Genomic DNA, 52,601 nt, shown 5'->3' with positions numbered 1-52,601 from the left:
AAGTAATGCTTCTACTATCAAGTTTGGTCCTCCTTGCTTCTGGAACATAGACGTGTGCTAAGCAACCAAAGACCCGAAAATGATTTACTGAGGGTTTCACACCACTCCAAGCCTCCTCTGGTGTAACATCTTTGACAGCCAATGTAGGACATCTGTTTAAGATGTAAATAGTCCAGTTCACCGCCTCTGGCCAAAAGGTCTTGGGAATGTTCTTGTCAGATAGCACTGAACGAACCATGTTCATCACGGTTCTATTCTTCCTTTTAGCAACTCTGTTTTGCTATGAAGTATAAGCGGTGGTCAACTGCCTCTTGATCCTATTTTATTTGCAAAATTTAAATTGAATTCTCCTCCTTTATCAGTGCGCAAACACTTAACAAACAGCCCTGTTTCTTTATCAACCATAGTCTTGAAGCATGTAAAAGAATTTAAGGCCTCTAACTTCTTTACCAATAAATACACCTATGCTTTTCTACTATAATCATCAATGAATAACAAAATGTATCTCTTGTTGCTATTAGATGTAAGAGTAATCGGGCCACAAATATCCGCATAAATGAGCTCTAACTTCTGAGTTGCTCTCCAAGTACTTCTTTTTGGGATGGGGTCACGGTGTTGTTTCCCGTTGATGCAATCAGCGCATGTCACACTTGAGGCAAAGAATTGAGGAAGTCCACGTACCATGCTCTTGTACATCAAGGTTCTCAAACCCTTGTAACTCAGATGTCCATACCTCCGATGCCAAAGATGAGACAAGCTTTCAACTCTTGCGTGAAAGCATTGATCAGATTGTGCTTGAGAAGGAGCTTGAGACTGAGTCAGCAAGATAAACATCCTATTGGCACTCATGTTGGTTTGAATGATCAAACCCTTCTCTGGATGAAATATCCTGCACATCCTTCCCTTGATCAAAATAACCAAGCCTTTGTCTTATAACTGCCCTATGCTCAAGAGATTATTTCTTAACTCCGAAATATAGTATACCTTTGTAACAACATGATTGACTCCATTTAGCAACAATTTTACACTTTCCTTTCCCATCACATTCATCTTGGTGTTGTTTCCTAATTTTACCAAATGCCGAAATTTTTTATCGAGTTCACTGAACAAAGTTCGATCACCGCACATGTGATTAGAACACCCTGAATCGAGGAACCATGCACCGTCTCTTCTGGCCTCATACAGCTCCATACAAGACATCAAAAGCATATCTTCTTCCTCATCAAGCTCTGCATAGTTTGCTTCTTTGTTCCCAGAAGGACATTCATATCGAAAATGTCCAAGTTTATGGCATCGGTAAAACTCCTCAGTTTCCTTGTTGAAGTCTGCTCGACCTCTCCCTCTTCATCTTCCTCTGTAGGCTCAACAACCATGACATCTTCCTCTTTCATATGTCACCTTTAATGCTTGCTCCTCATGACCTCTTCCTCATTCATAAGTCACCTTTAAGACCTGCTCCTCACTATTACGCCTCTGGAACTTCTGTTCATGCACTATTAATGAGCTTTGTAACTCATCAATAGTGAGAGCATCAATGTCTTTTGACTCCTCTATAGAACACACAACATAGTTGAACTTCTCAGTTAAAGAGCGTAGAATTTTCTCCACCACTTTAACATCCTGCATATCTTCTCCATAAATACGCATCTTGTTTGCCACTGTCATGACCTTAGAGAAGTACTTTGTCACTCCTTCACCAGACCTCATCTCAAGAGTTTCAAATTCTCTACGGAGAGCTTGGAGATGAGACCTTTTGAGCCTTGCATTTCCTTCGAACTTTTTCTTTATGGCGTCCCATATTTCTTTGGCAGTATCCTTCTTGAGAATGGTGTCGAGAACGGTGCGATCGATCGCCTGAAAGAGATAGTTCTTCACTTTCAGATCCTTCAGCTTCATCTCATCATTCTTCTTTCGTTGTGCATCCGTCTGCACTGATCCACTAGCTGACTCAACATATCCAAGCTCCACCAGCTCCCAAAATTCCTTAGATTGTAGGATATTTTCCACCAGCATGCTCTAGTGGTCATAGTGACCATCAAAGCGAGGAATGGCTGATTGTATAAAAATCCCTTCAGTAGTCATCTGCTGCGCTGCTGCAAGAACTTCAAAGACTGCTGCTTTAATTTATCAGGCCTAGCGGGTGGCTTTGATACCAGATTGTTGGAATCTTTGATCTTATATGAAGCTGAGAACAAGAACACAACAAGCTGAACTGGATAACATTATTTTATTAACAATAACTTTGGCTTAAATAGCCATTCAACACACGATCTTAACCGAAAACGAGAAAGCAGCCCACTTTAGCGAAAATAAAGGCAAGTGATAACAGAAATTTGGAATAATTCAAATACAAGTGAATGTCTCTAAAGACTAGGACTTTATTCTAACAGAAACTACAATAAAACTTCTTTCAGAATTATACATCCTAATTGAGTAAGTATAACGTTAATAAAAATTTAATATTAAGCTATATATAAGATTATATGGTGACATTAACGTATAACTGCAATACATCAATATGGTAATAAAATTTCATTGTGTCTATTCATCTTTATCCAAATTTCACGAGTCATAGTATTGCTTCTTTTGGTCACGACCAATGGTCCCATTATCTTGAAAAGAACATAACAAAATATATAAATGCTTAATTTGAAAAGAATATAATAATAATAATAATAATAATAATAATAATAATAATAATAATAATAATAATTATTATTATTATTATTATTATTATTATTATTATTATTATTATTAAAAGAAAAATATGTCCATTGTGTTCTAGAGATATGAGATATCAGATATTAACATCCTTCGGTCATGACTCAAAAGCTTAATTAAATAATTGTGGTAATTTGCTACTAATCAAACAGTAAACGGTTCAAAATATATATTATAATAAAAACCGTTGATAATATTCCGTTTTAGGTATGATTCTGCTGTTTCTCAATTCTTTACTTTAAAAAAAAAATAAAATAAAATAAAGAAGATAAAGTTGAAGGTGGTTAAACCCCTTTAAACTTTTTATATTAATTGAAAGTAATAATCCTAAAGTTTATGAAGAAAGTAAAACCAAATACTTATTTCATAAGCAAAAGGTTAAAATAAAATAATAATAATAATAATAATAATAATGCAATTTTAGTTCACAAAATCAACAAAGAGAGAAAGCGACTTCACATTTTATGAATTAGCATCCTGTCGGCAGACTTCTAAGTCTTCATGATCAATATATAAATTTTGGAATTCTTCAAATGCATGCTTACAATGTCAAATGCATAACATAAACATAAAATAAAATTAAAATGTTATTACATCAGTGTGATGTTACAGTCAATAACATAAATGATAGAGAGTAAAATGTTGTCAAATGTATGCATAATTATTTAGGTATTTTTTGTCATCAAAGTCGATATATATTTTCTTTGCTTTGAAGAAATTTCTGCAAGAATTAATCATCATGCATGAGAATTTATATATGATTACCAATAATTTTGATAATTTCAAAGATTAACATGATATATGTATTGGCATTTATATATGTGTGTGTTATTGTGAGTTTAACGTGTTAATTGTTGTTCAAAAGTCACAAAAACATCATTGTACGTGTTAAGTTAATTTTATTGTAAACAAGAAAATCTGGGGAAAAAATTATATGAGCTCATTGATTTACACCTGTTAGAATTATATTTGGTGGAAAAGAAAAATGGTGAGACATGGCCCCGTTGTCTTCTCCGTAACACACGAAACCAGAAAAAAGTCGATATCAAAACTTTGGTTCTAATAGAAACTGAAGAGATATAGATATGTTGATTAAGACTTTAATCACAATGTCAAACTAAGAAGGCTGCTTTTTGTTTGTGGGACGAATTTGAAAAGAAAGTTTAGGGTTTTATTTAAAAGGAAAGGAGGAAATTCAAGTTAGGGTTTTGACTTGTCGACTACGATGCGCACAAATATAAATATATAAATATCTTAACGATCGTGATAACTAATATCTCACTTAGTGTTTAATATCAATGTATCTCTATTTGAAATTAAACTTAATCGTAATGTGTTTTGACGACGTTGTAAATTAATCAAATTAATATGTGCATCACGACGTTTTAAATTAATCAAACTAATAGGTGCATCAGAAATTAGTTGGGACTTTCCTCAATATATTATGATTGAAGACGATGTCTAAAATCAACTCTCAATAAAAAGGAGAAACCCTACTGCCGCAAGATATGAAGAGATTCAAACCTCGATCTCAATAATGAGGTGAGAAAGTGTCTACCACTCAAGTAACGAGTGATTTATAATTTTAATTGATTTTTGAATCAAGATCCTCTCATTATTATTTGACTTTGCTTTTGCTTTGAATTATATCTTGATGACAATACACATCGTTTTTCATGCACGGTCAAGATTCTTTCGTGATCGGAAAAATATCTTATATTGTCTGAAAATGAATAGATTTCGAACTAAATATATAAGGTCTAGTTAACTTTCCATTGGTGAGTTATTTTTTAAGTACGAATTAGACCCTATGAGTTCTAATACCATATTTGGTTTTATCATTGTTGTACTTTCAATCGGTCATCAACTTTTATCCGTTCAAATAAAACTCAGTGTTTCTCCACAGGACGGTGCAGAGAAAAATCGAGATGACGAACAAATATTGAAAAATTCGTCAATTTTTCATGTCGACGGGGAACAGAAGCTAATAATCTGGAAAACATTAAATGAAAAAGTACAGGTAAGCAAGCAAGCTAGTTGGGTCAAAGATGAATTAATTGAACGTGGTTGGCGTTTGCATGCAGGCACATGGGCACGTTGTTTGGGCTCTTCGCCGATGCTTATAGAAAAAATAATTATTACAATGGACTCGAGATTTTGTTAATATAAAGAGAATACACGTGGGGACCTTTAATGCCCACAAAAAAAGGGTAGGCAGGCACCAAGCACTAATGCACGGATTTGTCGACCTAAATTCAGGCTTTTGTAACATGCATATGAACAAAAGGAAAAAAAAAAAAAGTTTTATCAAGTAATAAAAACTGGGAGAGCGTGAGTTTGAGTCCTAGATTTCTGAATTAATGATCGACAGTTTTTTTAATTGTGTTAAAAAAATAAATTATAATCATTAAAAATAAAAATTGTTATATGAGAAGGGGGTGGGGGGGGGGAGCGAGGGAGATTATTTATTTATTTATTTATTTATTTTTAATGGAGATTGATGGCATGGTTGTGAATAAAACACATTTTTTATGGTGTTATTTGTGTGGGCTTAAATATTGGAGTTTGTAAATGGGGCGGGTCAAGCCCACTTCACTACCAGAATCACTTTGGGTTTAGGGTTTTACGGAGATTATTGTTACTAATAATAATAATAATAATAAAATCATCATCATCGTCACTAATTAATAATAATATTATTTTTTAAAATTATTTTTTATTTCATTACAATTAATTAATTGTACAATTATCATTATAATAATAATAATGATGATAATTATAATTTAACAATAATAATAACAATAATGATTATTATTAGTTAAAATTATTGTTGTTGTTATTATTATTATCATCGTCAACATTAATTAATACCATATTATTATTATTAACAACAATTAAAAAATAAGAATCAGAAAAATAACAATAACAATAATATAATAATATTTTATTTGAGAATAAAAGTAAAATTATGAAATTTGAATGGGGTAAAATGAGAAATTCAAGGAAGAGAAACTTGATTCCCTACTCCCTCCATGTAAATCGAGTTTCCATTCCTTAACCACAGGCTCTACATATTTTATTTCTATTCTCACCTTTATTTTAATAAGGGAAATTATCATTGCACTACATTTATTTTGCCTTATGTTCATTCAACCACTACAAAATTTTAACATGTACTTTGCACCACTTTTTTTTTCTACATTTGTATCAACTAGCCACTTTTGCATGAATACTATTAAATAATTTTAATAAAATGATAATTTTACCCCCAAATAAATTAAAAGACCATTTTATTTTATAAAAACTTTAAAAATAAAAATATATAATGATAAAAATATCCCTAAATTTAATAAAAATAAATCTCAAAATTAGAATTTTTATTTTTAATAAAAATTATTTAATAAAAATTATAATTATAAAAATAATTGCAAAATTTTGGGATTTAATAAAAATCCCCTAAATTATTAAAATTTTAGGATTTATTCTTTTAAGAAATAAATTCAGTTATTTTAATAAAATTTTACAAAATTATAATTTTTTAATAAATAAATTCATTTATTTATATTAAAATTTTGTAAAATTATAATTTTTAATAAAAATAATTATTAAAATTTTATAAAATCTAAATTTAGTAAAAATCAGTTGAGCACCTCTATTTGAGATTTATTTTTTATTAAATTTAAGGATGTTTTTATGATTATAATTTTTAATTTTAAAAGTTTTATAAGATAAAATAGCATTTTAATTATTTTGGGGTAAAATTATCATTTTATTAAAATTATTTAATAGTGTTAATGCAAAAGTGGCTAGTTGATACAAATGTAAAAAAAAAAAAATGGTATAAAATACATATTAAAATTTTGTAATGGTTGGATGAGCATCAGACAAAATAAAAATGGTGCAATGATAATTTCTCTTTTAATAAATAAATACCATCAATTATCTCTCAGTCTGTCAAGTAAACGCACCATTAATTCTTTTCAACTTTGACATTTTGAGATAAAAATAGAAGTGGATGATGAATGGATAATTTAAATCTAAATATTCCAGTGGTGACTTGTCCCTTGCCTGTACTTTTCCAATTTTAATGTGTTCTTGTTTAGGGTTCAAAGAGTTTATCTACAATTCGCACCAAGTTGACGACGTCAAAACAATCGCTCTACTCACTCCAAAAGATCCATGATATTAGCCATTATGCCCTCAAACGCAGTGCAAGACCAAATGATAAAAGTGAAGTAAGAGAAAATTACAGGAGAATTGCTTCACATTATTAATCTGAAGAGCCACTAGACATTTATTAAATAAATAGCCTCGTAACTTAACTTCCAAGAAATAGCTGCAAGCTAAAAAGATATAATGCATCCTCTCCTCGCGACAAGGGCCAACCTAAGATTAAATAAACAGAACCACCAAATGAAATTTTCTTAGCTAGCTATCATACGGATATGGAAAGAGTGGAACACATAGATGTTAAAGTTAAACTAAAGCTGATGATTGATTACAAAAATAATAATGGTTCAGTCTATCAGAAACACCATTACCCAAAGAAGTGCGCGGGGATCAATCTGAGGGTTTTGCATTCATGGAATGCTTATTTTGCCACTCTACCAAAAGTGGTTTTCTTGTTGGGTTCGAAGACATTTTTTATCAGCGACTCCTTGATAGATAACAACTCAGGGAACTCCTTCTTCAACTTAGATGCATCGAGTTCATTGTTGCTTCGAGGGGCAACAATAACCTTAGCCTGTTCTTCGAGTGTGAAATTAGTCCACTTAAAACCAGGGTCTATGTAGGCCTTGTACATCTCTAGAATCTCATTGTGACTCACAACACCAGGGTTTGTGAAGTTCCATATACCACTCAAATTCCTTTTCGCCATCTCAACTGAAATTGGTAGAAGCTCATCCAAGATAGTCATGCTATTAGGAATGTTCACCACTTTGTTATACCGTGAAATCTTTGTGATAAAGTTACGGGGATTGTTGAGATCAGACGAAATAGGCATTCGGACTCTGAGGGTACAAACATTATCATATTCTTTCAAAAGCTCTTCAACCTAGCACAATAAATTTAACAAAAAATGAACAACACTCAGTCAGTTGTGAAATTAATTAAGAGAAATTATAAAGAGGAGTAGATGACGTTACCGTGGCTTTGGTTTTAGAATAGAAAGAGCCAGTGAAATTGGGTTTGTCTTCCTCCTTGAACCCAATTCCCGTACCCTCTGGATGCTTAGCATCATATTCGAAAATACAACCAGTAGCGTAATTCATCATAAGTAGGCCATTCTCTCTGCAGACATCTGCCAAGGTCAATGTGCCTACAACATTGGTGCGAATTGTCTCAGGCTTATGAGTTTCACACCAATCCACATTGGGTCTTCCAGTCACTCCAGCCGCATTGAAGACATGAGTTGGGTTCACATTTTGAATATCGGCCAAGAGTTGTGACCTGTTCTCTAAGCGTCCCTTTCCATACTCGAAGGGTATCCCTTGCTTTTCACAAATCTTCAAAAGAAGGCCCCCTATCCACCCCGTTCTCCCATAAATCAAGAACTTCAGGGATGGCTTCTGTCTAGAGGAATTGCTCTTGGAAGCTCTAACCACCATTCGGCTCTGGCTAGAATTATTTATCTTGAGCATGAAAGTAGTATCATGTCCATCAACTTTCCCTTCAATTGCAGGTGCCATCGACGTTCTTGGATGAGGGAGAAGAGCACCACTAACATCACCCCACCAATCAGGATTGCTGATGTACCATTTCATTGTCTTTTGCAGACCCTCTTCCCAAGTAACCCGCTCATACCAACCTAATTGTTTCAGCTTTTGAACATCCAAGAAATACCTCTGGTCATTAAATGGCCTATTCTCCACAAACTTAATCTGAATATCTGGGTTCAAAGAGAAAAGTTTGCAGATGTCTGTGGCCACATCAATCACTCTCCTTTCTTTCTTCGTCCCAATATTGTACACATGGCCTACTTCTCCTTTGTGGAGAATAGTATCAAATGCCTCAGCAACATCCTCACAGTAGAGATAACTCCTCACATTTGATCCATCCCCATGAATAGGAAGAGGCTTTCCTTTCATAGCCAAGAGGATGAATTTTGGAATCAGCTTTTCAGGAAATTGATTGGGCCCATACACATTGTTTCCTCTAGTAGTAATCACAGGCAAGCCATACGAACGCCCGTAGGCCATGACAAGCATCTCGGCCCCAGCTTTTGTGGCAGAATAAGGGTTTGTCGGCAAAAGCTGAGAAGCCTCATGGTTCCCCACCACGGCATCCTCGTCAGTTTCCCCATAAACCTCATCAGTGCTGACATGGATAAACCTCTTGATTTGCCCTGTGATCTTGCAGGCTTCGAGAAGAACATGTGTTCCATAAATGTTGTTCTTAGTGAACTCAAAGCTGTTGCCGAAGGAGTTGTCAACATGGGTCTGAGCAGCAAAGTGCATAATGGTATCAATCTTTTCGGTTAGGAGAATGAAGTGAACCAAGTCAGCACTAGCGACATCTCCCTTGATGAACTTAAAGTTCGGAGACAATCGCGAGGGGTTCAGGTTCTTGAGGTTTGAACAGTAATCAAGTTTGTCAAGAACAACAATCTTGTACTCCGGGTAGTTCCCAATGAGACGGTTGCATACATGGGATGCAATGAAGCCAGCAGCTCCAGTAATAAGAATGTTCTTCGGCGTGTAAACAGTAGCCATTCCAACAACAACTTCTACACATTCCAACATCAAGGAGATTTCACTTAAGAACAAGTATCATTAAATTATAGCTTTAAATCTCTCTGAGAATTACTTTTTCCCCCCTTTTTTTTTTTTTTTGATAAGACTTTTTCCCACTTAAAGTTTCATCTTTTATCATTTTAACACTAAACCACTAAAGTTAACAGAATTTTTAAAAAGTCTTCTTTAACCCTAAACTACATAAGTGTAATTTAGCCCTTCAAATTTAAAAAAAAAATTATAAAATTAATTATATAAAAATAATAATATTTTTATTAATTAATTATTTTATATATCTAAACTGATTAATCGATAAAATTATAAATATTATATCATGTAAAATTCTTAAAATATTGAATATATTAAAATTTCTAAAATAACCTTGTGACATTAGCAATTCATTAATGAAGTTAACTGTTTGGTAGTAAAATTATAAAAAAAATACGATCATAAACACCCGCGTCACTCTTACACCAGAAGCACAAACAAAAATTATACTCAATTAACAGTTTATAAACAAAAGCTTAAACTAAAATTTCCCCGTAACATTGTCCAGAGAAACGAACAGAACAGAACAGAACTAACCAGATCTGTTAAAAAAAAAAAGAAACTACACTACATGTCTACATCAAAGCGATTAAGAACACAATTATATAGCAAGATCACAATCATTTAAGTAACCCCTCTTGCACAGATAAGTTCCCCCACTCCATCATCACAAGATCTAGCAGAGTAATGCAAATGCAACAGCTAAAACATAATTAAAAAGCTTTACTTGAACTACCATTATGATTACGAACAACTCTTTAAAAAAAAAAATAGAGAGTGATTAAACTTACGTCTTTTTTTTTCTGTTTTTTTGGTGCTTCCTTCGAAATTTGTTTTGTTGGTAGGTAATGGGGTGAGCTGTGAAATCTCAGACAGAGCTGAGAAACAGAGAAAGAGTAGTAGAGACTTGAGCCTTGAGAGAGTACAGAGACGACTGACAAGGGGTGATCTGTCTGTGTGGAGGGAACGTTAAAGAGCATTTGGCCTATTTATAAATATGCCCTCCACTAAATTCCTTTTTTGTTTTTTTTTTATTTATTTATTTTATGAACCATGAACTAACCAAAATATACAAATGCACTGGTAGGGTGGTGGTTGGGAAATTAGGTTGCATGGAATGGACAAACCAGGTGCTGCCACGATGCTTTTGACAGTTGAGGGAGACCATTGAGTGACGGGTACACGACTGCACGTTTTCCGCATGTACTTGATTGAAAACGATTGGTTCAAATTATGTTTTGCAAAAAAAAATTAATTAACATTTCTATCAGTTTATTATAATCATTCCATAGGATAAAATTGATTACATCGTGTATTTAGGCTCCCCGTTTGGGGGCAGCCACAAGCACATTTCAAAGCTTAAAATGCTTCACAAATGTTTTGATGTTATTTTATTTTAATCATCGTCATTATCACGGATTTTGAGATGGGTGGATTTTGAAATGTATATAAAATAAAATAAAAAACGTATTGATTTTGTTTTAATTGTTGTATTATTTGAAATCCATCACCCGTGGCTTTCTCCTTGATTGAGAGCAATTACCATTCATAGTTTAAAATAAATAATCGCATTTTAATGGAAAAATGATCAAAATGTGTTCTTTATTTGATTCTATTCTACTCATAATATCGTTGGTAGTTAGGTGACAAATGTGCTTAATGATTCTACCATCTATCTCTTGTTAATGTTGAAATATGACTTTAATAATTTAAAGCTTAAATGAGAGTGTTTCTTTTTTGTTAATAATTTATTGATTCAGTTGATTGACACTTCTCTCCTAAGTAAGAAAATAAAGGATTCATCTCTTTATAGTTGTAGGAGTAAAATTCATGATAAATATATATTTATTTTCATTTTTTTATTAATCCAATAATTTAAGGGTTTGATTAATTTAGAGGATTCGTCTCTTTATAGTTGTGGGAGTGAAATTCATGATGTATATTTTTTTATTAATTCCATGACTTAAGGGTCTGATTAATTTAGATTGTATTAAGCTAATTTTATTTCCCAACTCAATCAATACGTAGGGATGGGAATGGATTTGGGTCGGCTTAAAATAGATTTAGATTGGATTTGGATATTGACGTGGGAATTTAAGATGAATTTGAAGTAGGTCCAGATCTATCTTAATAGCTAAATCTAAATTCATATCCACCTATCTTTTAATTTTATTTTTAAAAAAATATTAGCAATTGTGTAATTATAAATGATAACAAATTTCATTCATAGCATATTAGTAGTATTTACCATGTACTAAAAATCTTAAAGCTTAAATAATAGTTTTGTAAATTTAAATGATAATGGGACAAAAATAATTAAGGTTAGCCAGCCTTTAAGCATGCATATGCAATATCATTATCTAATGTTATACAAATTATGATGGGTGTGCCGTGGATATCAAGATGATGAAGATAGTAGAATATCATATTGATTTTATTCTTGCAGTTACTTTTGAAGGATATGTTATTATCTCTTTTATTTGCTTGTTTTGGTGTAAAAGCGTAAGCTACAATATTTATTAGATTCTTGAGACAAATTATATAATTTAATTGTTATCATACATTTTAGACTTTAATTTTCATTATAAAAGATTATTGCTCCTTTATTATTGAGAGAATTCATGACGGATTTATAGCAATTTTGGATTTTAATTGTTTTTTCTAGATTTAGAGTAGATATAAATATTTATTCCTTTTTCTAATATGTATATGAAGCAAAAAATATGGGTCCGTGATGGATCTAGAACATATAGAATCTTGATCTTTTTTATGAATGTAGATCTGAAGTAAAGTAAATCTAAGTCATATCTGCCCCATTGTCATCCCTAATCAATAGTGAATTGAATTGGTTTTCCACAAATATGATATAACCTAATCTATTCTCACCCATATCTTCTTATTTTTATCTTTTATTTTTTTAATATTGCTCGCACATTATTGATAACAAGGGAGAACTCAAGATTTTTTGGATTTCTAAATCACAATTTCTTGTTGAAATTAATGACAAGATATGTCATCACATATCAGGTATGTTTTAGGCTTTATGGCCTATTATATCTTGCCACATATCTTCACATGTGATTAAATAACTTATTTCAAGCTATCTATAAGGTTATTAATTTTTTTAGAAAAAAAAAACCTGAACTGGTTGTTTAGTCCATACATATCCCAAAATTCAAATTCAAATAGTTAATAAAAAAATTATTTAAAAATCATTCAAGTAAGTTACTAGGTGCTAGGGGTGTTAAAAAAATCCGCCCGGACCGGATCCGGCCCGGACCCGGCCAATCCGGTCCGGGCAAAACCCGGACCGCATATACTGAAAAAGCGGATCCAGGTTTCAGAATTTCAAACCCGGATATTTTCGGGCACAGTTTCGGGTTCAGCACCAAAAACCCAAAACCTGGACCTGGTTTTTTAATAAATATATATATATATAAAACCAAAAAATCAAAATCCGCAAAACGCAAATGCCCAAATCCGAAAATCCCTAATTCCCCAGTTACCCAAACCCAAAGGCATAAGCAGCAACACTGCCACAGGCTACCCATTGTCAGTCCATCACCGTCGCCCCTCGGCATCATCTCTTCTCGTTTGCTGACTCGGTTTTGCTCGGTTGCTCCATCTCCAATTCGGCTGTGACGTGAGTCCTTCATGGCTCGTGCAACCCCCTCCGGCACCGTCAGCGTTAGCGTCACCGTCTCCAACTCTCCATTGCCACTTTCTCATCCACCATTAGTCCATCACTCTGCCATCACAGCCACCACTACCAGCCCCAGGTATTGATTTATTTTCTTCAAAATTTTGTCTTCCCAGTTGCATTTTTGCCGATTCATAATCTTTACAGTTTACATCATTTTGCTTCTCTTTTGCTTAATTGCTTTACCTTTTGTATTCTGTATAATAATAATAATAATAACACACACACTCACAAAATCAATACTCTTTGTCTCTCTTTTCTGGGTCGTGCCCATAATTCCATTAATTTGACTCATTTAGATTTTAGACATGCCATATTGCCTATTTGCCATATTGCTGTGCCACTTTATTTTTTCAATTCTTCATTTTTATTTTGTTACAGACTTACAATCAGAACACAGTTACACAAAGACCTACTTGAAATTACTTAGGCTGTTGTGTTCAGATACTCTGTTATTGTTTAATGTTGTAATCTTATAATTATATTTTAGAATCAAGGAATGAAAGCTTCTACTTCACTTTTCCGTTTCCACACTAATCAAGGAATGCATGTTGTGTTATTGTTTGTTGATATTTAGGTGATAAAAATGAAAGAAAAAAATTGAAAGAAGTGTTTGCGAGCTTAGAAGCCCGGATTAGAAAACCCAAACCCGGGACATGTCGGGCTCAAGCCCGGACTGCACATGCAAAAATCGGGTTTTGTCCGGGTGTGAGCATCAATTTTTGTCATTCAGTCCTGTCCCGGGTTGCACCAAACCCAGACCGGACCCGAGATTTTACCAAGCCTACTAGGTGCCTAATCTCAAAACCAATGAGATCATTATTTGCCAATGGATGTCACATTTAGTCGACATACATGCCTTTCGTTTTCTTTCATTTATTGCTTATCAATGTAATATTGACTTCTCATATGTAGGGATGGCAAATATCCAATTATGGATGGATAATATCCATCCAAACATAAATCCATAATTATCCATAATGGATATATCCATATCTATATCCAGTATTTAATATTGAACATGGATATGGATTTTATCCATATAGCTATGGATATCCATGGATATTTTATTTTTATTATATAAAAATAATAATATAAAATAGTTAAAATTCTAATATCAAATTTGGCTATTAAACTATTTATATTAGTAATATATATATATATATATATATATTACTAATATATTAGTAATATATATAAAATAAAATGGCAGTCCGGTGGTCGGTGGCGGCGGTCCGGCAACTTTTCAACGAATTCCGGTGGAGGTCCGGTGGCCTTCCGGCAAGGCCGACGGTGGTCCGACGACCTTCCGGCGAGGTCCGGCAGTAATTCCGGCGACTTTCCGGCGATGTCCGGCGACTTTCCGGTGGAGGTCCATTTATAATATTAAATTAATAAAATAAAATAATAATTATTAATAGTATTAAATAAGTTAAAAAATTAAAGGGTAATTTTGAAAACTTTAGTTTTTAATATAAGAAAATTTTAAATTTTTCACTAGTTAATATAATATTTTTACAATTGTTTGTTTATTATATTTTTTTATTTTATAAAATTAAAATTTTTTAAACTTGTGTTGGGTTAAACGAATATCCATTGGGTAAAAATAATTATCCATATCTATCTGGATATCATTTTAAAATATCCATTTCAAGATCCAAAAATTTTTGGATGGATATTATCTGATCCAATTGGATGGATATTGTGAATATCCATTATGGAGCGATCCAGTTGCCATCCCTACTCATATGTGTTGGCTCCAACTAGAAATTCAATAAATTCTCCCAACAAACATAAATGGAGTTACTGAAAATTATTAACGGAATTCATAATAACTTTGCATTTTTTTTTTTTAGAATGAATTTGCAAGTATTCAACTACACGCGAAGATACTCTCCTTTTAATGATATTAGAAGTTGATTATTATAAAAAGCCCAAGACATTCATTTGATAACTACGTACATGTACATACATACTACAAGCTACTTCCTCTATACGTGAGGGCAAGTTTATAATTAACCATTTCAATTAACAGACTCATAATTTTTGAAATTTGAATAGAACCGATCATTTCAGATAAATGAAAATAGCATGGCTTGTTTCTAACTCATAGATCTTCACAGTAGTTCAGACACGCTAAGGTTACAAGGGCAGGATCAATGTGGCGAGGGCTAACTTTAGGGGATTAAAATATTTCGATTTTAGTTTTACAAGTCCACAAGGTAAAAAAATATATGCTTAGGAACCGAATTCTAAAAGAAGAGTGCCTTGGATTAACAAAATTATCAACTAATACCATACTTAATTGATACGAGATCGTAACACCATCAATCTTCTCTTCTCTTCATGTAAATAATCAAATGGTTTTTTTTTTTCTCCCCTTTTCTATAAGAGTTTTTTATCCCTACTTTATTAGAGTTTTTTTGTGGAAGTTTTATTTTCTTTTATAATAGGTTTCTCCTACTTTGTTTTAACTATTTGTAGGAGAGATTTTCTCTATTTTTTTAAGAGTTTCGTAGGTGGAGAAGTCTTGACTTTTGGAGACTTTATTTAGAAAAAGAAAAAAGAAAAAAAGAAGAAGAAAAGAACTAAACAAAAGCAAAAATTAAAATTAAAATTAAAAAGGCAGCAATCACTTGGAAGCTTTCGCATTGTTTCCTATATCTCTTGTCAGATCTCTAGACATATAATGCACACTTGTAAGCTTTTAGCTCACATGAAAACGTTGTCTAATTTTACTATTTGGCTCGTGACCATTAAAATGTTTTCCAAATTCGAAGAAAAAGTCACTTCGATTTCCAAATGGTGGCCATTTACTTATACATTTAATTTTTGATATTACAATCAAATAATTATTGATATTTACGATTAAATAATTCTTAACTATTCTACGTTAGTTTTATAAATTACAATTTAAATTTTTATTCTCACTAATATTTGAGAGATATTAATTATATTCTCATTTCATAAGAGATATGAACGCGTCGATTTGATTATTTTAATTGAGAGAGAAAATTTAAATCTCTATTTTCAAATGAAAACTCAAACTAATGTGAAAATAGCATACCACCATTAAGCCATTAAGCAAGGTGGAGTGGCCATTTTAATATTATACTTGAAGTATCGAATTTAATTTAATTTCTCAGAATATTTATTACTTTTCTTTCAATTTGTTACTTAAAAGTTTTTCCCAAAAAAAAAAAAATGATACTTAAAAAACATGCATTTTCATATATTTTGGAAAACGTGTACGCTTCTCTTTCTTGCAAACAGTCACTCGCTGCCTTTCCTTTTAATTTATGCTTTGTATGCCTCTTATTTTTGTGAATGATCAAAAAGAAATGAGCGGAAGAAAATACAACATTTTTGATGAAATTAATAAATTCGGGGCATTAGCATTATGTAATTATGATTTTTTTTCTATGAATTTTTTCAAAAAGATAAGACGAGTGGGCAAGTTCATATTAATTTTTATTGGTATAGTTCCACATTTTGAATTTGGGATGGGCAACTAACAAAAGATATTTGAAAACCACCCGCCAAGCTTTTAGAGAAAATATAAATATAAGAGTAGCTTAAATCTATTTTTCTGAGAGCCTATTCTGGATTGTTTTTGGAAGGAACAAAAGTGATTTTGAAAAATTAAAAATTAATTTTATTGTTTGGTAAATTTTTTTTAGAAATCACTTTTGGCGGCAAAATCACACATCCTACAACATATCTTGAAAAATAAGAAAGAAACAACTTTTTAAAATCTAATTTTGAGAATCACTTTTATACTTAATATAATTCCCTATATATATATATATATATATATATATATATATATATATATATATATATTATAAAATCCAAAATTATTCTTAATAACTTAAAAAACAAAGTTATTAACTTTAAATAAATTTTTATTCTTATCAATTATATTGAGATGAAATAAAAATAAAATTAATAATATAAAATATTTATTTAAATATCAATTATTATATGTATACAATAAAAAATATTTTATATACTTGTTTATAAATGTTTAAATAAAATTTATTCAACATTATCTAATTCATTTATTTACATTTTTACAGTAGTTAGGTAGTAAGATTTACCAAATAAATAGGAATGTTTTGAAAACTTATAACACTTTTAAAAATAAAATTTATTTTAAAAAATAAATTTTATGAAACGTTTAACTGATTCTTTTCATAACTGATTATTTCTATAATATAGCTAATAACAATTATTTTAAAAGATAAAATATTATCGAATTGACCAGAATATATTTTTTAATAGTAGAGAAATCATAAACATGTAAGACTAGCGTGTTACAATAATAATATCATAGGTTTCATGAAATAAATTCGATGCATAAATAATATTTTCAAGTGTCATAAATGTATGTTGTCATTTATGTGGGACCCACGCATACCCTTTTTTTTTTTTTTTGATGAGCACGCATGCCCTTTTAAACAATCAACATTACTACATTAGTCGTTTCAAAACCCGACCCAATTTTCAACAAGTTAAGCTAACGATTGAAAAACTACGGCCCAAAACCAAGGTCCAGTCGAGAAATTGCCGGTCCACCTGTTCCAAAGGGCTCGAATCGTCGACTCGACTCGGTTCGGTTCAGCAACTGAAACCCTAAGCGAAACAACCAAATGTGAATAACGAAAGTCTAGTGGAACCGCATCGAGGAATTTTACATTCTGCGCTTAAAACCGATCGTCCCAGGTAATTTTTCCATTTTTCAATTTTTATTTTTGCGGGTTATGAATAATTTGAATTGAATTAGATTTCATTTTTAGACCCCAAAATAGTGAAAGATGTGATTTTTCCCGCTGAATGCCAGAGTGTACAAACAAATCTTTATGCGTGTTAAGTAAATTATTTATTTATTTATTGAATTGGTGTTATACTGCTAATTACAGTCAAATATTTGTTTAGTAAAAGCATTTGCATTGGTGTTTATGAGGTGGAAAAGGCTATGAGGTTATATACTTTAAGTAGGATTTAGTATTTCAAGTTTGAGAGGGGAAAATTTTGCTACATTTATGTTTTGATGGTTGAGAAAAAACATGGATCAAAGTTTTCAGGCTAACTGAGTCGTGGATTTGCCATTTGGCATCCCTTTTGTGCATTTATTTGCATTGGAAACCTCTGCCTTTATGTTAAATTTTCCTAATGCAATGTGAGTGATTGAGTCACTGTCATTGTACTTATTTTGTGTAGCTATCTTGTTACAAGTTGAAAGAAAGAAATGGAAGAAATAAGAAAGTTTTGCCTTGACGGTGAAAACTAACTTCCTTCTGGGACATCAATGTCTCCAAAAATGATCTTCCTCATACGCTAAATTAAACCAAACTGTTGCAAACCACTGAAATGAGTGAAAACGAGAGTAATTCAGCCTGAACATTTCAAATTCAAGTGCTATCACAAGCTACCATTCTTGGTCATTTCTTTTAGCTACAGAGGTGAGACAACCTTTAGATTTGTTGAAAGGACCTGCCGCTCAAGTGTTTTCTCTTTTTTTCTTGTTGCATGTGAATAACTTTCTTTTCAAATTTTCGTGATATTTTTGAGGAAACGCCATCAGCTCATCATACAGATATTTTGGATATATGTTGGTGAAAAAACAGCATTAGCAATTGGCAAAGATAATCAACTTTCTATTGAACAGATAGAGTGAAAGTCAACATGTGTTTCTAATGACAAATTCCTAGTTGATTTGCTTATTTGGATATCTCTATTTAATCTATTTAATTAGGCAAACCATATTTTTAAAAATTAATTTTGTTTACTGTTATGTTTTGTAATCTTTTGTGGTATAGTTTTCTTTACTCAGTGTCATCCATGTCTTATTTCTCAGGAAAATGTCTCAAGTGAGAGTGTTGGTTATGTATGATGGCAAATGGTTTTGTTCTCCGAGTGGTTATTATCTTTACAGTGGTGGTCAAACGAAAGGTATCATAGTTTCAGATGATATTACTTACAAGGAGCTCGTGGATAGGTTGTATGGCATTGTCAAGGTAGATACAAATGAATATGTTATTACAATGAAGTCCTTATATAAAGCAAATATACCCACCATGCCTGTAGAGATAGTCGATGACGATGATGTGAGATTCTTTATACAAGAAAATGCTGCACATCCCACAGAGTTGAGAAGTCCAATATGCATCACTATTGAACAGAAGGGATCACGGTGTCAAGAAACAGAAGGATACCATGCGGCCTTAGATCATCAGACTCCAGCTGCCTCTCGAAGTGAAAGCAATCAAATATCTGTAGTTGTGCCAGGAATGCAAGCTACTGAAGTTGAGGAACAAAATCTAAATGCATTCAATGGTGATCCAGTTGCTGCCAATTTCGGAACTGAAGCACCTTTAGGCTGTGGTGATGGAATACTAGCTGCCAATATTGAGGTTAGTGAGCAACAAGATGATATTCAACGCCTTGACTTGTCCCAAGATGATTGTGGTGATAAGTTGCCAATCCGGCGCTCCAACACCAGATCTGCGGCCATCAATCCTTTCCATTCTTATGAAGATATTGTGTGTGGGAAAACATTCACGAGTAAAAAGGATTTGATAAAAAAGTTGAAGCTTGGAGCAGCGAAGAAGAATTTTGCTTTCAAAGTGTCAAAGTCAACTAAAGATCGATTTGAAGTTGTATGCGCGGATACAAACTGTAAATGGCGACTACGAGCAACAAAGACGGCAGAGGACGAGTATTTTGAGATAAGGAGATTTTCGAACATTCACATTTGTACACAGCCGCCGGCCAAAAATCGAAAGAAGCAAACTGCCTTGCAGCGGCCTGATGGAGAACGGGGCATTCGAAAGTGTGGGAGATGTAGTTTAATTGGTCATAACCGACAAACTTGCAAGAATTTTACACCATCCTAAATTGTAAACACATTAATGTCAAACGTATGACTATGTAATTTTGATTTGGGTAAATTTCTGATGATTATCTTAAAATCAGCTCCTTATTTTTAAAAATCTTGAATTACTCTCTAAGTCTCATTTTCATTCAAAAGGTAAGGTAAAAATTGAAGTGGGCTGATGAAATTTTTTTGAGGAGGGATGATTTGAAAATAGTTAATTTAGAAGGGTGGTAATGTAAAATTAATCTTTTTGATTTAGACATTTAATCAATTTAGCATTTAGCATTTATCAACCTCGCGGTGAAACTAAATTATCGGACCAGGATAATTTTTAGGAACCTCCTTTGAGATTTGATATATTAACACCTAAATATAAAATATGACTGTAATTATAAATATCTCCCCCGCCGTTTGTATTTCCATCTAATGACTATTAGTAAATCAATAAAATGACCAAAATACCCCTAAACCGGAAACACCCTCGTAGCAACCACTAGGGTGCTGTTTGTTAATAAAATAAACTATGTTTTGCTCTCAGTACATGGATAAAATAAAATAAAAAACCATAATAACCAAATACTTGACATTACATACTCATTAACTTTAAAAAAATATTGGTGAAGAATTTAATAATTTCTGGACTTCAATTAAGCAAATCATATTTGCTTCAAGTCGTTCAAATATAAAAACAATATTTCTATCACAAAACACTCCATTCTTTACATTTTTTTTTTCTTATAATTCCATTGAGATTTACAAAACAACAGAACATTAGAGAAGAAAAAAAAATTTAATGATTTATCGTTGAAGTTACAAACACAAAAATAACCAAGTGCAAAAAACAATATGATTTCAAAACCAATCGAAGAGCTTCTTTAGTTCTTAGGAGTGCTACCAGTTACACAATATTTCGTAGCCATTTCCTTTGCCTTGAGAAATTCTTGTCCATCTCTAACTTCAATCATTGCCCTTTTCTCTTGTACTTCTTTGTTCGGTAAAATCTATCTTATTTTTCATTTTTTAAGCATATTCTGACTTCTTATTCCTGCCAATTAGTCAATATGTTGAAGATGAATCTTATTATTTATAAATATGTGAGATTAACAGAAAGCACACTAAAATGCCAAACCCAACGGACTTATGGCCGTGGGGAATTTTTTTTAATCTTATATATATATATATAACACATTTAAATCGTATTTGCGAATAAACCCACTTAAACTTAACTTGTAATCACAAATACGATCCCAAAAATTAATTCCATTAAAAAAAATCTCAATTTTTTATTTCAATTTTATTATAAAAATTTATAATTATATTTGTGATTACAAAGCTAAAACTCACTTTTGTTTAACATAGAAACCACGTGAAAATAACTAATTTCTAATACACAATGGTTTGTTTAGCTTGTCACTAGTGCGAATCACACTAAAAACATGCAACAACTTCTTCAACAACTCAAACGCAACATTAAATCCATTTTTAAACACAACATCAAATCAACCAAAAGGCTGTAACTTTAACATGCATTGAGTTATTTAGAGTTTTCACCTTCTATGAGATTTAATAACTTATTCGTTCCTCGTTTGTCGCCAACAATGGTCACTCATGACAACATTTTCCCGCCGCCATCACTTCGTTGTTCATCGCTCTTCTTTCAAACTAGGGATTCTTCGAATTTGAGCTTTATTTGGCGAGGTTAGAAGCATAAAGAGAAGAATTTGGGTGTGTTTGAGACTTTATGGGATGAATGGATTGTTAATTAGCTTGGGTTTTGAAGATGAAAGAGAAGATTTGTCCAATGCATCCTTGGAACCGGTGTACAATGAAGTGCACAGCAGTCAATGAGGTTGCTTTTGATTCTTTCAACATTTTAGATAACTTTTTTACGAAATTACTCTTGTATATTGATAAGGTATCAAATAGAATACAAATGGTAGGGGAGGAATCTAATAATACGCTTATACTTTTTATCTAAATATTAATACGATAAACTTCAGGGAGATCCCTAAAAATTATGGACCATGATGAATGAAGTTAATTCGAATAGCTCGGTAAGCGATGGGGGGGGAAAACGACGTCGCTTGGTCCTGGTGCATCAGTTAGCTCTATTAAGTGCCCATTCGCGGGAAGGCGCGTTCAATCACACAAGCTCATTCTGCTTCTGCCACCGAAAAATGAAAACGAAGCTCGATAGGAGTATATAACTTAAACTGAACTGGATCGAGGATTTTCATGTTCCAAATTGGCGTTTTCTTAAAACCGATTGTTGGAGGTACGTTTTGCATTGATTTGCATTCTGCGGGTTTGTCGTTTTGTTTGGTTAGGGAGAAACGCATAGGAGAATTACACAGAAAAGAAATGGAACTGTGAAATGATTGGAATTTTTTATAGGTTGCAAAATTGTGAACACTAAGAATTTCGAAGATTCATAATTGAGTTACATTTTTTCACCTTTAAATTTTCAGCATGCAGTGTAATTTTTGTTGAAACTTTGGTTCATTTTGAATTTGAATTGATTCTTTGTTTACAGTAGTAATGATCAAGCGTGGAAGCAGGTCAAAGGCATGGCAGGGGCCACGGCTACCAGTTCTTATTGCCTGTTTGGGACTGATCCTTGTAGTATCGATATTATTAATGGGCGAAAACAGTGAAAAACCCAATTCATCGTATGGACTTGTGAAGCAAAAATGGAATAGCTTTGATTCCTCTGTTCAGTTAAACCCGACTGTAGAGTTGAGGAACGGGACAGATGTGATATGGCAGATACCCGATTCGCCAAAGGCAGTTCTCTTTCTTGCTCACGGATGCAATGGCAGAGCTGTTCACTTTTGGGATAGATCTCCTAACTGTCCTAACTGCATTGGTTTGCCTGAGGAAAGATTGCTCGTCCTTCACGCCCTTTCCCGAGGGTTTGCTATTATTACCATTTCTAGTGCAGGAAGGTGTTGGACTTTAGGGGAAGAAAGATTGGTTGTTAGAGAAATTATAAGGTGGTGGGTTGAGAGACACAAGCTTGAAAAGCTTCCGCTTGTGGCTTTGGGGGCCTCTTCCGGAGGGTATTTTGTTTCTGCTCTTGCTAAGGGTTTGAGGTTTAGTAGTATTGCTCTTATGATTGCTGAAGGGTTGTTTGATCAAATGGATATCCCAGAGGACTATCCGCCTACTCTTTTTGTGCATATGCCAAAAGATTCATATAGGCAGCGGAAAATAGGTGAATTTTTGGAAGTTCTCAGAAATAAAGGCATTGATGTTGCAGAGATCGAATGCATGGAGTTTCCATTGTCACGAAATTTCTTTACTGATAGGATTCCAGGTCTTGAACAGGCTAATTCTACTAAATTATTCGAGCTATTTCAAGAGAAGGGCTTTATTGATGAGAATGGATATATGAGGAGTGATGGTCGTAGAACACGTTGGAAAGAAGCTCTTCGAGAAAGCAATGCCATTTTTCTGAATAAGAATTTGGTCCATCACGTGCAGGAGGAACTAAATCTTGCATTTGCATACCACGAAATGACTAGCCTGCCGTCTGAGCAGATCTTTAAATGGTTTGAAACTCATATGAGCTGATCAGGACTCCATTTCCTCTACAGCTTTGCTAGGGTGATGTGGCTGTATATCTGTCAAAATATCTTCTAATCTGAACTCCATAAAGCCAATCAGTTGTAAGGCCTATAACCAATATTGACTGGGAACACTTTGATACTTGAATGATGTAGGTTTCTACCTATTGGTAGTTTGGATCTGCCCTCCGAAGCTAAATAGATCAGTTGAATTTGTAGAGAAACCAAATGTTAAGTCCCCGTATGTGGTTAAATAGGCCTGAAGCTGTATATCTATGTTGAGAAATGTAAGAGAAGCCCCAGATGCTGGTTAAATTTAGCCATCTGTAAAAAGAAAATAAAATTCTTTACAAATCTTGGATTTTTGCTCTTTTTTTTGGGGGGGGTTTACAAGTAGTTTTTATTGCTGATCAGAGTTCTTTGCATGATTGTTCTGCTATGAAGATCGCCTTTCTATTATTTACTTTTCCATTTTGGTTTATATCTTTTATTGCCATGCTTCTGCTGAACTTGTAGTTCAGAGTCTAGATTCTATTGGTTCTTTAAGCTTAAATTTTAAGATAACACTGCCTCTACATTTCATTTAGGAAGAAGTTTTTGGATATTGAAAATATTTTTGGAGGAAAAAGCAAGAAATCATCTTTTATGCCTTGTCAGCCATTCTCTGGTGCATTTTAGGGATGGTCCAGATGGACTTTAAAATTGATGTTTGTTGAGAGTTTAAATTTTCTATCATGTAAAGACAGCCTTTGGTTGAGTCGAATGCAGTCTTTCATTTACATGCCCACACACAGCATCTTTGTTGTTGTTCTTGTTATTTGATTATGTTGTTGAGTGCTTGGGATTTCTGCACTTCACTGTTTGTTAGGAAATGAGTTAGGTTTAAATCTCACTTTGTGGAAAGGATGCATGGGTTCTTAGGTGATAAGAAAAGATGGCTTGGAAAATTGCACTCCTTTGCAAAATCAGAAGGCCGGTAACCAAGTTTGTTTATTAATTTAAGCCTAGATAATCAGTTATTAAAAATGTTGATGTCTCATTTAAAAGAAATCACCAGATATTTGCTTTTACAATATGGAGACAAAACAACATTTACTCATTTAGAGATAACTTTTTGTTTTTTATTTTGTTCTAGTTCGGTCACTGTAGCATTAATTCAATTCATTTGTAGTCTTTACCCTTCAAAAATGATGGTTAAAAGTTTGAATATAGGCAGGCATTGTTGTTTCTTGTAAATGATTCTGAATCCTCTCTTGATCGACACCTACAACTTCGGAACGGTTTATGAATCCTATCTTGATTAACACCTACAACTCTCGAGTTTTCAAAATTTTTGTTATGCACTTCCACATTTGTAAATGTATGAGATTGCAGGATCTGCCGCAGGCAATGTATTAGCTAACAGACTTATCTGGACTGGAAACTGCACAGCAACTGAAAAATTAGTGGTATATCTATTGTATATAAATCAATGGACAATTGATCTTATTTTCCTTTATATCCATTGGCATGGCAGCTTGTTTCTTCTCTAATATTATGTTCAGGTCATTCAACTCTTCGATTGTGTTGTTTTCTTATATAATAGTTTGAGTAGATTTGATTTACTTGATACTCTTTTCTTCTTTTTTTTTCTTTTTTTGGGAGGGGATTTACTTGAAACTGAATAAATCTATGAATATTCTTTCTTGATGTAAAAATAAATCTGTAAAAGACTTGTGAGAAAGAAGAATTGGGGGGGGGGGGGGGGAGGGTAGAGTAAACAAAGAATAGGGTGAGAGATTGAATTTTTAAGGAAGGATAAAAATATCTTACGATAACAGGGAGATAAAAACACATATCCTTATAATAGCTTGTATTAAAATACATTAAGTCTTTTGAGAAAAAAATCAAACAAACCTTTATTTTAATTCTTGGGGGATTTCTGATAACTCTGCTAGAATTATTCAGTGATGAACTAACTGTTGCTGATTGAGTAGCCTGTTACTCAGCGTTATGGTCATTAAATGCAGCCTTTTTTCATTTTGTGTAGTTTGAATAGCAGCGTGCTGTCATTAATGACAGCATCACCCACGTGCATGGCTGCATTGTTTGTGTTGAGAAAGTTATGTAGCCATTATTATTGCTATTATCTTTAATCAAACCAGAGCTTCTGCCTTACCGGTCAAATAAAGGAAAATAAGCCTGTGAAATTTTTAAGCTCTTTCTTTACTTCTTCTGTAAAAATACTTAACTAGTCCTAATAGTTTTGTCCTCGTAATTTAAGTTTTGTTGAATGTAAGGAAACTAAACCAAGAATGTTTTCCAAAACTTAAAGAACATAAAATTAAGCAGTTAAAATAGAACATAATAGTATCTTTGACAAGTACTGTAACATCACAGATCTCTCAAGATACTAGAGTAAAAACACATTAAAATCTTAATTAAGTAGCTGTAGTTCACACCATACGCAAAATATATAATGCATAAAAAGAAACTGACAGTGGTTGATAAAGCTAAATTAAGGTGTCTTCTCAGACTCTTGGCTTGAGGTGGCCCTCATTGGCAAGCTTGAAGAGCCGAGCTTGAGCTGCTGCTGCCTTGTCTGAGTGGAGTGCTGCTACAAAACTGTTCCGGACTTGGTTGGTTGTGAAAGGGAATCTATGGCTGGCCACGGAGTTGAGCCAGGATGCAGTTCCTTCTCTGTAGAGTGCTCCAAATCCATCAGTGTGAGTGTTGGAAAGAGCTTGCAGGAGGCTCGTACTTGACCCAAAACCAGGAACACTAGGCACACCTATGCCGCCCAATGTACCCCACCAGCCCAGCAGACCCCATATCAATCCCGGGTGAGAACTCCAGTAACTGCAAATAAACATATAAATGCATGAAACTATTAACATGTGCAAGTTGTGATAAAAACTGTGTGCAACCATTGTGGTTTTTTAGTCATTACACAACAGTACATATAAATACTTACGTGCAGGTACCAGGGACAGGAGAATTTGGGTCAAATGGAGGTGTGGGAATGGTAGGGGTGCCTGGAGTGATGGATGGTGGGCTTGGGGTGATGGTATCAGGAGGGCTTGGGGTGACAATATCAGGAGGGCTACCGCCTCCGTAAGTTGGAGGAGAGTTGTAACCACCACCGTCGGAAGGAGGGCTACCGCCTCCGTAAGTTGGAGGAGAGTTGTAACCACCACCGTCGGAAGGAGGGCTACCGCCTCCGTAAGTTGGAGGAGAGTTGTAACCACCACCATCGGAAGGAGGGTTTGATGGAATTGATGGGGTTGATGGGGTGCTAGGTTCATTTGGTGGATTTCCACAGTTTGAAGGTGGTGATGGAGTTGGGTTGTAGGTTCCGTGTGATGGTGGCGTTGGGGTTCCATGAGAGGGTGGTGTCTTTCCATGGGGTGGACTCTTGTGTGAACCTGCAATTATTACAAGAATTAGGCCACAGATTGTGAGATGAAAAAGAAATTTAAAATTGTGTTTTAAATGGTTCACTCGGCTTAATGCTAGACATTTATGATAGGATGAGTGTTTAAAATGTGCCTCATTGAAAATATCTAGTGGTTTTTACACAATAATATTTTCTGGCAAAGAGTGAAAACTGCAATCTGCCGTAATTTAGTTTTGATAATAACAGTATTTTAAAAATAAGGAAACAGAAGAGACATATGTGTGAGAGACCTGTTGGGGGACTTCCTGAATGTGGGTCTGGCGGAGAGTAGTAGTGCTTCTGATCTTCAAAGCGAATGGACATTACAGGAATTACTAGGTTCTGGAAGAGAAACCCAGCAACCGTAGCCCACATGAACAAAGAAGCCAGCATGCCTCTTTCTCTCTTCATCTCTTGTCTTTTTGAAACTTACAAGAGGGGAATGATTGTGAAGATTGGATACTGTGTATGTTTGAGAGGAGTGCTGTGAATATAAAGAGCAGGCAGGGTGAAGTAAATATTTGCAGGTGGAGGAGTATGTGGTTAGTTGATGAACAGCAGGAGCATTTATATGCATCATTAATAACTTTGCTTCATTGCAATAATGCTTGTTGAAGCAGCCTCTAGCTGAAGGAGCACATAAAATCATATCAAATATGTCATATGAACATGGCTATTACCCTTGCTCTTTTTCTTCGCTATTCTCATGCACATTTTACTACCAATTGTTAGCTCATTTTATATAAGTAATTGTGAAATTTAACCATCCTTAATTGGCAATTTGTGTAGATTCTGTAGGGATTTGGTGGTAACCATGGGCTAATTGTCTTGTCCTTTCTTTGAATTCTTGCTTGGACAAGGAGAAGAGGAAACAAACGGGTTATGAATATTTTAATGATATTATGGTAGAAAAAGTGTCTTTATCATTAAGATTAGGTGAATGAAAACATAACAATAATGAGGAATTTCATGATTGAAATTAACAATTGAGGTATGAACCAATGTCCCTACATCTTAGGAGATGAATCTAATGAATGCATGGAAATAGCCTCTTTTGAATTTTTTTTTTTTAAAAAAAAGGTGAAAAGAATAATTTAATGGGACATTATTACTTGAGCAAATTAAACTATTACGAAAGGCTTTAGAGCACATGATTCTGACAAGAACTTTCATGGGATAATTGGAAGCTATAAGAAAAGACTTCAAAGCACCTAGGCACTAATAAAAATGGAACCCAACTTATTTAGGAATTTGATTAATGTTTGTGGACAAATTTTTTTTAGCTGATCAATTCATATGAGAAAGTCTTATATTTATCACCCTGAAGCTCTTTCTGATATTTCTACTCAAGAAAAGAAAAATGGTGCTTTTAATTCTCACATTAATGTGAACTTATGTAGACAATTGACTGTGGAAGGTGGCTCAATTTATATGATTTGTTGCAATTTTAGTCTTTGAAATTTCTAGGTAGAAATAACATGCTAATAAGCTAATTTTGTGCATGTAATCAGAATTTAGGTCGCATTAGTTAATGAGTCTGAAAAAAACTGTTAGCTTAGTAATTATCTTCTAACTATAGCTAGATTTATGGAACAAGATGAATTAATTTTGCATCGCGAACAAATTTTCACCCAATCCTGCGAAATAATGGAAGCACTTCTGCTCTATTAGAATTGAATGGACTCATGAAGAAAATGGTGATGAAACTGACAACACGTATTTTTATGGATTTTAGGCCTTAGTTTTTGTTTTAATGGAATATTAGAAACTCTTGTATTTGCTTTATAATATTGTAAGCTTTGAGTCTTACTCTAGCTGCTCCAGTGAGAGTTTCTAATACGTAATGCTGCATATTAAAGATGCTATCGAGCCTCAGAATTATTCAACTACAGGTTTACAGTGGGGACTAGGTCTAGCTGGTCCCAACAATCACCCTGGAAATATATCTGTTCGAAAATTTTGAGTTAGATATTTGATTTCATTTTTGGCTAGAAGTTAATTTACTTCAGTATATGATCACAGAATTATAGTTGTGTTGGGTCCAGAAAATGGGAAATTACAGTAAGTTTGTACATGGTTAGCTCTCAAATGGACAGATAAACAATGTGTGGTGGATCATGGATGGATGGATGGGGATGATGAACAAATGAAAATATAAATCACAAGCAAATAAGTAAAGTGCAAGGGACCACAATTCTGAAACTGGAAGTGGGTTGTTGTCTCAAATTTATTTGCAGTGACAGAAAATTAGGTGAAGTTGCAGAAAAATTTCAGAAGAGTAGTAAAGATGACAGCAAAGGTTGTGATATTTTTAGGGTTTGCTAGCTCAATTCTTGTTTCATGCCAAGCCTACCTTTGACCAATACTTATAGCACAGATATTATAGATTCGATTTTCATTCAGAACTATAGCCTGTAACTGTTTCTCGATATTGATTTTTATTTTCATTTTTTTCTTGATTCAAAATTATTTCTCTATGTAAAATACAGCTCTACTAGGACACTTTACGTTCATTGTGAGTTGTCATAGTTTTTGAGTTACTTCTGTAAGTAAATCATAAAAATGAAATATTAGAGCTGGTAAAATTGACACGGTCCGATTACCCAACATGAAAACAACATGAAGAAATGGATATGAGTCGTCAAATGTGACACGATTTATTATATGGTCACCTATGAGTTAACATGATCTTTTTTCGTGCAGTTAAAAGTTTTTAACTCATTTATCTGACTAACGACACGATTATATTTTATTTTCTAAATTAATTTGTAGATTCTTGTCATCAAAAATCAAATATTGTGGATTATGTTCCTCTTCTTCCTTTTTTTTGGGACAATATATTTCATTTATAAAATATTTTATAGATTGAGAACTTCAATAGTAAAGATGTACAAAATATTGGTAGACATGTATATTTATTATAGCAATATATAATATTACTTACATCTATACAATTGGAACTTAAAATAGTGTAAATGTGTGTGTAGGTTATTGGATAACCTATTTATTTTTTATATTGAATTAGGGTCTCAATATTCTGATGCGATTATTAAATAAGTCGTATTTCAGTCGGTTTAAATTTAACACGATACGAAATTGGCTTAATGCGAACACGATCTCATGACTCATTTTACCACCAACTCTATGTAATACAGTAAGGTCAACTAACCGGCAAAGCCTCATTATAACTTAATTTGTAAATGGTCATTGTTTGTCGCTGTTCTGGGAGCAAATACTAGCTTAATTTTTCAGGAAAGGTGGTCTAATTCTTGCTTGGGGGAGTCAATTTTGGATTGAAATGTTTGTTTGTAAAATCTTTTTACGAGATCCAAAACTTACAGATGTTTTGACATTTCTTGAGGAATCTTTTGGTTATTTCAAGTATCTTTTAGTACCATTAAATTAACCTTTGAATAAAAAAAAATTACCTGCTAATAGATGGGAAAAGTTTTGATGGGTCGACAATTTTTAATATAGTTTTTGACTTGTCTATTGCACGAGTCATGTTTGAATGCGGATGTCCGTACTTTAAATGCAACCACACGTCGGAATGATGAAGATGAATCAATGACAAATCCCTCTCATGGAGCAGAAGGAAGATGCTGCTTTATTACGAAGGCATGTGGGTTCTTTTTCTCTACCACGATGCCTCAACGGTTACTTTGACTCGTCTGTTTCCGCACCAAACGATGGTATTCAATTGGATGTATTATATCAATCGCTGTTTAGTAGGTTAAATTTGGTCAGAAATTTTATTAGCTCCCATGCAATGGGTCTACTCTGAGCTGAGTACTATCATATCAATAAACTGATTCACGCGTAAAATTATAAATCCAGACAGTTGGATTTATAGAACACAGTGCATATCAAGTGTCTGATGCCATTAGTCTTTTGCATAGTAATTGTTTCCATTTGTTCTTCGTGACAAATATACAAAGTTTTGAATTTGGTTTCAAATTCAAACTCGAGTGATTAGTTCAAAAAAAAGAAAAAAAATAATTTCTCGTTTGCTTGTCGAGTAATCACTCTTATATATAGGTTCGTTAGAGATTAAGGTTGAACAGTTGTAATTTAAAATGTACAACACTAAAGTGTTTGGTAAATATTAGTTGTTATAATTTAAAAGTTATGTTTATATGATTTTTCAGTTCTATAATGAAAAATCTATTTTATCTTTAATAATTTTATCAAAATTATTATTTAAAATTTGTACTTACTACATATTATTAACTTTTGTTTTATAGTTACAGTTTTTTTTTCCACAACAGCTGTATTTTAAAAGGTACAACACCTCAATTTCAAACAGGATCATAATCCATTAGACGGTGATGAACATTGAATCATATGTACTGAAATTGACACATGTTCGATGACATGAAGGGTGCGTTTGAGATTGAGGTTGGGCAGTTATAACTTTTAAGCTACAACACTAAAGTGTTTTGTAAACACTAACTGTTATAGCTTGGAAGTTATATTAATATGATTTTTTATTTGTATAATAGAAAATCTATTATATCTTTAATAATTTTATTAAAATTATTATTTAAAATTTATATTTATTACATATTATTAATTTTTATTTTATAATTACATTTTTTTTTCCACAACACCTCAATTCCAAACAGAACTGAAGTGGATGACTTATAAAATATGGGCGAGATTCAATTACAGTCGGTGATACTTTGATACAAAGATTGTCCATCTTGCAAGTTTGAGTAAGTTGTGGGGCATGTTGAATGCATCTCCGGATGGAAGCTGTAATGGCTATAAAATTAAGGTCTGTCTTATTATTCTATTATGCACGTGGTAATTCTAGATCAATTAAAACTTAGTATTAACATTTTGCCATGTTAATCAACAAGATTCAGCCAGTGCGGCACACCAGTTTCTTGCTTCACATTGGTGCTAAAGAGTCGCAAGGCCGATTATTTCTCATCTTCCTTTTTTATAATTGAGGAAGTGACTAAAGTGCATTGCATGCATTATGCATCTCCCTGCGCTTTCCTTTATTCGTAACAATTTTCCCATTGGTGTCTACAACTTGTGTGTCGTTCAAAATTATATTGTTACCATTAATGAAAAATTTGTTCGGGAAAATTTAAATATATATATATATATATATATATATATAGTGGCGGATGCACGGTGTAGCTGATGCAACGTAGCAAGACCTTAGAATTGAAAAATCATTGTATTCGGCTGTCAATGGTGGTGAAAGTGATTCCATCTTCTGGGATTTGACTTGCTAATAAAGGGATATTAAAATTCTCTATACATAATTAGACCCGGCAGATTTTCAGGGATACTTTCTGAATTTTAACAAATCCAGAACAATGAAACAATTAATAAATCAAGAACAATGAAACAAACGGACGGATCTTTCGGTCTCAGATATATTATGATGATTACGTGTTCGTTTCTTCTTGGCCGGCTCTGCACATGCAATGCTCTTCTTAATGAACCATCACCACTGTTCTAATACTCTAGAAAGTCAACAAAGTTGTGTAATACATAATTAGTGCGATGGATATGTACGCATGTTTATTGCTTGACTTTTGTTTAAAAAATACAAAACAAAACGCTTTGACTTATTCGGCTCTATTGATGCATATAAATCACCTGATCATTTTCACGCAATAATCAGTAATCAGTGCCATCAATGGCTATTCAAATTAGCTATCTTCTTTACCCCCTCTTGGCTGCAGTGGCGGCCTTTATCATATTCTTGACACACAAGGCCAGTTGTCACAAAACCCGGAAGCAGCTCCCACCAGGAGATATGGGGCATCCTTTTATAGGGGAAACTATAGAGTTCTTCAAAGCTCAGCGTAACAATCGTTTGTTTGATGACTTTGTTCAACCTCGGGTGACAAAATATGGCAAGATTTTCAAAACAAGGCTGTTAGGCTCACCCACAGTTGTTGTCAATGGTGCAGAAGCCAATCGGTTTTTCTTGTCGAATGAATTCAAGTTGGTGATAAGCTCATGGCCATCCTCATCGGTTCAGCTAATGGGCAATGAAAGCATCATGCAAAAGCAAGGCGAACAGCATCGTTGCATCAGAGGGATACTAGCCAGTTGCCTTCACAATGCAGGGCTGGATGCTTTAGTTCCCAAAATTTGCAACTCAGTTCAGCTTCACCTTGATGCACACTGGCATGGCCAAGACAGCCTTAGCCTTTATCGTTCGACGAAGATTTTGACATTCACCATAGTGTTCGAGTGTCTATTAGGCATCAGAGTTGAGCCTGGGATGTTGAACACCTTTGAGAGAGTTTTAGAAGGTGTTTTTGCTCCGGCAATTAAGTTTCCAGGATCAAGATTCTCGCGAGCAAAGAAAGCAAGGCAAGAGATAGAAAAGATGTTGGTAAAAGTTGTGAGAGAAAAGAGAAATGAGATGGAATTTGGAAATGAACAAGAAGGGATGTTATTGTCGCAACTGGTTGCTGGGATGATTCGAGGAGACATTACAGAGGCAGAGGTTACTGATAACGTTGTCTTGCTCGTCTTTGCAGCGCATGATACCACATCTTTTGCCATTGCCATGACGTTTAAGATGTTAGCGCAGCATCCAGATTGCTATTCTCTCCTCCTACAAGGTACATACATATAGTTAAATTCCCTTTGAGCTTAGCTTTTAGTAAACTTTCATTTCAACAATTTTAATCTTGCTCAATCACGGCATGCAGAACATGTTAACATAATGAATAATAAAAGAGCTGGCGAAATTCTAACACTGGAAGACATGAAGAAGATAAAATACACCTGGCAAGTTGCTCGCGAAAGCATGCGGCTCTTCCCTCCCATCTTCGGCTCCTTCAGAAAAGCAGTTTCTGACATTGAGTATGAGGGATTCACCATTCCTAAAGGCTGGAAGGTTTTATGGACAGCATTTGGAACACATTCGAATCCGGAGTATTTTGAAGATCCTCTGAGTTTCGATCCCAGAAGGTTCGAGGAATCAGTGCCTCCATATGTCTATCTTCCATTCGGAGGAGGGCCAAGATTGTGCGCAGGCTACCAACTGGCCAAGCTAAACATCATCATCTTTGTTCATTATGTTGTAACTCGCTATGATTGGTCTTTAATTAATCCCAACGAGTCAATCACCATGGATCCTCTCCCATTTCCTTCCCAAGGAATGCCCATCAAGATTTCTCCCAAGTTGTAAACAACCAGCAATACGGCTGTGATTTTTCCTTACATAATTATGTTGTATAAACTCTTGTCTCTACACATTCTATCGCGGAGAGAATATTAGCTACTTCAATCAATTATTAAGCATAGACCAGTTAATCAATGATTAAGTATACACCATAAGTGCATTGGGGAAGTTTCTCAGGCAGTTTTAATATTCCTCTCATTTTGTGTGTTAACATGTTTAAACTATGTTTTCAATCGTTTTAAATTTTAATTACGTCAACAGTTTAATTTTAAAATTTTCATTTATTCAATGTAGTTATCGGAAATTTATAACAAATTCAACTTCATTTTTAAAATATAGCTTTTAATCCCATCATGTGATGAGAGAACATGCAAAGTTGTCATTCTACTAAGTAATGGCACATGAGTGATCATTGGTATATGAGTGGCTGGCCATTGGTTCATGGTTACCATCTCTAGTTTCCATAAGATTCAAAGCCAGGATTTGGGGGCGTGAAATTCTTCTATAGATTCATAGCTACGATAACAATCCTTCTCAACATTTTCAGCTCCGATTGCAAGCAATAAAATTGGATTCACTAGCCAAAAAAGAAATATCAATATCATGAGGATCACATAAATGAATGGTGAAAACAAAAAAATCCGGAAACATGAATCATTGCTTTTGCAACTATCTACAAAGTTTCTTACAGAGATGGGGGATCTTTCACACATTGCATGGCATCCGGCAATAGATTGTGACTAATTGGCTTCAACCCTCTTCTAAACCAACAGTTCACAATGGTTACTTCTAGTTTCCTAACCTGAAACATCATTAGCAATCAAATGATAAGAAGCAAAATAAAACAACACCTCACTGCCAACAATGATAAGGAAGCAACGAATAATGGGTGGCATTGGCAACACAAACAATGCTGAAGCTAATGGCCAAGTTTTGGGAGGCTGGCTAAAACAGGGAAAACAAACATCAGTTGATTCAAACTATATGAGACAATTACAATAACAGATACCAGACAAATTTTGGCCAGGGTGAGGGAGTTCTTGGCTTTGTATTCTTGAACAATAATGTATTTGATATGTTAAAGTTGAAGTCTTTTAAAAGTCAAATGAACAAATTACTAAAAAATCTTAAAAAGCCAAGATACAATTTACTTTTCATCATGGCAAAAAGTACTTTCAATGAAGCAAATAAATGAGGAACACTAAACTCGAAACTAATTAGCATAAATCAATTAAATTGCCAACTGATAATATTCACTGAACTGAATAGAAGATCTTTTGGTTGGATGGGGCTCAGGACCCTGCAGTTCACACAATTCATGAATAACCTTTTAATAACAAGTTTACACTAATCACATCAAGCTTCCATGTAGGTAAAACCAACCAAATATCAAAACATTATAACCACTCTAGATTCGTTGCTACTTTAACAATGCTTTGCAGAGCATCAAAGAGGAAATTTCATGAATGTAAAACCAACCTGCCTAACAATGAATGGCTCCTCAGCAAGACTTAACGGTTCAGTCAATATAGTCAAAAACCCATTTCGATTCCCGTAAACAATATCTGTGAAAGGTCGATCGCCCACCTGCCGCAGTTATATTTATGCTAATTATACAGTAAGAAGATTACAACAGGGCCAGGAAATATAACAATTCTACACATATCTACCATGATAAGCTGCGATGATTGACAACCAAAGTGTTTCTCAATCTCTTCAGCAGTTCCAGCTGGTTTCTTCACCCCTAAAATATAACATATTGATCTCCACATTAGTCACAGATTAAATTAGAACTGGACTGGCCATGATAATTAGTTGGCCATCACACTGAGCACATTTAGCACAGATTAATTTCTAACAATGACTTAAAAGCTACAGACAGAAGATGAAAGATGAATATTGCTCAAGTAAAGTACTTACGGTGCCTTATAACTTTGATCCCAATTTTTCCCTCAAGTTTCCTCGCTTTCGAAGCATCATTGTCATACTCATAAAGACCTAATACATTAAAACCAAATACACAGACATTGTGAAAAGAACAAAAGCAACAACCAAATCAACAAGCAAGCAGTAAATAGGCAATTGCCTAAATTACCAGCAGAGTTACTAAACACAGCAATATCGTGACCGAACACCGATTTACACTGCTCAATTGAAGAACTAAGGGGACCCCAAAGTGTCAAAGAGTAAGGAGCAGTTAAAGTGTTATCCTTATCAAACACCACACCTTTAAAACCCCTCCTTTGAAGTTCTGCCCAATCAATGTACCTTATGTCGGGCACCGTTACATGTGGTAGCGCCAAGTGACGATCTTTAGCGAATACCACCGTCGATGAAACAATGCCCTCTACGTTGATTCTCTGTCCCAAAGCTGCTTTCAACTGCGACCACCACATGTTTGTGCAAAGCACAGTCCAATATTTGTCTTTATTATATCGCGGCTCTTCGTCTTGTTCTTGGTTTTGAGATTCTGGGTCTTGGTTACGGAGCTTGTTAGTGTCAGCGGAAGAGTAGAATTGATCAAGGAACGTATGGTTTTGGTCTGGGTGTAATTTGTTATCTTTTCTTAGGTTTTCTTCTTGCTCTTTGCTGAAACTGTTTGCTGTAGGGAGAGTTAAAGAACAGAAGTTTTTGGCGTGAATTTGGTTCCTGGAAAGCGAAAGAGAATTGAGAGTTTTCTTGAGATGTAGGTTTCGGAAATGGAGGAAACGATTCGGTACAGGGTAAGAGTAGTGACAGGAGGAACTGGGCAAGGCAGCAGAAACAGAGGCGGATTGCATTTCTCAATTGTTTTCGCTTTATTCCCTTTGCCTAAATAATTAATTTATGGCGTAAAAATTAACGATGCATTTTCATTTTTAAATTCAATTTACAGGTGGGGTTTTAGGATTTGGTAGGTGCCCCTGCCTTTGAGGAATGGCCATTGGGCAGGGCTTATGAGCTTAGGGGATTTTGGATTATTTGGCTTATTAGGCAGCGGCAATTCCGTCATAAATGTACATATACACCCTTTTCAATTAATTTCAATTTTGATTCTAATTCCACAAAAGTAAAAAAGAAAAATTATTCCAATTCGGAAGAGGCTCATGCTTGAGTTTTCCAAAAGACTAATCTGATCAATTTTCTCTTAACAAATTATGCTACTATTTTTCCGTTGGAGTTTATCATGTTACGCAGCTTGATCTTGATCTCCCTCTCACTAATTACTACTGCATTTTGGTCAACTCCACGCAAATTTTCTTATTGAAGGCCATGGACTTCAATGGACAACTTGGGCACATGCATCAGAACTTTGATTATACAGACGGAGAATTGGAGATGAGTTGTCAAATGTACAAATTACAATCTACAAATGCATGGACATGGCATACCGCCAAACTTAAATTGACGCTGTATCAGCTTTCAACGAGTCTTTGCAACTGTGCATCAAGGCCAGTAATTGCACAATTATAGTAGATAACAGTTGAAAGATTTCTAGTCAAAACGATGTCTGGTGCTAGTGAAAGCAAAGTGAGCCCATTACGTCGTCAGTTTGCCTCAGCCATCTCCGGTGAAGTTAAGAGCCAAATAGCCAATTATTAAAGTACTCCATGTAGAATCCATTATCCATATGCCAGCACAAATGATGTACCCAATTAAATACTGACGTCTACAATAGAATAAAGCACCCTTAGCTAATTTTATAAATAAAACTCAAGCACTTAAGTTGGACCACGAGCAGAAACGGAGGAGACGAAACTAGGTCAGAACCGCCAGATGACATTTGGCTCCCCCGTCCAAAAGAAATCAAATGAGAATATAACAGATATGACTCAGACATCAACCATCAGGTAGTCTATACTTGGCCTGTTATCAATCTAATAAGCATTTAAAAATCAGATTGCAATTCTAAAATTTGGTAAGGGGAAATTGATTGTCAGTGATGCTGTGCACCACCCAATCAATTAGCTGATGTACCATTCCATTCAGAAAAAGAACAAGACCTAGAATCACAGAGCGTTAAGTATGATTAGGAATTAAAATTTTCACAAAACTATAGTTTTTTAAACCTAGAAGCATAATTTTCATTCTTCACTTACACTCTCATACTCTTTTGCAGCACCAGAAACAACACTAAAATGAAAGTGTTAGGCCGGCATGCTTCACTCAGTTTATAGAAACGGTTCCTATGTCCATCCAGAGCTAAATATATCAGCCACCTGCCTGTTCTATAGCTGAATCCTGTCATCTAATCACCATTTCATAAAGAAGCTTAACTCATTTTATATGCTAGAATTCTCTCAATATAAAGGAACTCCAATGCAACAGGATAGCCAGTTCTGAACTTTCAACTACAGGGATATGTAGAATCAACAAAAAGCATCCAATTGGTAGGGAGTTTAATTTCTGTCTAAATGCTGGAGATTCGTTTTACAAGTCCCAATTCATGAAACAAAGGCTAGAGGACATATAGAATCTACAAAAAGGCAGAATATCCATTTTGCGTAGACTTTTTAAAAAAAATTCTCTCTAAATTCTGGAGATTCATTTTACAAGCCCCAATTCATGAAATAGGAGGCCAATATAAACGATGTAGATAATGTCTTTTGAAACTTAAATCTATACTCAGCTTACACCACATCTCAACTCTGAAGATTGCTGCCTGTTCGGTTGTATAAGTGCCTTAAGATGCAAATGCAGTGACAATGACTTTCAAGAACTACTACAATAACATATTTAACTAGCGAGTCTTGCTTTAGTTTCTGTTAATTGATGAACTTCCCCCAATCTTATGCGGACTCTCATGATACTTGAAACTTTAAACAGACATTTATTTTCCATCTTATAGCACAGAGTATCAAACAGAAATGGAACAATTTCTTTTTGAACATTACCATAATAAAAATACAAATGTAAACATGAAGAAAGAAAAACAAAACTTCTACAATTAAGTGATCAGCTGATTTCACATTCTTCAATATTCTTCAACTAACAAAAAGGACAGTAAAAACCCTCATGAAATTTAAACCAAAATTTAACGGAGGACAAATTGACAACCATACTTGATTCTTTGTTAAGTCCAAAGAGTAGCAAAGTTGTTCCGCAAATCCATGCTTCAATCAGCCACCATGAACCATTATGCTACCAACTTTTTCTTCTCTTTCTTCACCTTCCCAAGCATGCTTTTTTTCTTCTCCTTTCCACTAGATTTTTCCGCATCATTTTTCAAACTCAACCCCACTTTCTTTTGTTTCTTTTGCTTCCCCACATCCTCATTCTTCATATTAGAAGACAGTTCATCTTTCTTCACCTTAGCCACCTTTTTAGGCAGCTTCTGAGCTCTCTCTTTATCCCCCTTCTTCCTCTTCTTACCCAAAATATCACCGCTACTCATTTTGCCATCTTCACTATCTTCACCGTCCTCACTTTCACCAACATCTCCCTCACCATCATCATCACTACCCAATTCATCCTCATCCAACACCTCCCCAATAGTACTATCCATATACCTGACCTCATGAATCCTCCCCTTCTTCTTCTTCAACTTCTTTTTGCTACCATGATCATTTACATCCTCGGCATTTTCCTTCGACTCCTTATCCTGACCCTCCCCTTCATTTTCCTTAACTCCCTCAATCTTTAACTTCAAATCTGGCACCGCCTGATAAACAGGCAAAGCCAAGCTCTCCAGCAACTTCAAATGAAAAGACCTAACATTACCCCATTTCCTAGGCACAATCTCAGCAACACCATTAATCGCAGCAATCACATTCTCCGCAATATCTTCAGCACCCATCGAAACCTTCCCTACTTTCAAAACACTACAAGTCCCAGTTCTCAAATACAACAAAGCAGACCCACAAACCTTCTCAATCTGTTCCTTCCAATTCTGGTGCTTCAAATCAACCGGCACTGGAATCTTCTTCTTCTTAAAGAAATGCTTTCCCAACAACTTGGGCAAGAGCGGAACCACTCTCTTATCAGCCAAAAACATATCGTACGAATCACACAACTTCCTCTTGGCCTCAAACGGGCGGTAATCAGTCTTTAACTTGGTAATTTTGATGACTTTGGTGATGGGTAAGTTGTCATTCTTGATTTTCTTCATCACAGCGTCTTTGGTGAGGTTGGACTTCGGACGGTCGTCCATTATGAGGCAGATTTCCGGCGGGTTGTCGCTATCGTTGCCGAGGAGCGAATGCGGGAGAGGGATTTTAAAAGCGTTAGTGCGAGAGACTTGTGGGATTTTCTTGAGGGTCAGTATCAGGTAAACGAAATCATCTTGCTCTAAAAGTTGAGGCTTTTGCGTTTGGGAATTCGACTTTAGCCATTTCAGGAGTGCCTTGACGGCTCTTTCTACAGTTTTGGGGCTCACTCTGCTGCCTGCTGACGGCGGTAGCGACAGTGGAGGTAAAACGGTGGTCACCATGGCGACGATGGCAGAGAGATTCAGCTAAAGAGATATCCTGATGCCGATCTGATTTTGGGTCAGCGTATTCTCTAGGGCTTTTTCCCTTTTCGTTTTGACAATGATGATTTCGTGGTTTAGGGTTTTAGGCAGGAGAAGGAGATCAGCATACGCTATAATCCACGCCGTTTCGTCCGGCACGTCTGTTTCCACCGTTTGATTTTGTATCGTATGCTATCAAACGGCTGTAACTCTTTTGTGCTTTAAATGGGCAAATTTATCCCCATATTAGTATATTACTGTGTTTCATCTGATGCTACCCTCATGTTTAATAAATTGTTAATTACATCGATTTAAATTAAAAAATATAAAAAATCCCCCTAAATTACAAGAAAAATCTACCATTAATATTAATAATACTCATGATAATTGTTAAAACACTGATATTTGCCCAAAATCCACCATTTCTAATATTAATAATACTCATGATAATTGTTACAATACTTATATTTACCCCTGGTCAAACCCCCAAATTTACCTAAAACGAGACCATTTTGTGAATTAATTTTTTTTGTTTTAATTTTAAGCAAAGCGACATCATTTTGCTTAAGCCTCTCATCATCTTATCGAACGGCTTTCTCTTCTTCTTCGTTTCACCACACAACTCCAACAATAGAATTGGCCTGTAGAACCCTTGAATTTAAATTGTTATCTTTCTTCTAGGCTATAAGATTTGACTTAGATAAAGCAATAGCAAAAGTTTGAAAAAAGATGAGTTTTGACATTGTCCCTAAAAGATGAGTGTTGGCATTTACAGTGGCTACAAAAATATATAGTATTATTGTTTTGAGTTGTTTCATTTTTGTTGTTTGAATTTTGAGTTGTTTCATTTTGTTTCTATATTATTGTTTCTAAATTTAATGAATTTGCAATAATTAATTAATAATCTATTGAATTATTTTAATTTGCAGCAGACTATTTTTTATAACTGTAATCTAAATTGAATCGGGCTAATATTGTTGTTATTATTAAATTAACTTAATATAATGGGTAATAAGTTGAGCATTTGTTTCTATATTTCATTTTGAATGTTGATTAATAAGCAGAGCCTAATAATAAGCTTAGCATTTGTTTCGATATCCCAACCTTATACTGTAATGCTTTTTCTTGAATCTTGAGCTCTTTCATTTTGTTTCTATATTATTGTTTCTAAATTTAATGAATTTGCGATAATTAATTAGTAATATATTGAATTGTTTTAATTTACAATAGTTAATGGATAATTTGGAGCAAGTCGAGGACGTTGATGAAGTGAAGGAATTGTTGGAAAAAGTTCCTAAGCCTAAGGTTGGAATGTGTTTTAATAGTTCGGATGAAATGTTTAAATGTTACAAAGCTTATGGCCTACAAGAGGGGTTTTTTAGTGATGTGGAGATATTGTAGAAAAGCGGATGATGTGAGTCTGAGATATGTGACATTTACTTGAGTGAAACAGCAAGTCAAAAATCAAGTCTAATCATATTTTGCGGCTTCAACCCAACCAAAAAATTGGATGCAATGCTAAAATTAGAAGGCGTTTGGATTTTGTTAGTGGAAAGTGGATAATTGGAAATTTGTACCTTGAACACAATCATGCCGTGAGTCGTAGCAAGAGTAAGTATTATCGATGCAACCATACTATTAGTCCTTTTGTTAAAAAACAGCTTGAAATAAATGAAGAAGTGGGAATTAAAATGGCTCAAAGTTTCAAGTTGATTGTTATTGAGGCCGGTGGCTTTGAAAATATCTCATTTTTAGAAAAAGATGCTAGAAATCATGTTGACAAGATGAGGCGATTAAGGCTCAGAGAAAGGGGATGCTGCTGTAATGCAAAGATATTTTAAGAAAATACAAACAGAAAATGATGGGTTTTTCTTTAGTCTTGACTTGATGAGGATGTTTGGTTAAAAATGTATTTTGGACAGATCCAGAGAACATGGAAACATATAAAGACTTTTGAGATATAGTAACATTTGACACCACGTACCTTACAAATAAAAGTGGCAAAACGAATAAATGAATAGAATCGTAAATGAATTGGGTCAAAATTCTGCTGATTCGGATTCAATTCGTTAATTAAATGAATTGAAATCTCAGTATTCGGGTTCGATTTGTTTATTAAACGAATATTCAATTCAATTTATTTAATTCATTTAGTAGAATTAATAAATGACTCAAATCGAATCCGAATCCGAATTCGTTTATTATTTGTTTATCCTATTACGAATCCATAACAAATCGAATCAAATTAAGATTCGTTTACAATTCATTTAGAAAAATATAATTAATAAACAAAATTAAGAAAAATAAATATAAAAAAACCAAAAATTTAATATTCTACAGCAAAATACAAAAAACCCAAACCATATTCTAGGATTAAATATACACTCATCCAAATACCAAATTATAAATTCCTAATAATACAAATAACAATAATTCAAATTCAAATTATAAAGTAAGGTAATTTCTTTAATTCTCTTCATTTTGTCTTTGTCACCTTGAAAACAAAAATCCTACACCAAAAAGTAAATAAAAATGACATTAACATGTTGCAACACTAATAATAGTCATTATAAAATTTCAAAATATCAATTATATAGCAAATTTGTAGTATTGTTAAGGAAACAAAAATTAAATCTACAAAGCCAATAAAAATAAACAAGATAAAGATTTACCTATCACGCTCACACATTGTCTTTTGGATCATTGACACTCTTTGCAGATGGAGCACAATTAGTTTTCATGTTCATAATGTTTTAAGTCGGTCCACAGTAACATCAAAATTTTCTACAATAATTTTATAAAAATAAATCTTAATTAGAAATAATTGCATATAATATTATAAAAGAAAAATAGATAAATTTTATGAGCAAGTTTTACCAATCTCTCCAAACATCCAATCTCTAGTAGTAATAATTGCTTGGATTGTTTCTGGCTTTAATACACTTTGAAATTGATCAAGAACTCAACCACCAACAGCAAAAGCTGATTTAGATGCAACAGTGGATATAGGAATGCTCAAGATATCACTAGCCATGGAAGAAAGGTTAGGATAACAAAATCGATTTCCTTTCAAAAAACTTAAAATGTTCAAATCAATCTTTTATATCAATTCTTAACTCATCCAAATAAAGCTCCAATTTAGATTTTCTAACATAAGCACTACAATCCATGCTATCAAAATAATCAAACTCCTACAAAATGATTAAGAAAAAAAAATAGTCAAAATCCAAAACAAGTTTGGAAATAATAAGTTTTTATAATGAAAAAAATAAGAAAATTGTAAATATACTTTGAATTTATCCATCGTTCTTTGGTTAAGTGTAATCTAACTATTGTCATTATGTCTCGCACTTGAACCAATATCACTTATTTGAGTGAGTATGGATGTAGTGGAGGAAGGTGGTGTGATCAAATTATACTCACCAAAAACTTAAAACAACTTATCTCAAGCATGTTTTAACTCCTTCGAATTTTGACTATAAGCCTTGTTATAAGCAAACTCAATGAATAACATCTTGTATCGAGGATCCAAGATGACCTCTATTGCCAAAATGATATAAAAATCATATCAATACTTCTCAAATTTTTTGATCATTTTCTGTGCCATAGTTTTCATGTACACACCCTCGCTATACAATAATTAATCCGAAGCAACATTAGCCGCAAACATCTTAAGAAAATACAAATTTGAAGTGGGATATTTCGACTCAGAAAAAATGCATGTGATCTTATAAAACATAGACAATTATTTGCCAATATTTTCTGTTTTCCTCTATTCTTCTTCAGAATGACAATTACTGTAATTAAAATTACTCAATTGTAAAGGACAGAAAGCATTTTTGTAATACACAATACTATCAAGCATGAGAAAAGTTGAATTCCATCTTATAGGAACATCTTGTCTTAATCATTTCTTGTCATCTAGAGATACTTGCTTAACACTCTCTAAGAATTTAATTTTCTCATTTGTGACCCTTTGACATATTTCACACTCTCATGGGCTTTTTCTATTTCTTTCTCAATTTCTGTCAATCCTTATTGAACAATCAAATTAATAATATGAACACAACATCGAATATGAAAGAAATCCCCATTACACACCAAAGCATTCATTTATCTCAATTGAACTTTTAACATTACAACACAAACATCATTACTTGAAGCATTGTCTACAGTCAATGAAAAAATCATTTTCTCAATACCCCATTCACACAACAATGACAATATTTTTTCAGCCAAAGCAACCCCAGTGTATAGAGTTGGCATTTCACAAAAATTCAACAATTTTTTTTCTGTAAACTCCATCTCTTATCAATGAAATATGTAGTGACACACAAATAATCATCTGTAGTTATAGAAGTTTATAAATCAGTAGTAAAACATAGTCTACCAGGAACTTCTTCTGTATACTTCCAATTTTTGTTTTTTCCTTATTATGCATATTTAACATATTTGCTTTCGCAGTGTTTCTACAGATGTTGGGCACTTCATCACAAAAATAATTCCAAATTCTTTTAATTCCCTCATATTCAACAAATTAAAATAACAAATCATGCATAATAATGGCATAAGACAATAATTCACGAAACATGTGAACTTCAAATTTGGGAACACGAGTTGACAGTCCATCACTACAATCTAGCATCATTTGTGCAAGATCATGCTTTTAAAATTTTGCACAAGTTTCATAATGTTTTTCAAATTACCCATTCCAGAATTGCAGACAGCCACATACTCAATGCAACAATTTTTGCACACCGCTTTAGGCTTGTTGTCTGGATACTTATCCCTCAGAACCTTACGGAACAATGACCAAACTTTTGAAGTTAGTTTCTTTTGTCGTGGTGCCTTTTGTTTCGCTAGCCTTAAACATTTTTCAATCTCTTCTTCTATTTCGATCATGTCATTTAAATCATCATTTCCAACACTAAAATCATTAATTGTGTAGGCTGAATTACTTTGGCTTGTGTCCATTCTTCTGAAAAAAAATAATTGAAAATTATTTAGGAAGATGAATTAACAATTTAACTTAAATAATAAAAGATCATGTGTGTGTGTGTGTATTAATTATTTATTTATTGAAGAATAAAAGATCTTATATATATATATTAAAATTAATTAATGATTATTTTTTTAAAATTTTAAGAGTAATATAATTGAAGAATATGAGCAAGAAATGAAAAAGCTAGCACTGATGCTAGCGCAGTGTTACAATTGAATTACTATCCGGCCTGTGTTTGTATTTTTAAAGATTATGCAACTTTATGTAAATTATTAATCATGTATGGTTTACAACATATATTTCTTTTATTATTTATTATTTTTCTCATCCATTAATCAATGGATCCTCAAAAGACAAACCCAAAACAAGATGAATAAAAGAGAAACCCAAAATGTAGCACTTGCGGAATGCAAAACTTAAAAAAAAGAAAAAAAGAAGAAGAAGAATTGGAGCTTATTGTGCAGGTGTGATTTACGTGAGATGGTGGCTGCCGGTTGAGAAATTGTGAAGAAATTATTGAGATGAATTTTGCAACTAAGTAAAAAATTTCGAATAAATTTAAGGGAAAAAAGTAATTTAAGTAAACGAATTTTAAACGAATCGACCTGTATTTGATTCGTTTATGACTCGTTTATTAAACGAATCCTAAACGAATATACGAATCAAAATCTTCAAACCCAGATTCTATTTGTTTAATTAGTGAATCGAATCGAATTCACCTATTTATTAAATGAATCAATTTTTTCAAACTTAAACCATTTAATTCGCATTGAATCGAATAGAATAACGAATCTCGACCCATATTGCCACTCTTACTTACAAACAAGTATGACATGCCATTTACTATTTTTGTGGGAGTTAATCATTATGGTCATTCAATTTTGTTGGGATGTGGGTTGATTTTGCATGAGGATACAGAGATATTTACATGGTTATTTAACACATCTATCATGTATGTCTGGCTTTCCTCTCACAAACCAAGACAAAGCGATAAAAAATGCAATTGAGATTTTTTTTTTCCAAATACTAGGTATTGATGGTGTTTGTGATATATACTAAAGAATGTGCTTGAGAAGTTAGGAATGTATGAAGAATATCATGACATTAGAGTTTCATTGCATTCTGTTATTTATAATTCACAAACTCTTATTGAATTTAAGGAAGCTTGGCATGACATATTAGAGAAATATGATCTTGGTAATAATCAGTGGTTAAATGGTTTATACGAGGAAAGAAATTGTTATGTTTCATGTTTTATTAAAACTACATTTTGGGCTGGAATGTCAACTACTCAACGTAATGAGAGTATGAATGCTTTTCTTTGATGGGTATGCTAACTCAAAAACAATATTGAAGCAATTTTTGGAGAAATATGAGAAAGTAATGGAAAGTAAAATTAAGAAAGAACGGCAAGCAGATGCTAGAAGTTTTAGCTAACAGATGTCATGTCGCACTAGTTTTGCAATAGAGAAGCAAGTTGAAGAAGTGTACATTATTTTCAAGTTTTAAGAATTTCAATAAGAGCTAACGAATAAGATGTATTATGAGGTTTTCAATTATGGGGGATCAGAATATGAAGTCATTGTAAATGATGAAATGAGTAAAGAAAAGACTTTTAAAGTTATCTTAAAAAAAATGAGGGTGAAATTCATTGTGTGTGTTTAATATTTGAATATATAAAGACATTCTTTGTAGATACGCAATTGCAGCGTTGTCACATAACCGTATACAATTACTTCTCGAAAAGTATATCTTACGAAGATGAAAGAAAGATGTGCGGAGATGTTATAATAAAGTCAAAGTCAATTATGATGTAAGGAGTTCGAGCATTGAACATCAGCGATATAAAGATGAGTGCACTACTTTTTATGATGTTGCTGGGGTGACTTCAAAAAATAAAGAAAGCCATAAAAATATTATAGGTTAGATCGAGACAGTAATGAAGGATCTCTCTCTGAATATTTGATGTGACAGTGACGATACAACTATTTGTGGGTTGGAAATTTATCCCAAAATCATACGGGATTCAGTAGTAACTCGTCATAAATGTTGTCCATCTTGTCAAAAAAAGCAAAGGCACTTTAAAAAGCCAAAACAAAAGTTAAACAATGCTTCGAAAAGCACAACTGTAGAGTTAATTCTATTACATCAAAGTAATTTAATTTCCTTTAATACCTTCATTTTAAATTAATTAATTAATTATATATATATATATATATATGTATGTATGTATGTATATGTATGTATGTATGTATGTATGTATGTATGTATGTACTTTAAATGTGTCTTGATTACTTTCATAGGATTCAGAGTAAATGATTTATCTTCTCAAGTGGACACTACAATCCCAACACAAGAGAGCAATATGGCTATTATAATATTTTTTAATTTGCCATTTCCATTCATTGTCATATATTTGATAATTCGCTTTTATTTTTATTTTTTTTTGTTGTACAACAACTAGCACAACATGCACTCCTAGAACATGAATTTTTTTCCCCTTACTATCAGTCTTGAATAAATTACGGCGGAGTTCATCATGTAAACTTCCAACAATTACCACAACAAAATTTCCAAGATACCAATCGGAGGGAGTTTTCAACTAATGAACGAAGCATATGATCAAAGTCCATTGAAGATGGCTTGAGGAATCAACAAAGTTAACTTGTGTTGTGTTTTTATGTATTATTTTGGTTTTGTTAGTTGTTGAATGCAATTAATTTACATATATAAATGCAATTTGTATTTATATTGTTGTTTAGTCATTTGCATCTTTCAACTTGTGGGCTTAATGAAATTATATTTAGGTGCCACAACATTCTTCCAACATCAAAGCAGAATTCTTCCAACATTAAGTCAAACGACTCAAAAACTTATATTTCACAGAAAATGCTATTACATATGTTTACAAGTCTTTTCCAGTAACATAGTACAGATTGAAACAACTTAAAAATAATACTTGAATAGAAAACATAACACAACAATCATGAGTATTTTAATAAAATCATATCGTGGTGTCTGTCTTTTTTGAAGTTTGTCATCCAATAATCGCCTCTGCACATTCACATTCTCGCATATACTTAAGTTCTTTATGCAATAATTGAAATTTAACAGACAAACACTTAATATTCAATGCCAACTTCCTAAGCTCCTCTACTAACAAATCAATTTTCTTTTCGCTAAGTTTACGGTCTTCTGCTCATTGAAAGTTCTTACATCCTCTACAAATTCAAAATTTACGATTCTGATTGTTTAACATTAACAACTCCATCTGATCATCGGGTCCTTTGCATATTTGCAATGAGTTTCAATTCTCACTTGTGTTAGATCACATTATGATTAATAGACTATTGAAACTGTTAAAAAAAAATTGAATGTCAGCATTATATTCATCAAAAGCAGCCTAATTTAGTTTACAAATAAGTTCATATGTGAGTCCAATCCAATGTCAATCATTCTACAACACTACCTAATTCAATTTATAAATAAGTTTATATGTGAGTCCAGTCCAATGTCAATCATTCCATAGCACTAAAAAAAAATTATGAACTAAAACAGTTACAATGACCTCAATTCATTTTAAAGTTGTTTACCTTAGCTTATCTCAACACCAACTAGACCAAATCTTTTCAACTTTCTCAAATTTTCATACCTACACCTAAAAGTAGTAATCAATACTTGAAAATTAGTTTAAGGCTGCTGGACAAAACTTTGATCGGTATGCTTAGTTAATAACATTGTTGCTTTGTTATTAACAGTGGCCTCTTAAAATGTATACTTTATATCCAGTAAAGGATTGGAATTTAAAGGAATACAAAATCCCTTAACCATGGCACTGATACTGAACTATAACCTAAAATTACTTTTTATCGAGGTAAGGTGAACGAAAATGACCGAAAAATTACTACCATTGTGAGTAGCTGCTGACTGCAGAAATGAATGATCATGGAACAGCTACAACAATACAGTTGCTACCTAATCCAGTTAAAGAAATGAATGCACTACAATATAGTCGTTACCTAATCCAGTAACAATAACGGGAGCACAAATATATTGTGTGGTTTTACTAGCAAAGGATAAGTAAACTTTAAACAACTATGATTTACAAAGTAAACTTTAAAAGAGATCGTGACAATTATGATTTACAAAGGAATTTGTTGCCGTAAGGACACTAACCAAGTATTTCTAAACAAAAATACCAATGTTAACTCCCTACATCAAACTCCAGATACTTTGAAACAAAAATTTTAAAGGACATATATAAACAACTACAACATACTTTGACGCCACAAACAACTACAAGATCAACTAGAAGTGTATTCTATTGTTGTTGTCGAAATCCATACCTCAACCTACATCAATCCTTTTCTTCCTTTGCCGTCATTTGTATTATCTAGATTCACATTGTGATTTTTCACATTATCAAACATCTAACACAATAAATGAATCAAAACAACTGCTCGTAAAGAATTTTTAACAAAACAAAAAATGGGAAATTATTCAAAGAAGTCAATTACAACTCATAAAAACCCAAAGTAAAAGAAAAAAAAAATTCCCAAATTACCGAGATTAGATGACATACTATACATAATAAATCACACTAGTTTCTTCAACTAATTAAGAAAAGAAAAACAAAATCCAAGATGAGCAAAACGTTTATACCTTAACGAGAAAACGAATCAAGAAGAAGGTGGATGTGAGTTGTGGATTGCGAATGGCAATTTCAAGCGTAGGTTGTGGATTGCGAATAATTATGGCTGGAGCTTGATCGACGATGGAAAGGGGAAATATTTGGCTAGGTTGCAGCTCGATCAACGAAGGAGAAGGGACATATTTGGCAAACTAAACGATACTATTTTTTACTTTGGCTTTAGTGAAATGTTGCGTTTTGAATTTTGGAGTTTGACCTGATGCAAATATTATTTTCGTAATTGTTATGACCCCTACTTTTATTTTCTTAATCCATATTGGTGAATATGTTGACGTGGCCCCCCCCCCCCCCCCCCCCCAAATGTCTCAAAATTATAAATTTATGCTTATTGAATTGATTATTTCATAAATTTAAGTTCATATTTAATATATATATATATCATCCATTTATAACTTTTAGTCCAATTGTAAAATTTATGTTTGGGCTGTGCCGGCAATGTTTTATTGCTGCCCCAAATTATATTTTGGATCAATTCTTTTGTTGTTGGACTTGAGCTAGATGCTTGGCCACTCGATCAAGGCCTATTTAGCATTGATGATTACTAGTTATTGACAAATTTTTAACCGTTTCACTTGTTTCAGTTAACAACTAATAGAATTGTGACAATACTACTATTATCGAAATAGTTTAACTTCTAAACTGTATTAGTACTAGTTTTGTGCCGTAATGTTAAAACCAAATCACTTTTATCCCAATCAGTTATTTAAAATTTAAAAAAAAAAAATTATCAACTAGCTACAACAATTATTAGCCTGTGTAACGCAGCGCAAGAAACATTTATAAAAGAATATACAATTAAATACAAATATTCTAAGCTAGTTCCTTTAATTTGTTCCTAAAAGTATTGCAGCGGCATACCCACCTTTTAAATTTGTTATTTTCTTCTTTCCTTGTTATGTAGAAAATCTTATTAATAAGACCACTTCATATAACCATTTCTCGCTGAGATTTGAATCGTTGGACATAACATTTTTTTATGTAAATTTGGATCTAATGCTAATTTAAATTGTACTTATCTTTTAATAATATTTTATCCCTTACCATTATGATTTAATTACATATTGTTTATTATCCAATAACTACCAACACAATATTACACAAGAATTAAGCACAGAGCTCAAATACCACCGCGTCAAAATCCTTTGGATGTATGGATGTGGCAATTTGGGTGAGAACTATAAAGTTTAAATTTAATCAATTTATTTAGTAATGTATATTTTATAAATGTCTAACAGGCCAATGGCCATTGTCATAAATATACATGTCAATTATTATTATTATTATTATTATTATTATTATTATTTCTAATGTGTTTCATAAAGTTTGAAATTTGTTTATATAACAAATTTCAAACTTTATATTTTACGTTTGTTTTAATTTTTAAAGTACAGTTGTTATGCTCGAACTTGTAATAGGAAAGCATTGCTTTTATGGTTGTTGCAACAAAATCACAAATGATTACTCTATCTTTAAACCGTTTACTAACTAATTAACTGTCAATAAACAGATTTCTTTTTTTGGCTATTATATATAACAAGAATGATGAACCAAGCAGCAAGAAAATAATCGCATAGGGATTGAATTTAAATCACCATTTAATCAATCAATCAAAGCTTAATACACATCCACAGCAACCCACCAACAGCATGCAAAATAGGACAAAATTCATCACATTATTTATCATTGTATGTTCCTGCATCAGGCCTTGTCATTCGGCCGAGCAGCATCCAGTTTCAATCCCCAGGAAGATTTTCAACTTCTTTTTCCCGGTGGTGACGGTGGAGCTGAGGAACAACGTCACGCGGCACGTCCACGTCAAGTGTGGGGTCGAAGAATGGAAGGACGAATTGTTGGCGCTCGAGAGTGGTGAATCAATATCTTGGTCGTTCAGAGAAATTCTGTTTCCTCTGAAATGGTGTTACGTTCATGTTAATGACGATGTTCAGGGAGTTTTCTGGGCATCCCACGTGAGATTGCAATGCACTGACTGCCATTGGATCATTCAATCTGATGGGGTTTATTTTTACAGACAGAACTCCAGGAAATGGATCAAGAACTGTCTACTCTTTAGACCCCTCGGAGAGATCAAACCTTGATGAGAACGTATGTAAATATGCAGGTAACAGGTTCAGCTAGTTAGACATTGGCCTCTCGGCCGCAGAGAGAGCATGGAGATTCTAGTTAATCACCAATGCGTCGATTGATCAAAGATTATGTGTTACCATTGTT

At 33.5% G+C, this 52,601-nt stretch overlaps 8 protein-coding genes and 1 long non-coding RNA gene across 13 annotated transcripts; 4 read left to right on the top strand and 5 right to left on the bottom strand.

Annotated features, from left to right (window-relative positions):
- Nucleotides 1–1,428: 1,428 nt before the first annotated feature.
- On the bottom strand, nt 1,429–2,013 carry LOC107177766 (uncharacterized). Its single transcript, XM_015532168.1, has one exon. The coding sequence runs from the start codon at nt 2,011–2,013 to the stop codon at nt 1,429–1,431; it is 585 nt and encodes a 194-aa protein (XP_015387654.1).
- A 2,121-nt stretch (nt 2,014–4,134) lies between these two features.
- LOC127901952 (uncharacterized) lies at nt 4,135–4,962 on the top strand. The gene is made up of 3 exons (XR_008054352.1): nt 4,135–4,263; nt 4,628–4,741; nt 4,806–4,962. It is a non-coding gene; the product is annotated as an uncharacterized LOC127901952 (long non-coding RNA).
- A 2,173-nt stretch (nt 4,963–7,135) lies between these two features.
- Nucleotides 7,136–10,540, bottom strand: LOC102622881 (trifunctional UDP-glucose 4,6-dehydratase/UDP-4-keto-6-deoxy-D-glucose 3,5-epimerase/UDP-4-keto-L-rhamnose-reductase RHM1-like). Its single transcript, XM_006484770.4, has 3 exons — nt 10,295–10,540; nt 7,869–9,448; nt 7,136–7,777 (listed from the first exon to the last, which is right to left on the bottom strand). Exons 2-3 carry the CDS (start codon nt 9,432–9,434, stop codon nt 7,313–7,315), a joined length of 2,031 nt encoding a protein of 676 aa, XP_006484833.1. The 5' UTR covers nt 9,435–9,448; nt 10,295–10,540; the 3' UTR covers nt 7,136–7,312.
- Nucleotides 10,541–17,762: 7,222 nt separating this feature from the next.
- On the top strand, nt 17,763–20,177 carry LOC102623185 (uncharacterized). 2 transcript variants are annotated; one of them, XM_006484771.4, is made up of 2 exons: nt 17,763–17,928; nt 19,064–20,177. In XM_006484771.4, the coding sequence occupies exon 2, from the start codon at nt 19,068–19,070 to the stop codon at nt 20,100–20,102; it is 1,035 nt and encodes a 344-aa protein (XP_006484834.1). In that variant the 5' UTR covers nt 17,763–17,928; nt 19,064–19,067; the 3' UTR covers nt 20,103–20,177. The 2 variants fall into 2 exon arrangements, with proteins under 2 accessions (XP_006484834.1, XP_024956160.1); XM_025100392.2 differs by lacking the exon at nt 17,763–17,928 and adding an exon at nt 17,957–18,668.
- A 1,945-nt stretch (nt 20,178–22,122) lies between these two features.
- LOC102623463 (uncharacterized) lies at nt 22,123–24,003 on the top strand. Of its 2 annotated transcripts, none has more exons than XM_006484773.4 (2): nt 22,123–22,358; nt 22,620–24,003. In XM_006484773.4, exons 1-2 carry the CDS (start codon nt 22,319–22,321, stop codon nt 23,654–23,656), a joined length of 1,077 nt encoding a protein of 358 aa, XP_006484836.1. In that variant the 5' UTR covers nt 22,123–22,318; the 3' UTR covers nt 23,657–24,003. The 2 variants fall into 2 exon arrangements, with proteins under 2 accessions (XP_006484836.1, XP_006484835.1); XM_006484772.4 differs by having other exon boundaries at nt 22,125–22,358; nt 22,617–24,003.
- Nucleotides 24,004–26,042: 2,039 nt separating this feature from the next.
- LOC102623955 (protodermal factor 1) lies at nt 26,043–27,530 on the bottom strand. 2 transcript variants are annotated; one of them, XM_052439781.1, is made up of 4 exons: nt 27,316–27,524; nt 26,847–27,053; nt 26,603–26,792; nt 26,043–26,487 (listed from the first exon to the last, which is right to left on the bottom strand). In XM_052439781.1, exons 1-4 carry the CDS (start codon nt 27,473–27,475, stop codon nt 26,160–26,162), a joined length of 885 nt encoding a protein of 294 aa, XP_052295741.1. In that variant the 5' UTR covers nt 27,476–27,524; the 3' UTR covers nt 26,043–26,159. The 2 variants fall into 2 exon arrangements, with proteins under 2 accessions (XP_052295741.1, XP_006484837.2); XM_006484774.4 differs by having other exon boundaries at nt 26,603–27,053; nt 27,316–27,530.
- A 5,124-nt stretch (nt 27,531–32,654) lies between these two features.
- Nucleotides 32,655–34,376, top strand: LOC102624521 (taxadiene 5-alpha hydroxylase). The gene is made up of 2 exons (XM_006484776.4): nt 32,655–33,663; nt 33,754–34,376. Exons 1-2 carry the CDS (start codon nt 32,724–32,726, stop codon nt 34,233–34,235), a joined length of 1,422 nt encoding a protein of 473 aa, XP_006484839.1. The 5' UTR covers nt 32,655–32,723; the 3' UTR covers nt 34,236–34,376.
- A 166-nt stretch (nt 34,377–34,542) lies between these two features.
- Nucleotides 34,543–37,139, bottom strand: LOC102624238 (phosphatidylglycerophosphate phosphatase 1, chloroplastic/mitochondrial). Of its 2 annotated transcripts, none has more exons than XM_025101094.2 (6): nt 36,457–37,139; nt 36,150–36,227; nt 35,900–35,973; nt 35,709–35,816; nt 34,919–35,031; nt 34,543–34,806 (listed from the first exon to the last, which is right to left on the bottom strand). In XM_025101094.2, the coding sequence occupies exons 1-6, from the start codon at nt 37,007–37,009 to the stop codon at nt 34,773–34,775; spliced, it is 960 nt and encodes a 319-aa protein (XP_024956862.1). In that variant the 5' UTR covers nt 37,010–37,139; the 3' UTR covers nt 34,543–34,772. The 2 variants fall into 2 exon arrangements, with proteins under 2 accessions (XP_024956862.1, XP_006484838.1); XM_006484775.4 differs by having other exon boundaries at nt 36,325–37,135.
- A 1,938-nt stretch (nt 37,140–39,077) lies between these two features.
- LOC102624801 (uncharacterized) lies at nt 39,078–40,816 on the bottom strand. Its single transcript, XM_006484777.4, has one exon. The coding sequence runs from the start codon at nt 40,636–40,638 to the stop codon at nt 39,346–39,348; it is 1,293 nt and encodes a 430-aa protein (XP_006484840.1). The 5' UTR covers nt 40,639–40,816; the 3' UTR covers nt 39,078–39,345.
- Nucleotides 40,817–52,601: the final 11,785 nt, after the last annotated feature.

Source organism: Citrus sinensis, chromosome 4 (genome assembly GCF_022201045.2).
Source record: "Citrus sinensis cultivar Valencia sweet orange chromosome 4, DVS_A1.0, whole genome shotgun sequence".
NCBI lineage: Eukaryota > Viridiplantae > Streptophyta > Magnoliopsida > Sapindales > Rutaceae > Citrus > Citrus sinensis.
This window is presented reverse-complemented; position numbering and strand designations above follow the sequence as displayed.

Excerpts from the sequence above, each read along its gene's own strand:
- LOC107177766 (XM_015532168.1), bottom strand. The coding sequence starts at position 2,013 with ATGCTGGTGGAAAATATCCTACAATCTAAGGAATTTTGGGAGCTGGTG.
- LOC102622881 (XM_006484770.4), bottom strand. The coding sequence starts at position 9,434 with ATGGCTACTGTTTACACGCCGAAGAACATTCTTATTACTGGAGCTGCT. Across the intron at positions 7,778-7,868 it reads ATTCTAAAACCAAAGCCACG|GTTGAAGAGCTTTTGAAAGA; the intron begins GTAACGTCATCT and ends TTATTGTGCTAG.
- LOC102623185 (XM_006484771.4), top strand. The coding sequence starts at position 19,068 with ATGTCTCAAGTGAGAGTGTTGGTTATGTATGATGGCAAATGGTTTTGT.
- LOC102623463 (XM_006484772.4), top strand. The coding sequence starts at position 22,319 with ATGTTCCAAATTGGCGTTTTCTTAAAACCGATTGTTGGAG. Across the intron at positions 22,359-22,616 it reads CTTAAAACCGATTGTTGGAG|TAGTAATGATCAAGCGTGGA; the intron begins GTACGTTTTGCA and ends CTTTGTTTACAG.
- LOC102623955 (XM_006484774.4), bottom strand. The coding sequence starts at position 27,475 with ATGAAGAGAGAAAGAGGCATGCTGGCTTCTTTGTTCATGTGGGCTACG. Across the intron at positions 27,054-27,315 it reads TTCAGGAAGTCCCCCAACAG|GTTCACACAAGAGTCCACCC; the intron begins GTCTCTCACACA and ends TAATAATTGCAG. Across the intron at positions 26,488-26,602 it reads CCTGTCCCTGGTACCTGCAC|TTACTGGAGTTCTCACCCGG; the intron begins GTAAGTATTTAT and ends GTTTATTTGCAG.
- LOC102624521 (XM_006484776.4), top strand. The coding sequence starts at position 32,724 with ATGGCTATTCAAATTAGCTATCTTCTTTACCCCCTCTTGGCTGCAGTG. Across the intron at positions 33,664-33,753 it reads CTATTCTCTCCTCCTACAAG|AACATGTTAACATAATGAAT; the intron begins GTACATACATAT and ends CACGGCATGCAG.
- LOC102624238 (XM_006484775.4), bottom strand. The coding sequence starts at position 37,009 with ATGCAATCCGCCTCTGTTTCTGCTGCCTTGCCCAGTTCCTCCTGTCAC. Across the intron at positions 35,032-35,708 it reads AGCCATTCATTGTTAGGCAG|GTTAGGAAACTAGAAGTAAC; the intron begins GTTGGTTTTACA and ends ATGATGTTTCAG. Across the intron at positions 34,807-34,918 it reads GTGAAAGATCCCCCATCTCT|TGAATCCAATTTTATTGCTT; the intron begins GTAAGAAACTTT and ends TTTTTTGGCTAG.
- LOC102624801 (XM_006484777.4), bottom strand. The coding sequence starts at position 40,638 with ATGGTGACCACCGTTTTACCTCCACTGTCGCTACCGCCGTCAGCAGGC.